Raw genomic sequence first — 65700 nt, 5'->3', positions numbered from 1 at the left:
ACCAGCAGGTGGCCGGGCAGCGAGGCCGGACCCGAGGGCGCAGCGGTGAACAGAAGGGTGCGCTGCCGTCCTGGGCCACGGGCAGTCCTGGCTCTGGGCCAGTCCGGGCCGCGGGGAGCCGGCAGGGAGCCACAGCAGGCACGATCTTCCGACAACCAAGCTGTGCAGCCGGCTCCTCCCTGCCGGGGTACGGAGGCGCGAACAGCGAACGCAGGGTTCAGATGCGGCCGGAAATCCAATCAGCTCCTTCTACGCCAGGTGGCACGCGGAGGCCTAAAACTCATTTTCGAATGCCTCGGCGAAATTCAGGGATAGGCAGGCGGTGAGCGTGACCTCCTACGGACGGGGATAGGACCTCAGAGTGAACTTGGCACCAGGATGCTAGACACGCCCGTGGTGCGCCACGGGCTCCCTGGGGCAACGGGTGGCCGAGGGGGGTGGTGTGGGGAGGACAGTCCTGCTTGTGTTGGGGAAGGGGCTCTGCCATGCCAACCCCACATGTGGCCCCACATCCTGGAGTCCAGACCCCAGGGCTGAGGCCTCCTGGCAACACTGAGGAACTTCCAAGAAGAGGCTGGCATGGTTAAGTGAGTTCGCGGCTGGCGGGACAACTGCCACCTGCAAGCCACAAGCAGCTGCAACGGAGCCCAACGGGAGGAGGGGGCGGGCCCAGGGCAACGCCAGCCTCACGCAAGGGGCTGCAGGTCCTGGCATCAGCTGGCCCGAGGCCTGGCTCTCCTCGTCCTGGACAGACAGACAGCTCCACCCACTCACACAGCAGGGCTCAGCCAGGGAACACGAGCCCAGACTCTGCCCGGCTGGGCCCCCGCTTCCATTCACAGGACGCTGAGTCGGCTGCAGGTGTGGGCGACCCAGCCGGAGTGGCCGCTCACACTCACGGGCCAGGACAGAAAACACGGCAAGCCCGCGATGAAGCAGATGCATGGGGACGGGCCGCCCCGAGCGGCCGGGAGCGCACCCCGGCCGCCGCAACCTCCTAGACAAGCTCTGTCCCGCAGGCGAGGGCCGCGGACGTCAGTGCTCGGTGGCCGCAGAGGAGCAGGGCAGAGTGCAGGCCTCCGGGGGGGCCTCGAGTTTGACCACGGCCCTGAGGGCGCCGCGCCGCCACTTCACCTGCCTCTGCCTGGCGAACACGGAGCGCAGCGCGCGCAGCTGCCCCACCTCCTGCGCCGTGAAGCAGGGCTGCCCCTCGGCGAAGCGGACCACGGCATCGAAGGATAAGGCTGCCTGCTCCCAGGCTGCCTCGTCGCCGTCCTTCTTGGCGAGCTCCAGGCTCCCAGAGCCCAGGGCTGGGCCTTCTCCGACCGCGTGTCCCGGCCTGCCCCGCTCGGCCGCCACGGCCTGGGGAAGCCGGCTGCCGGGGCGGGCCAAGGCCTCCGTCCCCAGCTCCAGAATGTGCGCAAAAGTCTGGTCGTGAGGCTTCACTGGGAGGCGCTCCGGCTCCTCCTCTGAAGACGAGCCCTCGGCGAACATGACCGCCGGCCACAGCTTCCTCCAGGCCCGGCTGAAGACGTCGCCCGGCACAGCGCTCCAGGCGCAGGCCACGCTGAAGACGGCGTCGTTCATGCCGTAGCGGGGGTGGCAGGCCTGCAGCGGGACGGGGGGGTTAACGAAGTGCCTCATGAAGTCCCTCCGGATGCCCTGGTCCATGGGCTGTAGCAGCGACGTGACGCTGGCGGGCAGGAAGACAGTGAAGATGTTGCCGGAGGCCAACTCGGCCTCCCGCGGGCGGGCGCGGGCGTTGTCCAACAGCAGAATGGCTTTGCCATCCTCGGGCAGACCCGCGGCCCGGAAGTGCTCCTTCACTGACGGGACGAAGATGTGATGGAACCAGTCAGAAAAAATCTCCTTGTCCACCCATGCGTTCCCTTGGGCCTTGTAGGCGACGGGCAGCTGCTGGATGCCCCCGAAAGCCCGGGGACCGCCGCCCTTGCCGACCACCAGGGGCTTGATCTTGTGGGAGCCGGTGGCATTGGCACACATGAGGACGGTCAGCCTGTCCTTGCTCTGCCTGACACCAGGCACCGCCCCACCTTCCAGGCTGGGACTGGGCAGGCACCGCCAGAAAAGGCCGGTCTCGTCGGCGTTGTACACCTGCTCGGGGGACAGGCCGTGCTCGGCCGTCAGGCTCCGGAAGAAGCCACAGAACTGCTCGGCAGCTCGGTGGTCGGCCGCCTGTTTCTCGCCGGACGCGTCCAGCTTCTTGATGCCGTGTCTGGCCTTAAAACGCCAGAGCCACCCGCCCGAGAACACGCAGGGCTCCGTTAGCTGCATCTGCTCGTAGAAGTCCTTGGCCTTCTCGATGAGCATGGGGCCCGACACGGGCACGCCCTCCGCCCGCTTGCCCAGGAACCACTGGTACAGGGCGCGGTCCAGGTGCTCGAGCTTGGGCGTGTGCAGGGTGCGCCGCTGCTCCGCCGCCGCGCTGGACGCCGAGTTGGCAAAGAAGCGCAGCAGCTGCGCCTTGTGGGCCTTGATGTCGTACAGGGTGGACATGCCCACGTTGTACTCCTGCATCAGCACCTTCCTGCTCTCCCCCTTCTCCAGGCGCGCGCAAATGTCAATCTTCTCCTTCAGGGTCAGCACCACCCTCTTGCGCTTCTCCCCTGGGCTCCGCCCCGTGGCCTGCTTAGAAGCCATGGTGGGGGCTGGCTCGTCCCGGGAGCTGGGGAGGAGGGAAGACACGCGTGGCGGGGAGGGATGGGGAGTCCGGGCAGACTCCTTGCCTCCCCTCCCCCGTCCTCCGCTGCCTCACCTGCCCGTCCCGCTCCACAGACCCTGGGCCACCGTGAGCCCCGGCTCCTCCTGTGGTCCGCCCGCCAGTGCTAGCGACGTGGCCACCTCCCGGCCCCTCTGCAGGAGAGATGTTGAGTGTCACACCGCCCCGGATGTGTCCACACGGTTGGAACCTCTGGTCTTCTCCGAGGGGGACGGTAACCGCTCCCACCCTCACATGTGGACCTTAGAGAGTACAGGGGTCCCGGGAGCGTGGTTCTGATGAATCGAGGTAGCACTGTCTGCGCTGCGGCTGCCTCTCCGGCGCATGGCGCTGTCTCCCGCCGTGCTCTAGGAACTGGAAAGCAGAACGGGGAAGAAAGAACGTTAACGGGCCGCAGCCCTGGGCCCCCGCCAGCGTCTGCTCACTACTTCAGGCTGCAGCAGAAACCACCACGTCGCGGGGGCGACCGACCCGAGTGCTGGTCCGAGGGACGCAGCATCTAGGAGGCTACCCAGCTGGGCACACGGGCTCTTTCCAGTGACCTCTCAGTCACCACGGCTCCCTCAGGCTACACAACTCCATTCTCTCCTGACCCTTTCCCGAACACCCCGCCCCTCCCTGTGCCGCTGGGCAGACTCGGAGGGCAGAGAACAGGCATCCGGGCTGGATCCTTTGGGAATCACACCCTTGCCGCGCTTCTCCTGCTAAGACCCCACCTCCGGCATCCTGGGAGGAGCCAAGGGCTGCTGCCCTGACAGTGCCCAGCCCTGCAGGCCTACTCCGGGCATGGTCTGCTGGCCTGGTCCTGTCTTCTCCCCCCCAGCCTGCGTTCCCTCACTGCCTTCAGGACTCGGCCCCCCGTTCCTCACCCCTCCGCCCAGGAGACAGCGGATCATCGGAGCGACAGCCAGCTCGCAGCCGGGCACCCCATCCCGCCAGGAGAGGCACGCAGCACTCACAGGTGGGCTTCGAGCAACTCCCCACCCGCCTGTCCCCCAGGCCCTCATTCTGGCGGTGCCCTCCCGCCCCGCACAGATGCTGAGGCCACAGCACTGTTCATGGGCACCGCGTGGAAACGTGGAAACGTAGCTCCGTGAGAACACGACTCAAGACAAATGCCGTTAACTCAAACGTGTTAAGAGCTCCACGGACCGACTCTGGGCCGGTCGCCTGCCAGCGCCAGGCACAGTCTCCCCTGCGGGCCAGCCTCCGGGTGTGCGGGACGCGTGTGCCGCTCCTTCAGGGCCTGCCTTCCTCCCACCTAGTGAGTGGACTGCGTGGCCACGGGGAGCAGAGGGAAGTAAAGGCCACCGCGAGCCCAGCAGCGAGGGGGAGGAGGGAGCCCCGGGAAGGCCTCCCGCAGGCTCTGCCCCTGAAACCCGAGGTGCCCGACACTTCCGTCCTGGACGAGCAGGTGTCCCCGAGGTGTGTGCGGAACGACCTCCGCCAGCTGGAAGCGCGGGGCCCCGCGGGACGCAACTACTGCGAAAACCGAGACTCGGACGCTCTGAAGCACGTTCTCAAGCCGAAAGGGCACCCGGTGCGGCGCTCGGGGCTCCTCGCCGCAACTTCGACGGAAGCACCAAGCGGAGGCCTCGGGAACACGGCCGGACACACACACCCTCCGGGGCCGAGGGACGGACGAAACAGGGGGGTGGCGGGCGGGGAGGGGCAGGGGGCCGGAGGGCGGCCGCTTCACACCTGCTCCCGGGCCCTGCGAGGGGAGGCCCCGACCTGAGAAGAGCCCGACGGACTCGGGGCGGGGCCACGGGGGGCGGGGCCACGGGGGCGGGGCCACGAGAGGAAAACCTAAAGAAAACGAGTCATTTGTAGACTGAGGCAGACGCGGGAAGACTCCAGGGGCAGGGAAGGCGCGTGCACCGGGAGGGGGCGCGGCCAGCTGCGAGGGGGGAACGCCGGGGCGGGGCGGGTCCTGGGGCGGGCCCGGGGCGGGGCGTCAGCGGGCGCGGTTCCGCCCACAGCACCGGTGCGGGGCCTCCGCGGGACCCCGGGGCGCGCAGACGAGGCGGGCCCTCGCCTCCGGGGCCCCCGTCGGGGGCGGCAGCTCGGCCCGGGGCGCAGCACACACCGCAAAGGGAAAGAGGAAAACCGGGCAAGTCCCCGTCCGGCAGGTCCCGGGGAGGGGACCCGCGGGGACCCCCGTGACCCACCCCCTCCACCGGCGGGCCCCCAGCGTCTGCGAGCGGCGGCACGGCCAGGCCCGGCGGCGGCGGGGCTGGGACGGGAGGAGCCTCCGCGGGGGGAGCACACACTGCGCGGCGCCCGCCCCCCCGGCCTGCCCGGCCCCCACTCACCTGCGGACCCGGGCCGCCGCCGCTGCCGCTGCCGGAAGTGCCGCCGGTCCGCGCCTGGCCGCCTTCCCCGGGCCACTTCCGGGACTCTCTAGGCAGCCGGGAGGACTGACTCGGCCTCTCGGTGGTGCGGGCAGCCGGGCGCCGCGGCGCGAGGGGCGGGGCCCCTGCGCGCGCACCTACCGACGGGGCGGACCTGCCGACGGGGCGTACCTGCCGACGGGGCGCACCTGCGGACGGGGCGCACCTGCCCGCGGGGCGCACCTGCCCGCGGGGCGCACCGGCCCGGGAGTCGCTGGGCTTGTGCAAGTGGAGCCCCGAGCTGACGGGCGCGGGACTCCTGCGGTCCCGGGCCAGGGCTGGCAGAAGCGCGGTGATGCGGCCCCTCGCGTTAGTGAGATGCGGTGGCCCGAGCCGTTTCCTTCCCGCTGAGAGAAAACGCACACCCCGGAGAGGGAAAAAGGAAAACCGTCGGGTCCCTGTCCGGCAGGGGCCGGGGCCTTACTCGCTGCACATCTGATGTGCGGGCTTCGGATGCGGACGCGGGGCCCCTGCTGGGCTGAGCTCGTCGGGGACCTGGGAATGCGATGAATGTGGTCTGCGTGCGGGGCGGGCGGGAGTCTTTGGAGCCCGGAGTCCAGCCCCGGCGCTGAAGGTGCCGGCACGTCCACACCCCTATCCCCAGCAAGCTAGGAGGCGGGGGTGCGGAGCGGCTGTGTGATCACGGCGTCGGGTAGGAGGGAGGGAGGAGGGCCCGGGCAGAGGGAGGAGAGGAGATGGGACAAGGGACGCGGGTCGCAGTGCTGCTCGGTAGCGAGCCCAGGGACGCGCACCTGCCTGGAGCCTCTGCGCCCTGCGCGTTATGGCTCTAACGCCAAGTGGCTCCTTGTTGCAGCCGGGGACAGGGACGAAGGCAGTTCCACAGACCCCTCCACTCCACTCCCTCTCTTCCTGGACTCCCCCAGATGCTGCGGCCCCAGACCCTCCTTCCAGCGCTCGCAGAGGGTTCCTGCGGCCTGGGCTCCCTCCTTGGCTCTCCCGTCTCTAGCACACCCATTCCCCGGGTGACCACCCCTCTCTGCGCAGAAGGAGCGCTGGGCGCCGCTCTGGAGAACCTTCCCAGCATGTCCTGGGGCAGCAGCTCACGCCCAGCCTTTCCAGACCTGAGCTCGGAACACAGCCCAGCCTTGCCCCGTCAGCGCACCCCCACCCTGGTGAGTGGCAATGTCCTCTTTGCCTTAACTCAGCCAAAAATTCAGTCATGCTTAGCCCATGCTTAGCCCTGATTGACCAGGAGCTCTGCCCAGCTCTGCCCTCCCCATCCGCGCTCCATCTGACCGTCTGGCACCCACAGCTGCTCTCCCCCTGGTCTTAGCCCCCACCCCACCCCACCCCGGCCTCCTGGCTTCTGTCTCTGCCCCACATCAGCCATCTGCTGCTGTGTGATGGAACACCCCAGACTCAGCGGCTTGAAATGAATCATCTTGCTGCACCTGGTTCTGTGGGTCAGGAATCTGGAGGTGCTAGGAGCAGCTGTGCTTGCCCGAGGAGAAAACTGGGGGCACTGAGCACCCTCTCCTGGGGCACCCGGTGGCCCCACAGGAAGGCTGGCTCTGTCCCCGTGAGAGACTCTCTGCTGCCACCTCATGGACACGGGATTACATGCACCTCCCAGAGCCAAAATGCAGCAGCAGCCGGCGGCCTGGGGTTTGAACGCCCCGACCCCCAGATGCGCCGAGTTCCCCCAGAGGCTCCCATCATCACCCTGGGACTCTTGGGCCACACCTCCAGGTCTGAGCCCACGCTGGCAGAAAAGAGAGGGTCAGAAAGAGGATGAGAAGGAAGAACTTGGGTCTCCTGGGAACGGCCACTGATGACTCTACCGCCTTACCCCCCATTGCACAGGACCCAGTCCCCAGGCCACAGCCGCTCCCCACCACAGCTCCCCATCCCTGCTCACAGCCAGAGTGGCCTTGAGGGTGTCAGTCTGAGCCGATCAACGCCCCACTCATCCCTGGAATCCCCGTGGGCTCCGCAGAACGGTCCCCAGCAGGCCACACCACATCTGGCTCGAGCTGTCCCCTCCAGGCCCCACACAGGAGCCCTTTCCAGATGTGCCGTCCCTCAGCCCGCAGGCCTCCACTTGAAGGCAAGACCGGAAGCAGCAGAACCACTCACCCAGATCCTGGAGGCCTCGGGTGGGGAGACGTCACCAGCCAGTCCCCAGAGCAGGGGCGGGTTGGCTCCAGCCTGGGGATGCTTGTGAATTCCACAGCCTCTGGCAGAAGGGCCGCACTGCCCACGTGGACCAGGTGTCCTGGGCTCCCTGACCTCACTCCAGGACGGAGGAGAGGCGGCTGGAGATGGGGGACAGCTCTAAGAGGCACCAGCACCGGCAGGGGGCTGGAATGCAAGGCCAGAGACAGGAGGAGGGATGGGTTTGGGGCAGAGACACTGATGGCACGTAGGACACCTTTGTGAGAACCAGGACGAGGGCCCTTCTCTGGGGTGCAAGGCCCTTCCCAGAATTCGAGGTGGACAGGCACCCAGGCTGGCAGTGGGCCGAGGGAGCTCGGCCCCGGGGAACTGGGGGTGAGACGCAGGCTCCCAGGCCCCGGCGTGGAACTCCGTGCCTGCAGGACCCACACACGCACACACACTCACAGAGCTTACAAGACGCCTGAATTTCAAGAGCCCAGAATGGGAGGCCGGGCCCTGAGCGTGCGCTCCCTGGGGGTCCGTGGTCTTGCACCGTGTGGTTGACCCTCTCGATTTTACGAATGCATTTTTCTCAAGAAAAAGGTTTACAGAAGTGGAAGGTGAAATCAGCTGTGGTTTTGTAATTAACCCACCATCTTTATTTTTTAAATTAATTCTGCCCCAAATATGAGATTCATCCAGCACTGGTGTCCATTCACGTGGCAGCTCCGGGCGGTTGCGGTCTGCTGGCAAAGACCCCGCACAAGGTGGGGTCAGTGATCCCTCCTCCTTCCGGCTTTCTGTCCCGACAGGAAGGGGAATGTGAGCAGGCAGGAGCTCCAGGGGACCCAGCAGGCAGGGCAGGCAGGTGAAGAAGCAAGAGAACAAGAAAATCTGGAGCCCCAAGAGGTGACAGCAGAGCCAAGAAGAGGAAGAGAGCTAACTAAGGGTGAGCTGCAGCCAAGGCACACCCTGACCCCATCCGTTGCAGGGAGGGACTCTTAGCGGCAGACCTTCCCAGAAAGTGGGACAGCCAGGGGGTCCAGGCTCGGCCGAGGCCGAGGGGCTTATTCAGTGTGTCCCCAAAGCATGGGTGATGGGACAGAATGCAATCAGTGACCAGAGGCAGGTCGTCCGTGTGAACGGGGTCAGCGTCAGACTGTGACCCTAGTGAGGACTTGGTTTTAGACTCGGTCAGAGGTCAGTCTGTGCTAGGGCAGGGCCTGTTCATAACCGTGGCTACGGCAGCATGACCATGGGCTTCAATATTGGAGCTGTGGCTCTTAGGCTGTCCACTCTGTCAACTTGGGCCCCGTCACACAACCCCGCGGGCTGGGCAGCCCACGCAGCCCACGGGTTTCTCGCAGCCCTGGAGGCTGGAAGTCCGAGACCAGGGTGCCGGCAGGGCTGGGTTCTGGCGAGGACCCACTTCCTGGCCTGCACACGGCCCCCTCCTCGCTGTGTTCTTACCTGGTGGTGCGGGGAGCTCTGCCGTCCGATCTTAGCGGGGCACAAACGCCTCCGTGGGGCCCGCCCTCATGGCCTCATCGGCCCCGATCACCTGCCCACGGCCCCACCTTCAAGCACACCACACCGGGGTTGGCGCTTCAACGTAGGAATCTGGGGGGACACAATTCAGACCATAGCATTTTGGCCCCTGGGTTCCCAAAATTCATGTCCTTCTCACATGCGAGGTACACTCATTCCTTCCCTGTTCGGTCTAACTCCCTGCCTTCTACCCTCAGTGGGACGGCGGCTTCGTCTCCGTGGCTCTGGGCGGGCCTTCTCTCCCGGCGGTTCTGCCCATATCAGGCTGGATGTGTCCCTGGGGTGGGGGGGTGCCCCGTCCAGGACGGTGAGCGGCTTTCTTGGCCCCCCCGGAAGGCAGTAGCACTCGCCTGCTGGGCCGACCACAGTGTTTTCAGACACCGCCAAGCCTCCCCTGGGGCCCGGAAGGCCCCTGCTTGAGAGCCACAGCCCTAGAGGAGTCACGTCGTAGCGAGTGAGGTGAACAAACGCGCGTGCACCTGTCAATATTTGCGGAATGAATGTTCCAGGCTGTGCTAGGTGCTGGGTGCCCGGAGCACGGAGGCAGATAAGAAAGACTCCGGGCCAGGGCACCTCCAGTCCCGGGGGCTGGGGGTGGGCTGACTGGCAGACAGGGAGGTCACAAACATTTTACCTCACGAACCACCTGAGCTGACGGGGCTGTGGGCTGGAGTGGGGGTGTTCAGGGAGAAAGTGCTGAGCGGCCAGAGGAGACCAGGAAGGCAGCTGGTGGAGGGACCACACTCCCACACTCACCGCCACCTTTCCCACCACTGTGGGACCTTGGGCAGCGTCATGCCCCTCCCCGGGCCCCAGGCTCCTCATCTGCTAAGGCAGAGATGCCATCTGCGGGAAAGGGCCCAAACTGGTGGGTGTCAGGGAGCCATGCAGGAAAGACCCCAATGCCAGGCAGTTCTGGGACTCAGCCCTGGCCCACGTCACTGTGTTGTCTTGATCGAGGTCTCAGGGTGAGAGGGTGGAAGCTGCCACCCCCCAGGGGCGTCATCCCCCCCACCCCCCGCCCAGGAGAGCTGGGAGCTGGAGCTCACTGCCCCAGCGAGGGCCTTGTCGGCAGCACGCACTCGGCCCTGCCCTGTCCCAGGGGTGAGCCCAGGGGGGATGAGGTCAGATGCCAAAGCGAGGACAGACATGTCACCTCAGGGCCAGGCAGCAGGAAGTGAAATGTGCTCTCTCCACCCCTGGGAGGGGCCTGTCACCTCCCCAGACACATGGGGTCAGCAGGCAGTGGCCGCGGCCTGTACCTGCCCACACCCACCTGGACACCCCAAGGGGTCACGGGGAGACTGTTTACAAAGGGAGGGTCACGTTTAGAGTGACAACAGGGACCACTAGTGGGCCCCTAGGCCAAGAGCAGAAGGAAGCCACTGGGCCCTGAGCTGGAGGGGTGAGGGGATGGTCTGGGTCCCACAGGCTGGCCAGGTTGGTGGGAAGGGAGGAGGCTGGTCCCCAGGGACACGGCCACGTGCGGCCACTGCCACCTCGCTGTCGGGGCACGGAGGAGGACATGGCCCGGCCTCTGCACCTCCACACTCAGGTCTCCAGCCATTGGAAGCCCTTTGGGGCCCTTCTGGTATCCTAGCACACAGACAGGGTGGAGAGCGGGTCTGGGGCGCAGCCTGTGTCCAGCCTGGTGCCGACCCCCTTCCACGGCCTCCTCAAGAGGCAGCTAATGCTCCATTTCCCAGACTCTCTTGCAGCTAGAGTTCCGTGTCCTGGGGGGATTCAGGAAGGTGGTGAGGGTTAAGCCTGCACCCCAGCGTGCACACATTTCCATGCACCATGCCTGTGCCCTTGGGCTGTGCCAGCACCCCTCCAGCCCCAGGGCCCTTCCCACAACGGTCTCCCCCTTCCCTGTGCCCCTCTTGGGTGTGGCCATTCAAGGCCCATAGTCCCTGGGGGACCAGGAGCCCTGGGAGCAGAGCAGGGCCTGAGGGAGGCTGGGCCTCAAACTTGGCCTTCCGCACTTACCCCACCCTGGCCTCACTGTGAGCCCCATGCCTCGCCCTGGGGGTGCTGAGAGATGGCAGAGAGTGGGGAGGGCAGCCCTGCCCCAGACAGGCCCCACCTTCCGGAAGCAGAGGGAGAGGACAAGGGGCGTGGTGGGGCGGCCAGAGATTGGGATCTACCTGCGCTGGGGTACTTGCTGGCTGGGGAGCCCGTCCGTGTTGACCGTGGGCGGTGGAGCCTCCCCCTTTCCAGGCGAAGCCTATAAAGCCACCCGGAGTCCAGCCCTGGGCCGCCCGTTGGTGACCATGAAGGCTGTCCTTGCCCTGCTGGCTGTCGGCTTGGCCCTGCAGCCCGGTGAGACCTCTGCCCCCATGGGGCAGAGCAACGGAACGGCGCTGGGGGAAGGGGGACAATCAGGGGAGACCAGAGGGGCACTCAGCAAGGGGACCCACCCAGAAGGACAGAGAGAGGAGGCAGAGGTGGGGAGCGGGGGAGGGTGGAAGATAAGGTAGGCAGCGGCAGGAAGAAGGGGCTTTGGTCCTTGCCCATGTCCCCCTCTGGGGCAGCTCTGAGTACAGCCAGGGGGCAGCAGGGACTCACCCAGAGGCGGGAGGGCATGGCAGGGCCTGGCTTTCAGAGGACCAGCAGCCAGAGGGATGCACGGGGAACATGCAGTGTTGGGGGAGGCACACGGGCAGAAAAACCTCAAGGCAACAAGGGCCTCAGAGGCAAGGAAGGGCCAAATGGACGGACGGGGTGCTGCGAGGTGTCCCGACAGCATCAGGGGCCTCTCCCCTGGCCCTGCCCTGGGGTCCACTGTGAGCACCAAGGACCGCAGCCACCCGGGCCGAGGAGTGGGCCTGGGCTGCTCTGGTCTGCACTCCAGGCCCTGCGTGGTCCTGCCCATCCTGGGTCGTCACGAAGTCTCTTAGGGCCCCAGCTTCCTCTTCGGGAAACTGGGGCTCATCACGATGGCCCCCAAGGCTGCTGGGGAGTCAGCTGGGATGTGGGGTGACTGAGCACGGGACCGGCAGCACGGGGCCTCCCTGCCTTGGGTGACTCTACCCTGTCGCACCATTGTTTTGACTGGAAGGGGCCTTACCGAGCCAGCTGGGGCCACTGCCCCCAGGGACAGAGCAGGGCCGGGCCAGGGGCCCACGCAGGGTCTCCCGGCCCTGGCAAGACCTGGGCAGGGCTGGGAGGCTGGGTCGGACTGGCACAGGTTATTGAGACAGTGACGTCCGGTGGCGGGAGCAGTTCTGGGGTCCGGCCCGCCCTACCCTCCCCGGCCCGCCCTGGAGCGCGTCACTCCTTCCTTCTCAGACCGGGGCATTCGGCAGAGGGGCGGGCTGGGGCGCTCACGGTGCGTTCCAGGTGCCAGGGCAGCCAGGAGGCAGAGCAGCATTCCTGGTGGACTCTGATGAGCGGGTTCCCTCCCTGGGGGCCCCCAGTCTGCAGTGGGCTCTTGTGCGCCCACACACTGCCAGCGGCCTGGAAGCTATGACATGACAAGAGGAGGCTGCTTCCCCTCTCTGAGCTGCCCCCGCCCCCCAGGCTCCGCTCTGCGCTGCTACTCCTGCAAGACCCAAACGAGCAACCACGACTGTCAGCATGTGCAGAACTGCACCAGCTCCGAGACGTACTGCTGGACCGAGCGCATCCGTGAGTGGCCCTGTCCTTCCCGCGCCTCCCCGGGACCCTGCCCAGACTCCCCCAGGGCCGGGTGGGGCTTGGCCCTCCCTTTTGCCATTCCCTTGGACTCCCTGCACCTTCCCACCCCCTGGTAGGGACTCGAAGACCTTCTGTCCATCCGTCCGCCTCCGTTACTCATCCACCATCCCCCTCTGTCACCCACCCACCCACCATCCACCCACCACCCACCACCCATCCCTGCGTTCACCCATCAGGCATTTTCAGTTGCAGCAGAAGGTCGGGTTGCCTTGGGCATGTGGATGTGGATGAGCCCAGGCGCCTGCCCTGACGCTGCTGGCAGTCTTGAGGTAGTCACCCGGGGTGACTCTAAAGTATTAGAGTGGGGACAGGAACAGGGCCATGGGATCGAGGACAAGGCCAGGTAGGTGAGCTGAGCAGCCCCTACCCCCAGGTGCTGTGGACATCGTGACCATCATTAGCAAGGGCTGCAGGTCACACTGCGTGGACGACACCCAGAACTACTACGTGGGCAAGAAGAACATCACTTGCTGCTCCACCGACCTGTGCAACGCCAACGGGGCCCATGCCCTGCGGCCAGAGGCTGTCGCCCTGGCGCTGTTCACCACTCTCGGCGGCCTGCTGCTGTGGGGTCCCAGCCGGCTGTAGGATCCGGGAGGGCCCCACTGTGTCCCACACTGGCTATCAGTGCCCAGGGGTCCTGGAGCGCTCTTCACACCCACTGGCCCAGTCGAGACCCCTCTGAGACCCCAGCTCATGTTGGGCCATGCCCCTCTGCCCCTCCAGCCTTCTGTGGCTCCCTCCAGAAGCCCTGCCCAGCTCCCCCTGCTCAGCAGGCTGGGTCCTGTTGATGTGGCACCGTTCCAAATCCCTAGAACCCAGCCTGCACGTGGTCTGCCCAACGCCCATGTCGCAGCCCCCTCCTCAACCCCTGCTTGGGCATGTCTTCCTCCGGCAAGACTTCTGTGCCCCACCCCCCACCGGCGGAGCCATTCCCACCCATGATGTCCCCCACAACCAGCAAGGAGCAGGCACTTGGGAGGCCCCACAAAGGCTGAAGAGAATTAGGGCCAGGGAGTGAGAGGTCCCATGGGCCCCAAGAGATGAGGTGTGGAGAGGGATCCAGCTCCCCATGGCCATGGGAGTCCTGGGGCAGTAAGCCCAGCCCACAGGAGGCCCTTAATAAAATCCCCCGACCTAGTGTGAGAGAGCTGTGTCCTTATGTGCCCTGGGTTGGGGTCCAGCGCTGTGTGGGACGGCCACCCGGCCCCGTGTCCATGGGCTGTGGCCACAGCACTGACCAGCCACATGGGGTGGAGGTCCAGCCTGGGCAGGAGCAAATGACCGACCCCGGGAAAGGAGGGCATTGCTGCAGAAGGTGGTGGCCTCCCTAGGGGCTCCCGGCTCTTGCGGTGAGACTCACTTGGGTCTTTCGACCTCTCTGAGCCTCGGATGCTTATCTGTGACCCCTGTGCCATGAGGACTGAGCATTCACAGGACACAGAAGCTTCTGGGGGGAGGGGCTGCTACTGTGTGAGGTCCCCACAGTGTCCCTTCCCTGGCCTTCCCTTTTGTTCAAGGAGAGCCCTTCTGTCTCTTTCTTGAATTTTTTATTTTGTCTGTTATAAGGGAGGGCAGCCTATGTGGGTGGGGCGGGCCGTTGGGGATGTGAGCAGGGTGGGGGCCGTGAGCAGGGGGGTGTCCTCGGAGCGGGAGCCTGGACAGGGACCTGCACGGGATGGTGCTTCCAAGACACATACCAAGCCGTGGGTGAGGCAGCATTAGAACCCGGGGTCTGGAGAGCTGGGCTGGGGGTGGGGCAGGATTACACTGACCAACAAGGTTGATCCAGAAGCTCAGAGTCTCCCTGTGTGTGTCCTCAGGCAGGCCACTGGGTCCCAGGCTCGCCACCTCCAGAGGGTGGAATTCCCTCCCCATGTTGAGTGGTGATTCTCTCGGCTCCCTCCCCAGCCCTGGGGCCTGGCTCCTGGGGAGCAGCTGTGGGCTCCGGCCTCTCCCACGATGCTCCGCTAGGGCCCAGCACACAGACCTGGCTTGGCTCCAGTCCAGGGTCCTGGATTCAAGGCTGGGCCTTTGCTTCCTGGGAGGACACCCCAGAACTGGGGGGACCCAGGGCAGAGCATTAGGCCCATCAGGGTCTGAGCTGTGCTGGAGCTTGGACACTGAGGACCGGCGGGCACTCGGGACTAGGCTTCTTTGTGCCCTGAAATTGTGGGGCCCAGGCTCATTGACCCTGCCCAGGACACAGCGGACACCTCTGTAGTTACAGAGCACCTGCTATGTTCCAGGCGCTGTTCCAGACACATCAAAAACAGCAGTCGCCTGGGCTTGGCTGGATTCTCCCGGACTCTCTTGATGCCCTGGGACCACCCCAGGTTATGGAGCTTACAGGACAACGGGCTTAGGTGAACAGGATCAATACAGAAATATGTAACATGTCAGCAGGAGAAGCTAGGAAAGGAATAAAACACAAAGAGAAAATCACAAATACCGGTGGGGCCTGGAAGTCCAGAGGGATGGGCCACAGTCCACTGAACTTGGGCAGGGGTCCTCCTCCCTGGGGCTGAGGCTCAGGGTGGTGAGGCGGTGCCTGGACCACCATATCCTGTCCTGGGCTCCCGGGTTTGAAACATCTGGACCAGGGGCAGGGGAAAGGGCAGGTAGGCCTCTGCGACGTGGGAGGCTGGCAGTGTTCTTCATGTCCCAGAACCAGGGGCTCTCCTCTGGCCTCCTGAGCGGTCTCCAAGTTCATGCAACCCCACAGCACGACAGAAGGTGGGGCAGGAGCCCCTCCCGACACACGGCGCGCTGGGGCTCCTCCTCTCGGGGTGGGGACAGCAGGGGGCCACCTGCAGGGGCAGCCCACTGGCCCAGGGCCCCTCAGCAGCGGGCCCTCATGTCCCCGTCCCCTCACCATCTAGTCCTCATGAACTACAGAAAAGCAAGGAACAAGAGCGCGCGGGGCTCAGACCCCCCCACGCTGGGCTGGCGTGCGTCTCCGTCTGCACCCGTCTGCACTGGCTCCGGGTGCTTCCTGTGTGAGAACACGCAGGTGCATGCCGCGAGCACACACCTGGCTCACCAGACACACGCTCCCGGCAAACTGCTTTCTGAACCTAGATCTTTCCATAGCGAGGAATACAGACCCTCTCGGTTCTGTCCAGAGGCGGAGGCGTTCCCCTGGACAGATGGACTTGTGTTTGTCTTTACGATGCCTCTCCCGAGCTCCGTGCTGGAGACATTGTCTGAGCCTTTCTCCTCTGTCCTGATAGGTGACAACAGGGGCTCAGGGGCTCGCCCATGGGTCTCCGTGCAATCCGTCATCAACTCCCCGCCACCCAGCAAGGCCGGCCATACAGGGAAAGAGCCAGGGCACAGAGAAGTGAGGGAGCTGCCCCGAGGTCACACAGCTGGCTCGTCACCCTCCTCCCCTGCGTGCTTGTTCACCTCGAGCCAGACCTCCAGCGGCATCCCTAGGTGGCACCTCTGGCCCTGGCACGGCGCCCAGTCTCAGGCTGGTGCCGTCCTCCCTCCTGGGGACTCTGGCTCAGCCCGACCATCAATCCCAGGGCCTGTCTGCCTGGCCCCTCCAGGGCTGGGATCGCTGTGCCCCTGCCCCCATCCCCACCAACCCCGCCCAGATTGGTGAGTTCTCCATGTGTGGCCACTTGGGTGTTTGTAGAGTGCCCTGCCCACGTGACCCAGGACTGGGCGAGCAAATCCCCGTGTCAGTCAGCAGCCTGGGCCCCGCTCTGTGAAGGGCTGCGACCGCCTGGCTGGACTTGGGGTGCAGTAGGGAGGGAGGCTGGAGTGGGGGCAGGGCAGTTGCCTGAGGGGCGCCAGGTCAGACCCTCTGGAGGCAGCAAAGTCGGGGGGCGGCGGAAGTCCATCTTCTTCTGTTTCTCGAAGCTCCATCTTTGTCGCGTGACCCCAGCCCTTCTCCCTCTTTGCCTCTCTCTGTCTCCCTCATCTCTCCCTGCCCCCAGACTCCTCCCTGCAGGGGGGGCGCACCCACCTCCTCGGGGCTTCTCTCCTTCTTCTCTTGAACCCATGAACAGGGACTCAGCTGCTTGCCTCACCGGGGCAAGCGAGACAGGAAGGAGTTCTGTCTTGAGGGCAGGGGTGGGGCGGGGCAGGCCCTATGGGAGCCTTAGGGCCTGGAGAGGCTTAGCGCCCCTGCCCAAGTGCCCACAGCTGCAGGGCACAGAGCGGGGACCCCATCTGCCCACTTCACAAAGGTTATGGGTACAAGGGCTGTCCCTGGGGAGTGGCCCTTCTGGGCCAGGCCCTGCTCTGCGCTGCACACGAACGTCACCCAAACGTCACCATGTGCCCACGGACACACGGCCTGCCTCACTGTGGAGCACTCATGCCCACGGTCTAGATGTGGGCACACAGCAGGCCGGTGACCCCTCTGGGAGCAAGAGTGCATCTGGGGAAACTGAGGCACGGCATTGCAGCAGAGCCGCCGCCAGCTACAGCAAACGCTCTTTTATGGACCTGAGGTTCCAGAGGGCTACGGGCTGGCTGCCCCACAGACAAATGGGTCTGGGCCCTCTCAACCCTCCCTTTGCCACGCCCGCAGGCTACTCCTTCACTGTGACAATCACCACCTCGAGTCTCTGACCCCGGGCAAGACCAGTGGGCCTGGGACAGAGCAGAGGAAGGGGCCCGGGGTGGGGGTCCTCCAGTTGCTGGCTCCAAGGCTCCTGTTCCGCGCACTCCTCTCCCCCGGAGCCCTGTACCAGGCGGCGGCCACTAGAACTTAGGCCGTGGGGCCGCCCGTGTTGGTGACGCCAGACACTACCCAGACAGGACAACTCTTGTGGAATCACGGGGACCCAGGAGTAGCCCTTCCGAAACTCGCCCACCCTGTCCAGCTCCTGGGGCACAGACACTTCAGGCCAGGGCAAGGGAGGGGGTTCCAGGTCCAAGAGTCCCTGTCCTGACTGGGACCCCTCACCATCTGCCGGTGACCCCCCCATGCCCCGCGTCTGCTGCGGAAGACGGTGGCAGGAGGATGGCGGGCAGCTAAGAAGGAGTTTGTTCCTGCAGTGGTGTGGGGCTCCGCATGGATGGCTGGGCAGGGGGAGCCTCTTGGGGCCCCCGACCCCCCATTTTATCATTTACCAACCTTCACTGACGCCTCCAGAGCAGCCTCTAGAGGCGGCCCCTCCCCTGTGGGGATGCGACAAAGTGTGTTCACAGACCAGCTGCCCGGGGGGGGGGGGGGGGGGGGGAGCCCTCAAGGGACATTGTCATCCTGAGAAGCTGCCCCACCCCAGGGACAGGGACAACGGTGAGCAGCGGGGAGAAGGCTTCTCACCTCCAGGGGCTCCCAGGGCAGCGGGGTCAGCCCTGATAGAGAGCGAACTGCCTGTCCCTGGGAGCACCCGAGCAGATCCCCCGACCCAGGAAAACCCGGACCCCGTTCTGCCCAACCACGGGCCCCAGAAGAACAGCCAGAAAGAGCGAAGACGGAGTCCAGAGAAGGGCCGGGACGCCGGACAGCGGGCTCCAGGCTGCGGGGGCCACAGCCCGGGCTGGCGACGCCTGCGGGGCCTTGGCGCTCCCCCGCCCGGCGACCTGCCCCTTTCCGAAAGGCGGAGGCCGGGTGCTGGGGATGGAGGCCGAGACGCCCGGACCTGGCGGTAACGAGGTCACAGGCTGGGACTGAGAAAGCCCCCGAAGGGCCCGACGGTGACGCGCCCCGAGTGGCCGCAGCGGCCCCAGGGGCGGTCGCCCTGCCGAGGGGGGTGCCCTGGGCGTTCCGGAGCCTCGAGGGTCGCTTTCCGGCGGAGTCCTGAAGCAGCGCCGCCGGGGCCGGGAAGGGCTAGAGCCCCTGCCCCTGCTCCGCTCCGTGTCCTCCTCTCGGGGCCCGGCGGAGTGGCTTCAGGGGCCGGGGAGAGAGGCCGGAGAGGCGAGCTCGAGCCCCCAGCCGGGCCCGAGGAGACGCGGCGGAGCAGCACCGCTGCCTCTGCGCCTGCAGCGCGGGGCGCTCCCGCCAGATGGCGCTGTGGCGCGGCGCGCGGCGCTAGCGAAAGCGTGAGCGCGGGCGGAGGTGGGGGGAGCGGGGCGGACCACTGAGGACGCTGGTGGGGGGAGAGGGCCGCCGGCGCGGTGGGGGGGGGCGGGGCGGACCACTAAGGGCGCGGTGGGGCGGGGCGGACCACTAAGGGCGCGGTGGGGCGGGGCGGACCACTAAGGGCGCGGGGAGGGCCCTCCGGCGCGGGGGGGCGGGGCGGACCACTAAGGGCGCGGGGGGGGCGGGGCGGACCACTAAGGGCGCGGGGGGGCGGGGCGGACCACTAAGGGCGCGGTGGGGCGAGGCGGACCAGTAAGGGCGCGGGGGGAGGGCCTCCGGCGCGGGGGGGCGGGGCGGACCACTGAGGACGCAGGGGGGGACGCCGGCGCGGGGGACCGGGGCCCGGGCCTGCGGCACCTGCGGCCTCCGGCGCGTCCCCCCCCCGGCCGGCCGCGCGAGGTGGTTCGCTCCGGCGGCGCGGCACTCCCGGCAGGCGGGGCGCGGGCACCGTTGCCGCCGACACCAGGGCCGTGGCCTCCGCCGCCGCCGCCGCCTCCCTCCGCGCCCCGCGCCCGCCGCCACGATGCTGGGGCTGCTCGTGGCGGCGCTGCTCGTGGCGCTCGCCTACTTCGCGCTGCTGGACGGGTGGTACCTGGTGCGCGTGCCGTGCGCCGTGCTGCGCGCGCGCCTGCTGCAGCCGCGCGTCCGGGACCTGCTGGCCGAGCAGCGCTACGCGGGCCGCGTGCTGCCCTCGGACCTGGACCTGCTGCTGCACATGAACAACGCGCGCTACTTGCGGGAGGCCGACGTGGCGCGCGCCGCGCACCTGGCCCGCTGCGGGGTCTTGGAGGCGCTGCGCGCGCTCGGGGCCCGTGCGGTGCTGGCCGCCTCGTGCACGCGCTATCGCCGCTCCCTGCGCCTCTTCGAGCCGTTCGAGGTGCGCACCCGCCTGCTGGGCTGGGACGACCGCGCCTTTTACCTGGAGGCGCGCTTCATCAGCCTGCGCGACGGCTTCGTGTGCGCGCTGCTGCGCTCCCGCCAGCACGTGCTGGGCACCTCGCCGGAGTGCGTCGTGCAGCGCCTGTGCAAGCGCCGGGTGAGCACCCTCTACCCCGCCCCGGGTGCACGCCCCCCGCAGAGACCAAAGGGCTCCTGGTCTCTGAGCCAGCTCCGGCTGCCAGTGCCTCCTTAGGGGTGCTCCTGTCCCTCCGAGTATCACCCCAGCCCTTGCCATTGGATGAAGGACCTCGTGCTGGTTCTTAGCAGGGTCCCCCCCCTCACCCCGCCACGGCTCTGCCTTGCGCCTTCTGACTCCACCTTTCCTAGTGCAAGGAACCCTGGACCAGGTCTCTCCCAGGCATCTGCGTCCTGGTGGCGCTGGGTGCTTGGAGTGTGCAGCCGCCGTCTCTGGTCCTTGGTTCTGAACGTGAGGGATGGTGTAGGTGAGAGGAGGTGACTGGGAATTCCCGAGGACCTGAGGACACCCCACCCCTCCCCCTGCCCTTTTCACACAGCTTGGACAGAGCCCCTGGGTTTGGGCTGAGGGGATTGAGCCCCCGAGAGCCCCAGGTTGTTCTGCCTTTACCGGTTGGAGTGAGTACCCGAGTGCGTGCGTGGGGCTGAAGGGCTTTCCCCAGGGCCTGCTCCTTCCAGCACGGCCGCTACTGCAGCGTGGTGACAGGGGCCCTGGGGACAAGCTAGGGCACCACCACGGTGATGGTTTCCAGGGCACGCTTCTGCCTGAGGCGGGTTCCCAAAAGCTTCTCTGCAGCCTCCATGCCCAAGCCAGGGCCCACCCCAACCCCTAGGTGCCCTAAACCAGGGCACTGCCCTCTCTGGCTTTGGACAGGGGCCTCCTGAGCCAGGAGGGACACAAGTGCACCTTAATTGTGAAAGGCCAGCCTTTCCCCGGTATCAGGTGGGGAAACTGAGGCTGAGAGGCAGCGGGAACCACCCAAGGCTATACTGTGGGCCATAGGCACAGTTCCCCAGTTTTCTGTCTCTGTCTCTGAACACCCCTAAAGGTCCTGGATGTCCCCCACGCCATAGGGACAGAGATGCTCCATGTGTCCTTTTATGTGTAGGGACTAAGCTGGAACTGAAAGGCAGAGGGGAGCCTTTCCTGCAAGAGAGGGGGCCAGGCGGCTGGCGGGGGCTGGAAGGGGCTTCGCAGAGAGCTGGTGGCAAAGCTTAGCGGACATACCCCGAGGATGCCCAGCCAGGGACAGGAGGGCCAGTGTGGGGCCTGCAGGGGCCCAGGAGCCTGGCCTAGCCCGTGGGTCAGGGAGTGCCCAGACAGTCTCGGGTTTAGTATAGGGCAGTCTGAGTCTGGTGCCCAGAGATGCTGCGTGCCGCAACTAGGGTGGCCGTGGGCCGATAGCTGGCCTACAGCCCAGCCACCGCAGCTGGGCCTCACAGCTGGCTGAGAGGGCAGTTCTCCTGGAAGCCTGGCCTGGATGCTGAACAGAGCACCCCTGTCTGCAGGGGAGGCCGGGGCTGCACACCTCCGAGCCCTTCTGTCTCGGCTTCTCCCCTTGCCCCTGGGAACGCCCACAGCCCATCTGCAACCTGTGACCTCTCAGGCCTGAGCCTGCACCTTGCCTGCCTCCCCAGCACAGAATGGTGGCCGGGTGTGCCGCAAGGCCGCGGTGTGGCCGGGTGTGCAGGGTGGGGACGCATTAGCGAGGCCCAGAGCTGCGGTTCGGCTTCTCCTGATGCACTCGGGAAGGACAGGGGCTTCAGGCAAGCCCCCGTCAGGCACTTTCCCAGCAGAGGGGCTCTGACAGTGGCCCCTCCGCCCCTTCCCCTTCTGCTACCCGCCCCTGCTCTTCCCTCCCTCCCCTGCTTCCACCTCTCCGCCCCTCCACCCCCAGCTTTAGACTCCTGACGCCCTCTGAGCCCCTCTCTCCTCCTCTTTCCAGCCAGCTGGCCTCAGAGGTTCGCGCCTGGGTTCTGGGGACACACAGAAGGCTCAACTGTGGCCCTGTTGGGGAGACAGGCCTGGTGACAGAGGATAGGGTGGTGAGCGCCGGCCAGGGGGAAATGCAGACATTGAAGGCCTTGGGGAGGGGCACCTGGAAGAGGGAACAGCATGTGCAGAGGCGCAGAGGTGTGAAGGCAGCACCCCAGCAGGGTTCCCTCCTGGCAGCCTGGCTGCTGCTGCTGCTGCTGGTAGGAACCTCACCGTCTTCTCCTGCAGGTGGAGCCCCCTGAGCTACCCGAAGACCTGCGGCACTGGATCGCCTACAACGAGGCCAGCAGCCAGCTGCTCAGGGCGGAGAGTGGACTCAGTGACATCACCAAGGACCAGTGACCGCTGCACCCTGCCGACCGGCCTCTCTCTGGGGGCGGTTGCCCTCCCGTCCGTGCCTGCCAGGGGTGGAGAGTGCAGGATGGACCAGCTGGCTGGGCTGTCCCCGCCACTGAAGTCCGTCTCAGCCCCGCCCCCTCCCCACGCTCAGGCCCTCCCTCCCCCAGCCAGTAATCACCGCCCCCTCCCCTACGCCATGCCAGACACTGGACCCAGGGACAGAGACCCTGACCCAGCTCTGCCCTTGGGGTGGAGGTGATGAGGAAAGTGGGAGGCCCAGGGCCCTCAACGCCCTCATCCCAGGGGATGGAGGTTGGGCCCCACCTGGCAGGTGAAGCCAGTGTCTGTGGGCTCCAGTCTGGAGAGGGCTTGGACCAGAGGGACCAGCTAAAGCCACCTTGAGCACCGGAGCCTGGAATTTGAGTGGGCTGCAGGGGTGAGGCCTGATTGTGGCCTGGTGAGGATCTGCAAAGGGTCAGAACCGCATTTGAGGCAGAGCCCTGTGGCTGCGGGTGGGGGAGGGGCAGGCCCAGGGTGGAGTCTGGGCAATCAGGGCCCAGGCCGGCTGACCAGAGGGCAGAGGGGCTCCCCCAGAGTGCGGGTAGGGCCTGCGGCCAGACGCTGTGCCGGAGCCCGTCAGGTCAGATGGCACAGGGGTGCTGGTGGTGAGCTTCCCGTCCTGGCTGGGGGTGCTGGAGGAGGGAGCAGGCTTCTGCCTGGGTGCCCTCTGCACCTTGCCCTGCTCGTCTGCACCCCTGGGGCCTCACAGGCTGCTCTGGGACTGTGGGTCGGACCCCACCCTCTTCCGGCCTACAGCACCTCACGCGTCTGCTCTCCTCCTGGGGTCGTCCTCAACAGGCATCTTGCTGGCGACCTTTGCCTCCCTTTGCCCGGGGGCTGCCTCGCTCCGTGGGCTGGGGCTGGGGAAGGGTCTTCCAGGGTTTGCCTGTGTGGCTCCCTGGTGGGTCCCGGGGCTGTGGGACACCAGCACAGCTACCTCCTCCTGCCTAATCACTTGCCCTCCAGTCCAGAAGGCCTGGAGAGAAGCAGACGGTGGCCCAGAGCACTGACAGCAAGGCAGGGGTGCGCAGAGCTGGCTGGGGAGTCAGGTCAGGGCCCTGGGGTGGAGGGAGTCGGGTCAGGGCCCCGGGGGAGGATGGGCGCTGGCTCATGGGTGTGCTCTGGACGAGGGGCCGCCTCACTGTGGTCCCCTGGAGCGTAGGCCGGAGCCATGGAGCCCCTGGACCGCTTCTCTCGCCCTGTCCGGGCAGCCCGCTGCCAGCTAGAGCGGAGACCGCAGCAGTGCCCCAGCCCTTGCCTGCCCCCCCCCCCGCCCCGCTGACCTCTCCCTTACAGCTGCAATGGGAAAGCTGCAATGTTTCTGTTTTATTTAAAGAAAACCCAAGATTAAAGGGTTTTGATGTCCGTGTGCTGGGGAAAGTCCTCATTTGTCCAGTCCTGCCCACCCCGGGGAAGCAGGGGGCCGCTCGCGGTGGTGTCTTCCTGTGGGGGGTTTGTCTAGGCTTCTTGGGCCCCCCGTCTTGGGCCGAGCAAGACGTGCTCCCATCTCACAAAACACGGGACCAAGGCCACGAAGGATGGCCCCAAACCCTTGTAGGCCGTGCTGCTTCCCTCGTCCCCAGCCCCCGGACCCGGCTGTCCCAGTCTGTGGGTGGCAGTGCTCCTTTCTGATTTGGTCCCAGATCCCCCCGAGGAGTCTGGGAGGTCCGGCCTCGGAGCCTGGGGTTACTGAGGTGAGGCTGTGGGGTGGCAGGTGGGGCAGAGTTCAGCGGACCGTGGTGGGTAGAGGGTGCGGCCGGCATAGGGCTCATTCTGCCAGCCCCTCAACGAGGGTAAGAAGTGGGGCTGCCGGAACACGAGGTGGCCGGGGGAGGGGGAGATGGCAGGGGCCACGTCGCGCTCTGACCACCTGCTCAGGAGGGCCCGGCTCTGCAGGCCTGGGAGATAATGGGTGATTGGGAAAGTTGGATTAGCAGCCGGCGTTCGGTGATGGGGGAAGCAATGCGGGCTGGCAGGCCAGTGGTCTGTGGCCGGGGAGGTCGCCTGATGCCTCACTCTCCCCACCTCCCCGGCAGGCCGGGGCGCCCTGGGCTGGCCACGCTGGGCCTCGCCCCTGCCCTGAGCAGCAGCCTCTGGCCCACGGGGGCCTTTGGGCATCCCCGTGGATATCTGCATCTCCTTGTCTAACAGGTGTTTGGGCAGGTCCTGTGGGGCGTGTGCGCGGGGAGTGGGGAGCTTGGGGATCGCGCAGCTGTCAGACAGGGACACGTTCCCCAGTGCGAGTGGGGACAGGGGAGGGTGTGCGCACAGTGGGTCTGGGTCCCTGCGGGTCCACGTGGTGCGGGCGGCCAGCCGGCACCCTGGAGGGGCCAGGGGCTGGGGGGCAGGATGGGTCTGTGCATCTGCAGGAGGCATTCAGGATGGTCAGGGGCGTCTGGGCTGAGCGTCACCGTGTCCCACAGGCCACTGCAGTTTCTCTGTCCTCTCAAGGGAGACACGCCCCAGCGGGTGGGGGCAGGGGGAGGAGAGGCTCGCTCTCGCCCTTGCTGTGTGGAGGAGGTCCAGCCACGGAGTTCGGGAGGGGCTTGCTGGCCAGGGCACAGGCCTGGCCCCGGTGGGGTTTAAGCGTCCCGCGCGTGGATGACCTCCCGTCCTTCTGCATTCTCTGTGACCGCACGTGCCCCCTCCTCCAAGGCCCCGAGTGTCCCCTGCCCGTGTGAGCAGCTACGGACAGCACCGCGGCCACCCCAGGGCCGGTCCGCCCAGAGCCTCGTGTGTGGCTTCCCCAACTCCTGAGGCACACCGGGCTGTGCAGGGCTGGGAGCTGTTCTCAGGCCTACAGATCTCAGGGGCTCTCCTCAGGTCAACGTGGCTGAGTTCGTGGGGTGGGGGGGCGGGGAAGTGCGCAGCTCTGGGGGAGGAGGGCCCCGCAGCCTGGCGCTCTGGCGGTGATGGGTAGGGGCGCCCTCTGCTGGCCGTGCCGCTGCAGTGCGGAGGCCCGGCAGGTCCCTGGGGCCACCTGCCTGCTTCCCCCAGGACTGGGGTGGCTGCTGAGCCTCCCACCCGCCCACCCTCCTCATCCTGAAGAAGGATCCTTGTCGACCCCTGGAAGCTGAAGCCAAGAGCTGCGGTGTCCCCATGCGGAGGCTGTGGCCTTGGCCCCTCACCTCCAAACCCGGGGCCGCTTGAGGCTCTCAGGAACACTGGCCATAATGCAGAGCCTGGAAAGGGCTCCGCCCAGGGCGCTGGTGGGCATTTGGGCCTGGAGAGGGGCAGCCACAGGCTCTGAGGCTGCTGTGTGCGGGTCGTGGCTCCTGCCCCCACCTCCCTCCAGGGCTGCCGAGCCTGGTCATGACCAGGGCCAGCTGGGGGTCATCGTGAGGGGAAGGCAGGAGTCTGAGGCCAGCCTGGGGGAACCACGGCTGCCCGTCTCCTGGCTGGGAGGGCTGCTGCCGGACCCACAGGGCACAGAGCCCAGCGCTGGCCCTTGGAGTCTGGGACGAGCTGGCAGGCTCCATGCACGCTGTTCCTTCTCATTGCAGCTGTGCCCGCGGCAAGGACATGGTGGGTCCCTTGTCAGGGGAGGTGACCGAAGCCCGTGGAGGTGTGTGGGTGTCCGCTGGCCCAGACGCACCCCACCCCACACGCTCCTGGGACGCCCAGGCTGGGCGGGCAGGCTCCCTGCAAGTCCGCCGCTCTCTTCTCAGCTTCCCTGTGCTGGCCCGGTAGACCCGGGCATGCCCACCCTTGACTCCAGCTTCCTTCCCACCCCGGGAACGGGGTGGGGGGGGCTTGATGCCTCTGGGGGCTGAGGGGAGACTCTGGGAGTAGAGGCAGACTCCCCTTGGGTTAAGGCTCCGGTCCTGCTCTGAGGTGCCGTGGGACTGGTTTGCAGGAAGGCCAGCCCGGGATGCCTGTCTCCCCCGGAGCCTCCGTTTCCCCTTCTGTGAAATGAGTCCAAATGGCCCTGGGTGAGAAGGAAGGCCCGGGGCCCGGAATGTGCCTGACTCAGTCCGGCTCTCCTGAAAGCTGACTCCGTGCGCTGTCGGCGCCCAGGAAGGAAAGAAGTGGCCTCTGCCTCGTCTTTATTTATCCTCTACAAGGGTGGGCAACAGAGTGCCCCTGGGGGCACCAGCCCTTGGGGCCGGTGATTCACCTGAGGCTCGGGAGCTCAAGGAAGCACGTGGGGAGAGGCGATCTCCGGTGGCGCTGGGCCCTTCAGGGAAGGAGGCGGCCGAGGACCGGGGCCCCCGGCGGCTGGCCCCCAGCCTGGTGCCCTGCATGGAGTTGCACAAGTCATAGAAGCAGCAGTAGACGGGGTGGGCGATTCCTATGCTGTCGGGGTCGGTGGCTATGCAGGAGTTGGCGCAGGAACGGGTCACCTTGGGGCTCTGGTTGAAGGGGTACTCTGCCGGGGGTGGACAGGCATCAGAGCCCGCTCCTCCGCTGCCTAGTGCCCTCCCCATCTGCCCCAAATTTCAGGCACCTGCTCCAGCCCTTTTCAACTCTGCCAGGGACACCCCGTCCCCACCCCCCAGGCTGGGCCTGGGAACTAGTCCATGCTCCTCCCTCCAGGCGTCTGTTGGGGCATGCCATGCAGCCTTGGGGGGGCCTGGAGCCCCGAGGCTGATGCAGCCCTTGTGCACCCCAGAGCCAATCCGTGGGACCTCCACCGCTGCCCCCAACCCTGAGGACCGTTTGGGGAAGGTGACCACTGTGGGCCGGACTCACCCGACTCCACCTGCACCAGCACCGTCTGGCAGGCTGTGGCCTCCGGCTTGCAGCGAGTGATGTTCTTACACAACGAAATGGTTGTGGGCTGCTCGCATGTGAAGCATTTGAAGGCCTCACCTGGGCGGGGGAGGGGGCAGACCTCATCACCCGGCCTCGGGGGCCATCTGGGAGGCTGGAGCAGAGACCAAGTGCGGTCTAGCCCCTGGGCATACCTCCCGAATCCACCCCTGCTTGACTGAGACCCTTCGAGGCCCAGGGCTCCGGCCAGCAGACCGAATGCCGCATTCCTCCACTGAGCCTTGGTCTTCCTGCCTAGAAAATGGGGACTTGAAGCCTGACCCGAGCAAAGGCTCTAGGGCCCAGGAGGCTGATTTAGGGCCAGGGAGGTGAGCCTCGGGGGTGCCTATGGAGGCCTGCCCCAGGGCCTGAAGGGCCTCCTGCCCGCTGAGGAGGTGGGCTGAGTGAGGCCAATGACAGGTCCCTCCCAGCCGTCCCGCTCACCGCCACGCGCGCTGGACGCTGCCATAAGCAGCAGTGGGAGGGCAGCCCTGCACCAGGCCATCTGCCACGCTCGGACGCCAGCACAGGCAGCACCAGGGCCGCCTCCGTGGACACTTATACCCTGCCCGCCCTGCGGGGCCTGCCAGGGTGGTGGCGGAAGAGGCATGTGAGTCAGCCGGGCGGCACGGGGTAGGAGTGGGAGGGAGCGGGCGGGACGGTGGGCAGGCCGGCAGCGTCACTCCCAGGCCCTCAAGGAGGGGGACCCCCATGGCTGGAGCCTGTCTGGTGCCGGCCCGTGAGGACGCCGCCCAGGCACCGAACGGGGCCTGGCTCCTTCACACCCAGATGTCCTCCTCCTGACACAGGAGCCCCCCAGAGCACAGGTCCAGGGGCGGGGAATCGGGCCAGGTGCAGAGGAGGGTGAGCGCCCGGTGGGGTGGGGATGGTGTCATGGGGGCTGGGATGGGCCCCCCAGGCTCCTCTCGGGCTGACGGGTGTGGGCTCCAGGCAGGCCCCACAGTCACTGCCAGCCCCTTCCCTACAAATGATCAAGCCTGAGCTTCCCGATTTTAGGCCCCAGACAACAGGGCTCTGCCCAGCCCCTGCCTCCTGACCTAACGGCCTTCTCCGGCTGTTCACGGCCCACCTCTCACGGAGGCTTCCCCGCGCCCGCACCTTTGTCTGTTCTCTGCCTCTTGGTGGGTGCCCTCCCGGGCCTCCCGTCCTGGCCTCAACTCTTCCCTGTGCTGGAAGGTCCAGGCCAGGCGCCCCTCATCCAGGGGTCTTCCTGGTGTTCCAGACCCTCTCGTTTCTCTGTCCCCAGACGGCCTAATGGGGGGTGAACGGATGAGTGGGGGGGGCGGGTGAGGAGATGGGGGGCGGGGGGCGATGTTTGAGGAAGTGGCTGGGTAGAAGGCGGAGGGTGTGGCTGGGGCCAGCGTGAAGGGGGGAGGAAAGGAGGGGGCGGCAGTAGACGGATGAACGGCTGGCTGGGCAGGGGGCTGAGGACAGATTCCGAGTGTGCTGCTGCCAGCTGGGTGTGGGGAGGTGCCCGCTGTAGGGTTTGGATGAGTGCGGGGAGGAGCGGGGGCCGGGGCTCAGGAGGTCCTGGTTTGGGTCCTGGTTTCGGTCTTGGCTTTGCTGCTGGCTGCACGTGTGGCCTTGGGGTGACTCCCTTGCCCCTCTAGACCGTACTCCTGGGGGAGGAAGAGACTAGGGACCCAGGGTGGTTTTGAGGGCAGGTGTGATGGGGCCTCATGGACTGAGGAAACAAAGGGAGGCCCTGCTGGCAAAGGGAGCGACTGTGGTTGCTGCCAAGCCAACAGCCTCACATGGCAGGTGCGGGCGCGGACAGCAGCGGGCGGCCCTTCCCCAGGGCCTGGTCCCGCGACTGCGCCCCGGATGTTGCAAGAGCAGCTGGGGAGTGTCTAGTGTGGAGTCTGACAGATTGAGTGGGCCCCGGCCCCACCTGACCTCCTGCGCGGCCAGTCTGCTCAGGAACCCTCCTGACCCCCTTTCTTCCACCTGCGACCCAGGCAGAACGTCCTGTGCCTCCGAGGGCAGCTGGGAAGACAAGGGGCCGACAAGAACCGGGAGCATTGGTCGGGCGAGTGTGCCGAGAAGGCGGCTGCGGTGGGCAGGAAGGGGAGAGACCCCGTGTGCTGGCAGGGGCTGCCTGGAAGGGCCCTGGCTCTGGCTTCGGAGGGGAGGAAGGCCAGGCAGGAGCAGCGACCAGGAGGGAGGGCGGGGCACACAGTGTTCCCATGCTTCCCTGGAGGGCTGTGTGTGCGTGTGTGTGTGTGCGTGTGTGTGTGTGTGTGTGTGTGTGTACTGGGTCCCAAACCAGGCTCTAGAGCTCAAGTGACCCTGCCATTCTCTTCACTTTTGTGAGAGACAGGAATGCCCGGAGACAGGTGTGCTGAATTACTGGACGGGGCCTCTTCCGTGCTCAAGTCAGAGTTCAGAGCTACAACCCCAAACGGAGGCATCTTGACAGCACTTGGCCATGCCTGGCCTCCCAGTTTCCCTGCCATTCCTGGAGTCAGGGGTCTCTGGCAGGTGGTGGCCAGGCTGTGCGACCAGTGTGTGCTAGACACATGGTACAGGGCTCGCTGGGCTGCGGGGGTGTTCTGTTCCCCAGGATCTGGCTCAGGACCACAGAGCCCCTGAGATGGACAGGAGGCAGAGATGTGGGATTCCTGGGGTCCCAGGGATAGCGGGCCTTCTGGCCATGGGTCTCCTCTCTCAGAAGCATGGGTGTCCCTTGCCCCAGGAGAGACCTGCTTCAGGTCCTGGCTGCTGCTCTCTACCATCCAAGGGAAGGAAACCCCAGAAGGGGGGCAAGGGCTGACTGTGAGGGCTCTGGACTCAGAGGCCAGTGGGGATGAGCCAGAAAGAGGGCTTCCCAGCCCCAACTCAGACTGGACACCAGTGCTGTGCCCCCTTCCCAGGACGGGGCCAACTCACCCAGGGGTCCAGGAGGAGCTGCTGGAGCAGGAGGACAGGGAGAAGGTGCAGGTCCCAGGGTGACTGGAGGCCCTCTCCTCCCCTCCCCCTCTTGCCTCCCTCAGGTGGTCCTGGGGAGGGGCCAGCACTGGGTGGGAGAGCCGGGGCCTGTCTTCCTCAAGTCCATGGCCCACACTGTGTATTTCCAGGACCATGTGTGTACGCGCACACATGTATATGCATGTGTGTGTGAGCATCGAGTCTCAACCCAGATGCAGAGCTGGGAGCCCTCCGGGCAAGAGGCCTCCAGGGTAGGTGACTCCCGGGAGGGTGATCTGGAGGATTTGGTGCTGGCCAAGGTGAAGATGGACCTCTGCATTGGAGCTTGGGCTGCCCTAGGCCCCCAGGCAGTGGGGCTCGGTGAGCCTGGAGAGGGCAGGTGGTGGGTATGCCCAGCAGCAAGCCCCGCCAACCAACAGAAGGGGACCATGTCACCAGGGGCCAGGCGAGCGGGCAGTAGGCGCTTCACGGGTCTATCCTGGATCCCGGGCCACTCTGAGCCCGCCTGGATCTTCCTTCCACCTGACTTGGCCTGCCCTCCTCTACCCAAACGATCTCTCAGTCATTCAAAGCCTAGCCTTAATGGCCCTCTCCTCTGAGAAGCCACCTGTGATCCGACCCTGGCAGGTGCAGTGCTGCCCTTACCTGTGGGGTCTCGCTTTCTGTCCCACCACAATCAGGCCCCCCCGCAGGGCCCAGAGAGCAGAGCCCTGCCTGGTTTCCCGCCCTAGTGCCCATCCCTGCTTAGCACGTCTTGGTAGTGGAGAGGAGACAGACGGGGGCAGCCATGTGGCTGAGGAGAGCCCCAGAGAGAACCCAGAGGCCAGGAGGGGCAGGAAAGGACCAGGAGAGGAGGGGCTGAGAAGGGGTGGGAGGGGGACACAGGGTCGGGTGGAGGGAGCTGGACTCGAAGCTCAAAGCCCTCCCTGCCCTGGCGGGACAGGGCTGCCAAAAAGGAGATTCAGGAGGCCTGGTGCAGGAACAATGCTTCTTCTGGGACACTCAGGACTGGCTCGCAGGGGGTGGGGGTAGGGGTGGGGACAGAGGTGGCGGGGGCTCTAGAGGCTGAGGCTGCCCAGCAGGAGGAGCGCCAGCGCCAAGGCAAGGCCGCAGCCGCAGGCCAGTGCAGGGGCCCCGTCTATGTTGCAGAGGTCCGTGTTGCAGCAGGACACGGGCCGGGTCTGGCCGATGCCGTCCACGTCTGAGGGCACACACTTGACGGCGCAGGACTTGGTCACCGTGGAGTCCCCCACGAAGGGGTACACTGTGGGCCATGTTGGGTGTCCGGTCAGCTCGCGAGCTTCAGGGCCCCCACGTCCAGCCCATGACCCCAGGGTGGCGTGACCCGTTCCCCGCTCCTCTTTCCTTCCACCTCTGTGGGCCGAGTGCCCGCTCCCAGCTGGCTGCTGGAGGCCATCCCTTTCCAGGGAATCCCCGGGCAAGGGGAGGCTTCCTCTCCGTTTAAGGAAAGAAAGGAGGAGGGAGGGAGGCCTAACTGCTGGGAACCGAAATCCCTTTTGCAAACAAATGGCTAAGGTGGTGGAGGCGCACTGTGCAGGGCTGGCCGGGGTGAGGGTCCTGGAGGCGATCTGACCCTGGGACCCCGGCCCCGCCACCACAGCTCCCGCGGGCCTATCGCCCCGCCCCCCAGCTCCCGCGGACCTATCGCCGCGCCCACCAGCTCCCGCCGACCTATCGCCGCGCCCACCAGCCCCCGCGGACCTATCGCCCCGCCCCCCAGCTCCCGCGGACCTATCTCCAGGGAGTAGAGGGTGGTCTTGCACATGGTCTCGTTGGCATTGCATGTGGCGACGGTAACACAGCTGGACACACCAGTAGGCTCATGACAGGTGTAGCATTGCAGGGCCTCCGCTGGGTAAGAAGGGACAAAGGACACATCAAGCTTGCCCTGCCCCTCCCTGAGCCCCCGTCCCGGAGGCCCAGGTTTGAGGGGGCCGCGCGGTCCAGGCTGCTGGTGCCCAGCGGCCCAGACTCTGGGAGGTCTCAGGAGGTTTGAGCTGTGGTCCTTAGAGACAGAGCGTGCCCCTGATAGGCTCAGCCTGCAGGGCCAAGGGGTGGAGGGGACAGCTCTGGAAGCATGGAGGAGGGGCCTGCAGGGAGCCAGGCGTCCTTGCAGGGTCAGGGAGGGCCTCAGTGTGGCCGGACACCCCCTTGGAATCCTGACCAGCAAAGAGCAGCACCCAATGAGTAACAGTGGGCACCGGGAACAGATAAGGAGGTGTGTGGGGTGCAGGGTGGGTCAGGCTGGGCCTGGGGCACCCACAGGTGCCAGATTAACAAAGGAGGGAAGAGCCACAGCTCGGGGACAGGGGCAGGTTGGGGTGCGGGCCGGCAGGGGCGGGGCCCCAGGGTGTGCTGCTCTGCGTCCCACCCACCGCAGGAGCCTGGCTGGCCTGACCAGAGCCAGCGGGTCCAGCACAGCCAAGGCCACAGGCTCCTCTACCCCCACTGCGTGTCACTGTGCCTCTGGTTGATCTGTTTCCCTTCTGGCTGGGGCCCCCACTGCCCAGCTCCTTTTCTGGCTGAGTGTGGGGGTCCCGAGGGGCTGGGGCTTCTCCCCCAGGTGTTCTCTCAGACCCCCATGTCAGCCCCAGTTCCCAGAGCCTTCCTGGTCTCCCCAAGACACCCCTGAGCCTTGCCTTCACGTGGCCCCAGAATTGGGGAACGTGGTTCTGCCCACGACCTCTCCAGCGACAGCCTTTCCGGGGCGCCCACGGCCCCTAGTGACATGCAGCTCCCCAGAGCCTCTGCAGCCGCCCCAGCCCTGGGGGGGCAGCCCTTGGGGCTATGCCCTCCTCCCCCTCAGACACCTGCGCCCTTCCCTGCGGCTCATCCTTGCTCCCCACCCCGCCTCTCCTAGGTCTCCTGGCCTTCCTCCACTCCCCGGCCCCCCACCCCGCGCCCCGCGCCTCTCACCGAGCTTGCTGCCGCAGGTCACCAGCACCAGCATCAGTAGCGCCTGCCGTGTCCCCCTCATGGTCTAGTCCTCACCCTGCTCTGCAGCGCGCTCGCCTCCGGCCTGCCCGCAGGGACAGTGGACACCCGGTGCAGCCGCCCGACCGGTCAGCCAAGCAGATTAGTGGGATTGGGTTTCTTGTGGGCGGCAGAGGTGCAGAGACCCGCCCCCCTCCACCCACTGGGGCCCCTCCCGCCCGCCCTGGAAGCCCAATTCCTCTGTGGGGACTCCTCCTGCCTCCCTGTCCTCTTCCTCTTTCCTCTACCTCCTCACAGCCTGGGGTCCCTTCCTGGCCCTGAAGGCCCCTCTCTGTGATTTGGAGCCCCCACCTCCCTCTGTGACCCCCTTCCCCAGGCTCCACGCCTTCTCCTTCCTCCTCCACGCCTACCCCCACCCTGGTTTCTGCCTCTGCCAGGCACCCTTCCCACAGGGGTCCCCAGGCCTGCCTCCAGGGCAGAGTCTGGGTCTAGTAATTCTGGGTTTGAATGCTACCAAGGAGGCCTGCAACCCCCCCACCCCCACCCCAGCTCTCTTGAGGGAATCTCACGGGGCACGGAGATATGGGAACAGACCGCTGCCGGGACAACCAGCCGAAGTGTACGGAGAGGCTTATGGGCACAAAGACAGGAAGAGAGCTGGGTCAACAGGAAGGTCCTGGGTGGAGGGTGGAGCTGGGGAGGGGCCAGGGTCACTTTGGGGACACTAGCCCCAGTGCCCACTGGAGGGGCAGGTACACCTTGGTCTCTAAAGAAATCACAGGGGCTGCCCCTTGGGCAGGGCTCTCCTGGACCGTTGTAGGTCAGGCCATCGACCGCAAGGCCCTTGCCCAAGGCCCAGACAGCACCAAAGTGTGGCTCCAGCCGCTGCTGCCCCCCAACACACAGGCGCACACACATCCCCCCCAGAGTGCTTGCACTTCAGCCGCCCCAAGATGTCCTCTACCCGTGACCCAGTCACACCCTCTAGCAAGCCCACAGCTGCCAGGGTGAACCCCAGGGTAGGGTGGGGAGGGTTGTTGGCAGGTCCCAGGGCCTCTTGCTGGGAAGTCAAGGCCATGACGTCCAGACTCACTTAGGGCCACGCCGCAACCCCACCCAACTCCTCCGTCTTCTCCCAGAGGGTCCAAATCTTACTCCCCTCCAAGACTTTGCTCCTGCTTTTCCTGTCACCAGGGATGCCCGTTCCTCCCCCACCCTCCTGTGGTTGACATTCTGTCTGGGGACTCCCCCCATCCCCACCCCACAGTGTTTATGCGGTCCTTGGCTTTCCTTTAAGATCAGCTCCATGTGGGAGCTGACGGGTCCTGTGCCCGTCTAGACTGGGTGGGGGCTGCGGGCTGGATGCGTGGCTTCCCGGAGCGCCCAGCCTGGGGGAGCCACCTGCCCTGCTGGATCATGCTTTCCTCACCACGGCTCTGGAGACACGACACTAGCACACCACACTAACAACTGACTCTGCTTCGGGCATAGGATCGGACGCTCCTGGCAGCTGCTGACTTGAGCAGGTCACCTTGCTCGGGCTGGGGAAGCGCAAGCAGCAGCCGGGCTTGTCTGATTTCACACTTGAGCAAGCCGCCACGCTGCGGTCGGCGCTGACGCGGATGCCGTTAACGGGATTAGACACCCACCACACACACCCTAGCTTCCTCCTTCCGTCCAGCCCAATTCCATTGCTGCAGCCCGGACCAAGCCCAGCTCCATGTGCTCAGACCCAAGGGCCCCACCTGTGCTTTCCATGCAGAGCACACCCCTGGCCCCTGGGCGTTCACCCCTCCTACAGTTTCTGCCTGATCCTTGGGCAGCCAGGCTGAAACTTAACTGCAAATTTGCACCTGTCTACTCAGGTCGGGGAGGGATGCGGCTCAGTCAGAGTTTGGGTGGGCTCTGTCTAGGATGCCTCCATGCTGAGAAGCCAGCCATCCCCCAGTCCTACTAGGAGCCTCAAGGGCAGGGCTCAAGAGTGTGACCAGGGTCCAGACTCAGAGTGCGACAAAATCAGGGCCCATCATGTGACCAGAGTCAGGGCTCAGAGTGTGAGTAGGTCAAGGGTCAGAGTATGAGTAGGATCATGGCTCAGAGTGTGACCAGGGTGGGGGTCTCGAGGGTGATCAGGGTTAGGACTCAGAGTATGACCAGAGTAAGGGCTCAGAGAGTGACCAGGGTCAGGGTTCAGTGTGTGACCAGGGTCAGGGTTCATCATGTGAACAGGGTCAGGGCTCAGCATGTGACCAGGGTCAGGGCTGAGAGTGTGACAAAGATCAGGACTTGCAGTGTGACCGGGGTTGAGATATAGCATGTGACCAGGGTCAAGACTTAGCATGTAACCAGGATCAGGGTTCAGGATGTGACCAGGGTTAAGGTAAGAATGTGACCAGGGTCAGGACTCAGAGTATGACCAAGATCAGGGTTCAGTATGTGACCAGGATCAGGGCTCAGAGTGTGACCAGGATCAGGGGTCAGTATGTGACCAGGAATCAGGGCTCAGAGTGTGACCAGGGTCAGGGCTCATGACCAGAATCAGGGCTCAGAGTATGACCAGGATCAGGGTTCATGACCAGGGTCACGACTCAGGTTGTGACCAGGAATCAGGGCTCAGAGTGTGACCAGGGTCAAGGTTCATGACCAGGGTCAGGGCTCAGAGTGTGACCAGGATCAGGGATCAGTATGTGACCAGGAATCAGGGCTCAGAGTGTGACCAGGGTCAGGGTTCATGACCAGGGTCAGGGCTCAGAGTGTGACCAGGATCAGGGATCAGAGTGTGACCAGGATCAGGGATCAGTATGTGACCAGGAATCAGGGCTCAGAGTGTGACCAGGGTCAAGGTTCATGACCAGGGTCAGAGCTCAGGTTGTGACCAGGATCAGGGCTCAGAGTGTGAGCAGGATCAGGGATCAGTATGTGACCAGGAATCAGGGCTCAGAGTGTGACCAGGGTCAGGGTTCATGACCAGGGTCAGGGCTCAGAGTGTGACCAGGATCAGGGCTCAGAGTGTGACCAGGATCAGGGATCAGTATGTGACCAGGAATCAGGGCTCAGAGTGTGACCAGGGTCAGGGTTCATGACCAGGATCAGGGCTCAGGTTGTGACCAGGATCAGGGCTCAGAGTGTGACCAGGATCAGGGATCAGTATGTGACCAGGAATCAGGGCTCAGAGTGTGACCAGGGTCAGGGTTCATGACCAGGGTCAGGGCTCAGAGTGTGACCAGGATCAGGGCTCAGAGTGTGACCAGGATCAGGGATCAGTATGTGACCAGGAATCAGGGCTCAGAGTGTGACCAGGGTCAAGGTTCATGACCAGGGTCAGGGCTCAGAGTGTGACCAGGATCAGGGATCAGTATGTGACCAGGAATCAGGGCTCAGAGTGTGACCAGGGTCAGGGTTCATGACCAGGGTTAGGGCTCAGAGTGTGAGCAGGATCAGGGATCAGTATGTGACCAGGAATCAGGGCTCAGAGTGTGACCAGGGTCAAGGTTCATGACCAGGGTCAGGGCTCAGAGTGTGACCAGGATCAGGGATCAGAGTGTGGCGAGGGTCAGGGTTTAGAGTGTGACCGGGTTAGGGCTCTCTGCTGCTACTCCATCTCCAGACTAGGCTTCCTCCCCAGCCGTCTGTGAGTGGCCTCCTCTGGGCAGTGTCTGCAGGCCCCCAGGAAGGTAGTGTGGTATCTGGCTCCTGCTCACCCGTTCCCCTGTGCGGGGCATCCCACAGAGTAGCCTGAATGCTCCATGTTTCTACACAGTGAAGAAAATGCGGAGAGTGACATTATCCCCGAGGCAGCCCTTTCGGCTGCACCCTTCTTGAAGGACCCCGATGTGGACGTGCCCTAATATACAGTCACCTGTGCGCCGGCAGACGTGAGGCTGCTCCCATCTGTGCCGGGACACATGGGAACCCTCGCTGCCCCCCACCCCAACACTGCTCACTCCTTGTCACGTGCTAGCGCTTCCGGTCCCTGCACGCCACGGCCTGACCCTCCCAGGGGGTTTGCAGGAACCCTGTGAAAGACCCATCCGCTCTTGATGGGTCTCACGCCTCAAGACTCAGCACCCCGCCTCGGGGCCAAAGTTGCTTCACCCGGTGCTTGGTGCTTACCCAGGCCTCACCAGGCCCTCACATTGGGAGCCCTGCCTTTCACCAGATTCTCAAGCCTGGAGCAGGGGGGTTGCAGCCGGGCCGTGTGGGTAGGCACTCCCTGCCGCAGGTGTCTGGTGACGTTTGGGGGCGGGCAGCACTGAACAGTTCCGGGGGCAGGCGTCGGACCTGCCGGTGAGGGCTGCAGCGCCCCACCCTGGGGCACAGAGGGGCGGCTTCCTGCCTGCCCTGACCCCCTCTTCTCTGTGTGCTCGCTCCTAGATGTTAAGGCTACTTTTTGACTCTGCGTGGGGCTGACGTTCTCCTAGGGGGAACCTGCCGGTGGGACCGGGCAGCACTCTTCACTGCGCCCAGGAGTGGCACGGCCGTGGGGCTGCCTGCGCTGTCCCCTGTGCTGTCCCCTGCGCTGTCCCCTGCACAGTCGCCTGCGCTCTGGTTTTGCGCAGCGCATCCTTTCCTGCGTTAGTGTGGTCGCGAACCTTTCTCAGTCTGGATGTGCGGTCCTGTTTTTCTTGCAAACAACTTTTTCTTTTTTTCTCTTTGACATTTGTATCCGCTTTATTGGACACGCGTCCCCTTCCGTGCAGTTCAGTCACGGAGAGCTGGTGTACTCACCGGTCCTGAAGCCCTCCCCAGTCAGGCTCAGGAAGGAGCCCTCCCCGCGCCCCCGCGGCTGCCAGCCCCACACCAGCGCGCTCCCAGCCTGCCCTGGCCGCCCGCCCCCCGGATTGGCCTGTCCTGGGCGCTTCGCAGCAACGGGAGCGGAGCGCAGTTTGCGGTTCTCCGCATGTGGCCTCTCTCTCTCCACGTCTCACTCAGGTCTCAGCTTCGTGCCGCCGCCGTTAGCAGCGCGGGGTGCGCGGGTGGTGGGACAGACCGGGGTGTCTATCCACGCGGTCGCTGTTACGAGGGAGGCTGGTGGAGCGGTCACCGAGAGGCTTCCGTGTGAACTCGGGTTCGTCCCGCGCAGGTATGGGATTGCTGGGGGTCTCGATTTTCTACGCCAAACACTTTAACACACACACTCTCTCTTTTCAACACTTAAATCTGTGATTCAGTTGTAATGCCTTTCCAGTGAGTGGGAGTGAAGGCCCAGAGCCGGTTTGGTTTTCCTCTCGGGGTGGTCAGCTACCCACCGCCTGTGCCGTGTCGCCCCCCGCCCCTGCGCCTGCCACACGCCACATTAGCGCCTGCGCAGTCCTGTCCTTCCCGCGAGCCGTCCTCACCCCGCTAGCCCGAAGCCCTGCTTGTGCCTCTCTGTGGGGTCACTCTCTGCTGGGACACTGCCCCCCACACCGGGTGGCTGCACCACCGCACTGGCTTTTCCACGTTTTCTTTCATGAGACCCTGGTCAGGGTAAGGACAAGGCAAGGGCTGGGCGCTGTGCTGGGGGTCATGTGGTGGGGAGGAGCCATGTCGCCTGGCCGGTAGGGTCTTGGTCCACTCCGCAGCTGGAGGCCGGCTGGAACCCTGATTAAAAGTTTCTCAGCGTGTGGGGGCGGTGTGTGGGGATGTGCGTGGGTGTGGGTGTGGGTGCGGGGATGCAACCGCACCCTGCGTGGGTGGGGGCCAGCTGCCTCCAGCCTCCCCCCTCACCTGTCTGCTCTGTTCCCTCCATCTTCCCCTTTCCAGTTCCCCCAAAGGTCCCTTCCTCTGCCGGGGGCCCTCCTCCTTCCTCTGGCCCACCCAGTGCCGCTTCTAGTTCTTAGGACCTCCCACTCCGAGCCCTGGGATGCTCGAGCACCTCCCCCCCAGCCAGTGCCCCCTCTCAGCTGCCTGAGCAGCTCAGCCTGGGGCTCTGGGCCCGGGGCGGGGTGGGGGGTGCTGAGGGTGGGGGGCGGTCAGTCTGTGTTGCAGAGGCTGAACTGGCAGCAGACGATGGACACGTGGGGGCCAAGGCCAAGGGTAGAGATGTCCGGGCAGCCACTGTAGCACGATTTGGTCACCAGAGGCAGGTCAGCGACGCTGAAGGGGACTCCTGGGGCAGACAGAAGGTAAACAGTGCAAGTTCCCTGAGGCCCTGAGCTGCCTGTGCCCCCGCCCCACCTGCCACCAAGCCAAGAGTCAGCGCCCAAACTGGGTGTAACCAGCCCCCTCCCTCGAGTCCTCTCCTGCACTGAGGTCAGTGGGTGCCCCTCCCATCCTGTTCCAGCCTCGTTGGGAGCCTGGACCAGCTCTGCCCCCTCTGAGCCTGGGTCTCCTCTCCTGGGCAGGGAGGGCACAGCTGGGCCACCCCACACATCCCTTACTCACGGGTAGCGATGCTGACGCAGTAGTTGGAGCCCCATGGGCATCTGGATGCATGGGTGCACCCTCCAAAGCCCTTGCACTGGTGACAGTTCAAGCCTTGCGCTGCAGCCGTGAGCGGAGGAGGGACAGGCCGGTCAGCCGTGGGCGGAGGGACAGGTGGATGGACACACAGATCGAGAGGGACACAGGTGTGGGCAATGCCGGCCTGACAACACCCTCTCTTCCCACCCAGGACCCCCCCTCATTCTTAGGACCCTAGGCTCTCATCCTGGCATGTGCAGCCCCTTATAGATAAGGGGGTGGGGAGGCCACCCTGTCCCAAGCCTCAGCCCAGGGCTGGCGCTCTGCCCTTCCATCCTGCGGGACCGCACTTCCCAGGGTGCAGGTGGCCAGGCCCGGGGCCACAGCAGGGTCGGCTGCAGCTGGAGGTGGCTCTGCGGAGTCCCCTGGCCCAGGACAGCATTGGGCTGGGGGGCAGGATGGGGTCTTTGCGGACTCTCTGTACGACCCCCCCCCCACAGTGGATGGCGTGAGCAGTGACTTCACACAGAACGAGCTGGGGGTTGGAGATGGGGGGAAGGTGGTGAGGGCTCCCCACGATGTGGCCGTGCCCATTTCCACATCAGCAGAACCCTGAGACCCACAGGCTCCTTCGTTCTGGTGGCTGTGGTGGGGGGCCTCACTGGCCTCCATGGGGAGTGGGAAGCCGTGGGGACAGGAGCGCGGGGTGACGAAAGGGACAGGAGGGCGGCCGGCGCAGTTTTGTTCAATGTTTCTTCTCTGAGGACAGCCGGGAGGCTTTTGAAATACTAAGTTCATTCTGTAAACGTCTGGCCAATCTGCCCATCAGCCCTGTCCTCGCATGGGGGCACGGCGGGGGGCTCTCTGTCCTTCGGCACCCCCTCCCCACCATGCTCCTTGCCTTGAATTTCCTCCCTCCCTGCCTGCCCCTCCTTCTCTGGTTCCTGCGCCCAGTGGGCGGAGCCGCAGTGCAGACGCAGCACACCTGCAGGGGTCACTCCCGCTGAGGGTAGGCTCTGAGCCTCAGGGCACCACAGATCGGGGTGGGCTCCTCCCGCCCCACCCATGCCCCAGTCCGTCCTTCGGGCCTCTGCTGGCTGCCCCAGCCCCACCATCACCGTCACCCTGGATCTGCCCGGATCAGCACACTTTCCGACCTGGGCCAGGGGGCACCGTGAGGCACTGCACACTTTCACCAAACCCCAGTGTGCACGGGCATACACACGCACACCTGGCCAAGGCACACACACCTCCTGGCAAGCCCTGAGCCCTCTGCTCAGCCCCGGGGTTGTGGGCAGCCTCCTCCCAGAGCCCCAGAGCAGTGATGCAGACGCGAAGTCCCCACCATGGGAGTGTGCCCAGTTGGCCCTGACTCATCGGCCAGCCCCGCAGAGCGATCTGAGACCGCGTGACCAGGAAAGGTGACAGCTCCTGTCACAAAGCTCATCCCCGCTGCTTGAAGCCACCGGCACATCATGCCCGAGGACGGTGTGGTAAGCTACGTGTGCCACCTAATGGACAGACAGGGCACTGTCACCTGGGAAACTGGGGTGTCCCTGACCCAAGGGAGCCCCTTGAGAAGTGCAGTTCCGCCGCCTGCTCGCCTCTGCTGTCCTCTCTCATTCGCCCAGACGCCTCCCTGCCTCGTCCATGCTCTTCCCTCTGCCTTCCTGGCAAGACAGGCCCCCCTCAAATGCCACCTCCTCTAAGAAGGCCTTCTGGATTTCCAGGCAGAGTTGATGGCTCCTCCTTTGACATGCCCCCCATGTGGCTGGTACCTCTGCCCCAGCCTGGTGGCAGCGTCCGTGCCCCCATGTGACCTTGCTCAGGGCTCCCTCCCCACCTCACCCCCTCCGACCTGAAGGACATGGGTGGGGTGTTTCACCCACTCTTCTGCGGCCCCAGAGCATCCCCCGCTGTACCTAGTGGAGGCCAGGAGAGCTTCGTGGAAGGAAGGGAGGAAGGGGGGAAGGAGGGAGGGAGGGAAGAAAGAAGGAAGGGGAGGAAGGGAGGGAGGAGGGGGAAGGGGAAGGAAGGGCCGTCTGGGGGCAGGGCTGTGGAAGCAGCCGGCCAGGCTTGTGCCCTGTCCCGGCTCACTGTGCAGCAGATGGGACCTCTCCCACTCTGCACCCCGTGCGTTCCCTCTGACAGGGTGCGTTCCCTCTGACAGGGCAGGCGAGGGGACGGGGCGGGAGCAGGGAGAGGACACCAGCAATGCTGTGGCATGTGCAGCGTCCCTGATCCACTGGACCCTGGCAGAGTCAGAGGACGGAGGAGGGGCCTGTGACTTAGCGCTGGGGGTGATAAAGGCTTTTCCCACCCCTGTCCATCCACACTGACGACCCTGGGGCAGTTCTTAGGGTTCGCTGGTGAGACCCTCCCCACCGAACAGAGAGCCCGCAAGCGCCTGGGCCTAGGGTGGGGGGTTCCTGCAGGGGGACAGCAGCGGATCCCAGAGGGCCCTGGGTGGAGCCGAGGCCCAGGGGCAGTCCAGACACTCCCTGTGCCCATCTCGTTTAGGGCCACGGGCTGTGAGGAAGATGCCTTCCCAGCCATGGAGGCAGGGGCCTTGTCAGGTGAGGGCTGGGCAAGTGGGGCTGGCTACGGTTGGATCCGGCGTCTGGCTGGTTTCTTTTGGGGCTGTGGGTGGGTGGGCAGAGACGCCGTCCCCCATCGGGTGCTCTAGGAAGATGAGGCCAGGAGGGGCAGCCCCATTTGAGGCAGAGTTCCCCGAGAAGCCCTTAGACAGGCATTTGGTCCGCCGGGCCTGGAGCTGGACCAGACCTGGCCAGCAAGGGCAGACATGAACGCAGCCAAACACGGAAATAAATGACCAGAGTGGGGAACTGGTGCCAGAAGGAAGCCCGAGCAAAAGGAGGAGAGGCCGGTGTCCCAGTCAGAAGAGAACCACTAGGGTCCAGAAGAGGGTGTCCTGGGAAACGGGCAGACCACGGAGAGCTGGAAGAGGCCCTCACTCAGTGTGGGGGTCACTGTTGCGTGGAGAAGCCTGTGGGGGAGCTGGCTGTCAAGCTCGGGGCAGGGCGCTGGGAGGCTGACGGCCCTTGCAGGGACAAGGACAGCACTGTGGGCTCCGCTGATGGGCCTGCGGGTCCAGGAGGGGTGGGGGAGAGCTCTGAGTGCTATCCACACGCGGAAGGTAGGAGATGGCAGGTGGGGAGGGTCTAGAGCCCAGAAAAGGGGGTGGGGGGCAGGAATCGGGCTTCCCTGAGGTGACAAGCCCCAGCCCAGGGCTCGGTAGTGGCTGGGGTTGGGGGACTGGCTTAGAGCAGTGGGGACGGAGGTGGCCCTTGGACTCACCCAGCTCCAGGCTCAAGGCAGCGGCCAGCAAGAGCCCAGGGAGCAGCCGCATGGTTTCCTGGGTCGAGGCTGGCTCGCAGGTACCAGGTCACCGTCTTATACCGGCTGCTCCCGCCAGCGCTGACTCACCTGGCCACTGACTCAGCGGAGGAGCCAGGCTGGGACCTGCCCAGCCCCCAGGCCCCAGGCCCAGCCCCGTTTATCACACAGACCTCTTTGTCCATCAGATGGCAGGGTGGGGACCAGGTAAGACCCCCTGGCACAGGGTGGACCCTCCACTCACAGGGTCTGGTTTTTCTGTGAGGAGCTGGAACGAGGGTCCAGCACAGGCCTGAGCTCGCCCTTCCCGCTCAACACGCCTGCGAAGCTTAGGGGTAGCCAGAAGTGCCCCCCAGGGTGTCCATGACCAGCTCCCCTCCTCAGAGCCGGAACAGGTGCGTCCTCCGCGGTGCTGGCGGTGGAGAGCTGCCGGCCTTGCTGGGAGTGAGGAGGGCTGGTGGCTGTCGCGAGCTCACACGGCAGGGCCCAAGACCTGCGGCAGTGTGCCCGTGTGCCCTGTGGCTGGGGGCGGGCGGGGGGAGGTGCGGGGAGCAGAGAGATATTTCAAGGGGTCCCATGATGGGTGAGAGCCCAAAAGGGTGCGTGTGAGAGCAGAAGCCGGAGTGTGGAACCACCTGCCAGCCCCACCGTTCTGCCAAAAGCCGCGGGGGCAGCGCAGAAGCTTATCCCCGCACCGATCCTTGTGTCTGCTCTGGCCGCCGAGTGGCTTCGGTCCACCGCTCTATCGGGTGGGCTCCTTCCGGCTGGGAGCTGGGTGGATTCAGACCCTGCTCCTAGGGGAAGAGCTTACAAGCAGGGGCGGTAGGTGGGTTCCTGGGGTGCCGCCTGCCTCCCCCAGCCCCCCTAGGGACTCCTCTCAGAGGGAGGCCGGGTGCGTAGGTGGGCCTGTCACTTTTCCCTGGAGCCCCGGGTCCTCGGCTTCTCGTGCCCACCCCCCTCCCATGGGTCGTCCCCTTGTCCCATGCCAGCCCTGGCTCCAAGGGCGACAGGATGAGCCAGGGCGAACTGGAGTCTGGGACCCACAGAGCCGGCATGACCAGCCGTGCGAGGCCAGGGAGGGGAGCTGGCGCAGGCCGTGGCGGCTGCTGAGAACAGAGAAGGGTGGACGTGTGTATTTACCCATTTATTCACACTCGAGACACTGACGGGGCCCCCCTGAGGTGCATGGTGTGAGCAAAGGAGGGAGCCCTGGCCCGAAGGCGGGTCTCATGCCGATCAAGGTCAGGGTCAGGGCTACGGGGCTTAGCATTAGCTGCCAGGGTGCGGCACAGCCCTGGAAGGGCCCAGCCCTCGCACGTGGCACAAACGGAAGAGGGGCCACCCGTCCATCCGTCCGTCTGAGGCCTCCTGTGTGCTGGGCCCGGGGCTGGGCACGTTCACCCACAGCCTCGGCCGTGCTCCCGAGGCTCGGCTTGGGGGGACCGACCATTCCCATTTTACCAATGAGACAGCGGAGGCTCAGAGACGTGGGTGAGGACCTCCAGGCACCCCGAGTTGTAGGACCCAACAAATCTCACTGGAGGGGGTAGAAGAAAGAGGGAGGCTCCCCATTTCTTTGTACCCTTTTCAGCGGGAAGATGGGTGTTTAACAAATCAGCCGCCGCAGAGGGAGGTGGGGTGGTGGATGCCCCCCTCCCCTCCCAGCAGTGGGGCGGGCGCTTTGGAGAGTACCCCCAAGGTCAGCGCCCACAGTTCCGGCCGCTCAGCTGTGCCCCGAGGGGACCCATGGCAGGCGGCACCGAGACTGGGCTGCTTCCAGACTTGAGACGCCACAGGGAGCTTCGAGGAGCACCTCTATTCCCGTCCAGGGGGTACTCGCTTCTGTTGGAGGGACCCTCCCCACAGAGGACATGCCCACTGCCTGCGGGCAGCCTGGCAACCCCAGCCAGACCGGGACACAGACACAGGGCTGGACACCTGCCTGGGGGCCTCGTGGCTTCTCAAGTCTCTCGTTCCACTCTTCTCCTTCTAGAGCTCTCCTGACCCTAAGCTCTTGTATTTCCCGGGCGCAGTTTGTTTTCAGTTTATAAAACCCCTCCTTGGTTTCCCCACCCCAGGCTCGGGGGTGCAGCCTCCTAGCCGGCGGGAGAAGACTGCTCAGCGGGGCAGGGGTGTGGTGGCCAGGCACCCCGTCCCGATTTGTGCCTCGCCTGTGAAGGGGCCGTGAGAACGGCTCGCTCCTCGCAGGGTGGTCATGGTGTGCGGGTGGCCGGGGCACAGGGAAGCCGGACAGAGGTCAGCTCCCGTCCTCGTCAGTGTGGTCCCCACCGGCACTGCCCTTCGAGTTGTGTCACAGGTTTCCCACTACGGTCCGGGTCCCGTATCAGCTGAGGGCCTGCCAAGGGCTCCGTGCTGGGGTCTGGGGACAGCCCAGCCAGCCAGGGGGCTGTGGGAGCGTGGGGGAGGGGTGTGGCATGGTCCTCCAGGCCGGGTGCAATGTTCTGGATCTTGGCCTTGGATGGGGTCACGTGGAGGATGGGCAGATGGGGACAGAAGGCAGGTATAAGCACCCCCATACTGCGGCAAGCCCGGCTCCCCGCTCTCAGGGACCCCAGAACCCCAAGGTGGCCAGGCAGGTCTCTAAGATCATCACCCACTGGGGGGAGGGGGGACTGACCCTGCGCTCCTCCCAGCTGTGGCCTAGGACGCCGCTGACCTGGGACAAGTCTTACACAAGCTAACAACTGCTTCCAAGCCTCTCCCACTGAGTCAGGAGGCCAAGGGCGGCTGGGGCTGCGGGCTCACGTCCACCCTTCCTCCTCGCAGGCTTCTGCAGTCAGAGGCCTGGGCCGGCCTTCCAGCCAGCTCTGTGGGCGAGCTGGGTCACTTCCCCGAGGCTGATCACTCCGGGGGGCTCCTGCTGGACCTTTGGGAACCGCGGCTAGGGTCTGGCTTGCTCACAGCCTCCCCCAGGGAGCGCTCACACCGGGCTGGGCTGCGGAGGACAGAGCCGCCCAGGTCTCCGTGGGGACTGAGCTGGAGACCAGGCGGACCTCGAGCGCAGCAGCGCCTTCCGGCCCAGGATGAGGCCCATCTTCCCGGACGTTCTGGGAGGTCCAGGCAGCCAGTCAAGCCTGAGGACCCCGCCCGAGGGTCTCTCAGTCCCTCGAGTTCCAGAAGGGCCTGGGTGAAACTCTCCGGGCACACTGTCCAGCTCCCCCCCCCCCCCATGAGAGCCAAGCTCTCAGGCCACGGGCTCCTGAGTCCCAGGGACAATCCCACCATAGAAGCATTTGCCACCGTCCTGCCAAGTTAGGCACAGACAGCTTGAAGGGGCTCCTAGGCTCCTCTACGGACACCGGAGCTGGGGACACTGGTCAGGTAAGGCCTCAAGCCCTGTGTGCCCTGGGGCATGAGGACATGTGCGCAGCCAGGCCCCACTGGCAGGAAGACGCGTTTCCCAGGCCACCCTTACCCAGCACGGTCCATGCTGGGCGGACTCTTGTTTCCCAAACCAGGACAGGGATGGGGTTCACCTAGGCTGGGCACCCTTTAAATCATGCCAATTCTTGGGCTCTTGAGGGTCCCAATGCCCCGCCGGCTTGGGGGCACCAGCATGCCACTCTTCCCATCAAGGAGGGAGCTCTTCAGCCCCGGGTGGCCCTCTCTCTCCCGGCTCAGGCAGTCAGAGGCCACCCCCGCCCCTCCCAGCTTGCTTCCCTCCCTGCCGAAAATAGTCCTGGTGTCAGCTCTGGGCTTCACCAAATACAGCTGCCCGCCTGCCCCCCCCACAAGTGCCTGCCAGCCTCAGGCCAGGGTGGGGAAGGGGGAGAGTCAAAAAGGGAAGACTCCCTTACCAGGTTCTGGGGGCGGGGGAGGTGCTCAGGGTTCTCTTTAGGTTGAGTCCACCCCCAACCCCCAGCCAAGGCCTGCCAGGATGTTCCTGGCACTTCTACCTGGGACAGCAGATGGGGACAAAGGCCTGCCTCCCTCAGGCCTCTAAGCTACAGCTCCCGGGGGGCAGCTCCCGGCATAAGTCAGAGGCACAAAGACAGCCCTCCTGGTGCCCCACAAAGCCCTTCTTCCCAGGATGGCCCCTCACCCATCCTGGGTACCCACTTTCCCCCCACAGCTCCCCACACTTCCTGGGTGGACTGGGGTGGAGCCTGGCTCCCAGAGCTGCCAGGAAGGCGGGCCACATCTCCCTTCAAATCAGTGTTCCTCAGCCAGCAGAGGACCCCAGCTAAGCAGCACACTTCGCCAGGCTCCTCTGGCAGGGCTGGGCCCACATCGACCTTTCAAGAACAGAAGGTCGTGGTCTGGGAGCGAGGCCCAGCGAGGCCCAGCGAGGCCCAGGGTGGCAGGCAGGCGAGGGAGTCCCTCTAGCAGGCAGTGCTGGGGGTAGCTGGGTGGGGGTGGGGGTGGGGTGCAGCTGGTGGGTGGGGTGTGCAGGGTGAAAGGGAAAGGCTGAACCTCTCAGGACTTTGTCCTGGAGTGGGTCCTGGGGGGCGGGGTTTAGAGCAGACCCCAGAGGGTAGCCAGGAGAATGGGCGCCAGGGCCAGGATCCCGGGCACGGCGAGGCCAGCGCTGTTACAGAGGTCATACTGGCAGCAGGCGGTGGTGGAGGCATGTTTGGAGTAACCGTCATACACGGTCTCAAAGCAGCTGGGCACGCAGGACTTGCTGACCTTCATCCTGGTCGGGGTGTAGTCTGCAGAGGGGAGGCAGGCGAGGGGCCAGGGTTGGTCCACCCTGGCCGGGTCTCCCCCAGCCAGGTGCTCCCAGAATCCGAGGGCAGCAGGGAGCCTCCCTCCTCTGGGTCCCACACTGCCCGGGGCAGGGGAGGACAGCCCTCACACCCCCCTCCCCAGGAAGGGCAGCAGGGGGCGCCCGCGGACTCACAAGTGCGCGTGGTCATGCAGTAGGAGACCATGGCTGGGCAACGCATGGGGTTGAAGCAGTTCTCTCCATTGTAGGCACACACGTGGCAGTCCAGAGCCTGGGCTGGGGGTCAGGGCATGGGGTGGGAGCTGGATTGGAGAGGCCCCTCCTCCAGCCCGTCAGACCCCAGGCCCTGTCACCTTCCTCAGGGCAGAACAGCTGGACGGAGATGGTTAGGCCTTCTGGCCTCCCTCCCCATTTCTGGCCCACCTGTTCTCCCCCCACCCCCTGAACAGGGGTCTGTGCCTCGCTCTGTTCTTCAACTGTCTTACCTAGAGGGAGGCCCACCAGGGCTGCCAGGAACAGGGTGAGGAGGGCCGCCATGGCTAGAGGTGAGAGGACAGAGTGGGAGTGGTGGGCTGGGCAGGGCACAGGGGGTCAGACGACCCCTGCCATCCGCGAGCTCCTGGTTGCCTCAAAGCACTGCAGCGCTGCACAGAGGGAGACAAAGACAGGTGGTCACCAGGAGGGCTGAGGGACCCCTGGGGACCTGCGCAGAAGGGCCACCCTACCCAGAGTGTCAGGCTTCCTGAAGAAAGGAACATGAAAAGAGATGAGAAGGGACCAGGGTGGGGGACATTCCAAGGGGAGAGGCAGGCATCTGCAAGACAGGAGACCTGTGGCGCAGACTCTCGGGGGGCGGTCCATGCAGGGCCCCGTGGGAGCCTGACACGCTGCCCCCCGCCCCATCACCTAGGGCCCTGAGTGCAGGACTGGGCCCCAGGGCTGGGTCTGTCCTCACGGCTCCCCGCCCCCTTGCTCCTGGTGATGAGGGAGCAGAAGGCTAGCTGAAGAAGCAGAAGGTGACACCCTACAAACCCCCCTCCACCCCCACTGCCGCCCACTCCTGGGGGGACATGTGATGTTCTTCCCGGAAGCTCCCAACTGTCTTAATGTTACTGTGCTTTGCTACGGGGAAATAACCTGGACAATGGCGAGGCCTCCAGTACCCTGCAGGTCCTCTTGAGCATATAAAAGTTCTTTTGAAAAACTCCCTTTCGGGTGTGATCCTGGAGTCCCGGGATCGAGTCCCACATCAGGCTCCCAGCTCCATGGGGAGTCTGCTTCGCTCTCTGACCTTCTCCTCGCTCATTCTCTCTCTCACTGTCTCTCTCTCTCAAATAAATAAAAAATAAAATCTTTGAAAAACTCCCTTTCTCCATACCTCCCCCAACCCCATGGTACATAGTCATTTGCTCCTCAGGACCCCAGTGCAGCTCTTTCTGCCCGCAGGTCCCATCCCTGGGCTTTAATAAAACCACCAATTTGCACCAAAGACCTCTCAAGAATTCTCTCTTGGCATCGGCTCCAGACCCCACTCCACCAAACCTCCTCTATATTCCAAAATCATGTCACTGGGGTATCCCTGAGTGGGTCCCCACTTCCGCTCCTTTCAGGGCCCAGGCGGGGGCCGCGCTCGCATGAAGACCTCCAGAGCCCCGCCCTACTTGGGCCTTCCCGGTCTGCGTCCCTGGCCGCAGCCGCAGCTCCGCGCAGTGCTGAGCTCGGACCAGGCGGAGGGGCACTGGGCGAACAGCAGGAGAATAACTTCCCAGTTCCCCTTCGGTGTCTGGGATGCAGACATCCAGTCTCCGGTGAGAGGCGGGGCGGGGGTGGGGTGCGGAATTTGGACTACGAGTCCCCTCCGCCCTGCGGGGACATTCGGGGCTGGTGGGGGTGCGCGTCCCCACCCCAGCGGACTAAATTAGACTCCGCCCTCCCCAGCACGTCAAACCCGCACTTCTTCAGGCCCCGTTTCCCAAGAGCCGACTTCAGGGCGCCCGAGGCCTGAGCGAGGCCGAGCAGCGGCTCCAGCGCCTCCCGCCCCTCCCGGAGAGCTCCGCCCCGAAGATTGCGGTCCGCAGCAGAGGGGGAAGGTTTCGGGTGACCTCAACTGTCACCTTCAGCACACCGTACCTCCGCTGAGCCCGGGACTCCCCCGCGGCCGCTCGCCGAGCCCCCGGTCTGACAGCAGGATGGTCCGAGCGCCCTGCGATGACCACGCGGCAGTGCCCCTCGGCGGCCTGTGCGGCTGGAAGCCACCCGCCGCGCGCGAGCTCTCCGCCGCAGGCCCCGCCCCGGCCCGCCCCCGGCCGGCTTTGGGCCCGCCCCGCCCGGCCCCGGCCCGCCCCGGGCCCACCCCTCCCCAGCTCTTCCCAGTCTCCGCCCCCCCCCCCCCCCGCGGGCTCCAGTCAGTCTCAGCCCCGCCCCTGCCCCGCCCCCTCTCCAGCTCCGTCCCTGGCACTATTTAGCCTCGGCCCCGCCCCTTGCCCAGTCTCGGTCCTGCTCCGGCTCCACCTCCTTCCCAACTCGGCCCAATCCTCGCCCCGGCTCCGCCCCCGACTCGCGTTCATTTTGGCCACTCCCCCAGCTCTGCCCACTCCCCCGCCTCGTCCCAGCTCCGCCCCCGGCTCCGTTTCTTCTCGGTCACGCCCCAGCTCCGCCCCGTCTCAGCCCCGCGCCGGCTCCGCTGTCTCCGCCCCCGCCCCAGGTCGGCCCAGGCTCCACCCCAACGCCCCTCCCATCTCGCTTCAGCTCGCCCGCCGCCCATCGGGATTCGAACCTCAGCCCCGGCGTCCGCAGCTTCCGCACCGCGGAGTGCGGCCGGACAGGGATACCCACGCGATCCTCAGATGCACGTGCGCCCTGCAGGAGCTACCTCCACGGGGTCTGGCCGCAGCGACTCCGCTGAAGCTTGGGCTCTCCCAGTCTCCTGCTGCTGCTGCCAGGTGCATTTTGACCCTCCTCCATGCCACCACCAGGCCCTAGTCCTCGAGCACAGTTCAGCTGAGGTGCTGCATGGAGCTGTCCCAGGGCGCAGTGACCCCTGGACCCGGCTCCCTGTTCAGCCTGCCTGGGTCCCTAACTGGCCCTGCCTTAGCTGCTGAGTGACTTCTGCATTTTACCGAGCATTTCCGGGCTTCAGTCCCCGCAACGGTGCCTGGTCCCGTCTAGCAAAGCGTAACGGCAAGACTCGAACTTGAATCCTATTACTTCAGGGCCCCCCTCCAACCATAGTATCAATATTAAATAACTGGTTTTTACTTACATAACTTCACTTCAACATTTAGCTTTTGTTCTGATTTAGGTGAAATTTAAGATTTTCATGGGCCCTAAATTTTTCATTTTTTTTTTCTGATGCAAAAACACAACATTCCATTTGACTACATATAAGGGTTTTTTGTGTGTGTGGGTTTTTGTGTGTGTGTGTGTTTTTTTTTGTTTTGTTTTGTCTTGAAAGGAGGTGAATTGTTTGGGGGGGCCCTAGGCACTGAGCCTCCAGACCCATGGAGGCAATCTCTGTGGGCAGACTGGAATGGTTGGTCACCCTGTTTGCCAGTGGTCACTGAGATGTCCGTCCCACATACCCCAAATATCTCATCCTCATGAAGCTCACACTCTAACAGGGCAGAGAATAAACACATGGGTCAAAACCAGAGCACACCACCGGCTTCAGCACCAGGCTCTGCGCATTAATGAGAACTGGGTTTATCGCCTTGCCTTAAGCAACCAAAAAAGGGAGAAGAAATGAAGCAGCGTTTTTTGGACATTGCATGACAGGCCAGCAGAGTCCGGGACTCTGGAGGAAGGACTTCGCAGAAGGGACTGCAGGCTTTACCTCGGGGGGACCGAACAGAGCCTGCGTGCTCTCCCTGAGGGAGGAGACAAGTGCCAGGGCAGCTGGGATTCACAGGGCAGAGCTCAGGTTGAGGAGGGCTGCTCAAGAGAGAGGAGGTGAGCAGAGGGGGCTGTTGACAAGGGGCAGCAAAACAGTCCCCAGAGTCACACGGGGCTGGGGGTTCACCTGTGTGAGCTGGGACCAGAAACCTTAAAATATGGGGTCACCAGGCGGAGTGCTCAGAAGGAAATAGTCTTAATCGTGAAACTACTCGCCTGGATCACAGATCACGTCTGGTCCCACCTAACAAAGCCTTGAAAGGGTCCAGTCGTCTCCAAGTAACTTCATTGCATCCTAAGACAAAGCTCGAAAGAGAAAATAAGCCAGCATTCCACAATGTCACATCTAATTAAGTGCCTGGCATCTGAGGGAAAACACCATCAGGCATGGGAAGAAGCAGGAAAAATGAGACCCAAGGTGGGGAGAAAAAAATCATTAGAAACAGACCCACAAATGACACAGCCAGTAGTGTTATTGAGCATGCACATTAAAACAGACACCATAGTTGTTAAGTGTCTGCCTTTGGCTCGGGTCATGATCCCTGGGGTCCCAGGATGAAGCCCCACGTAGGGCTCTGTGCTCATCGGTGAGCCTGCTTCTCCCTCTCCCACTATTTGTGTTCCTTCCCTGTGTCTCTCTCTGTCAAATAAATAAAATCTTTTTAAAAAAAAAAAACAACAATCAGACACCATATTTCCCATACTCAAGCAGACAGAGGGGAGCATGACTGTGTCGGGGAGCTGTGGGAAATAAAAAAGTACAAACTGAATTTCTAAAGATAAAAAATGGGTCTGTGATGAAAAACGTGCTGGGGGTTAATTAACGGTCCACTGGAGTCTGCGGGTCAAGATCAGAGGCTTGAGGGTAAAGCACCAGGCAGAGGCTGCCAGGAAACAATGAGCAGGGACAGCCTGGCCGCAGCTTCCAGTGGCTCCCATGTGCGTCACCGGAGTCCCAGAAGGAGAGGCGAGGAAGAGAAAAAATGCTTCCAAGAAATGGCCACATTTTCCCGAACTTGTTGAGAACTATAAATCCATGGAACCTAGAAACTCAATGAATACAAAGTACAAGAAATATGAAGAAAACCAGGCCAGAGCACGTCTGGAGGCAGGTGTGGAGAAGCAGCGACAGTGAGGGAACCCCGGGGACCGCTCCAGAGAGCGCGGGGACACAGCTGCCCGGTGAACTAGTGGCAGAGACAGAGGGAATGTCAGGAACCGCGGAACCCAGCGGTGGAGTCTGAAAGCGCAGGGGGCAGTGCCGGCGAAGCCCTCCCCCAGGGCAGCGTGGAGGGGCGTGGAGGGGGTGGGGGGCGTGGAGGGGGCGCGGAGGGGCGCGGAGGGGGCGTGGAGGGGGCGGGAGGGGCGCGGAGGGGCGCGGAGGGGGCGTGGAGGGGGCGTGGAGGGGGCGTGGAGGGGTCGTGGGCCGCCCCCCCCCCCAGCCTTTTTTTCTTACTTTGGAATTCGGAGGTAAGTGGCCGCTTGGAGCAGACGGTTCGGCTCCGTGAGGAGCTGCTCGGCATGTGCAGGTGTCGCGCGGGGGTCGCGGCCACGCGGTGCGGACAGAAGGGAAGCGCAGCGCCGTGTGCGCTCTGGAGCCCGACGGCTTCCACTGAAGACGGACGAATGCCAGAGCAAGCGCGCAGGCAGAGGAGGAACGGAAAGCGGAATCGGAGAGCTCCGCCGGAGAACGCAGCAAAGGGGATTCAACGGAATCAGAAAAAATTAATCTGCGAGTCATAGAGAAGGCTGAGGGGGGGCAGCTCGGGCGCCAAGGAGAAGACAAGGGCCGGAGAACGGACTCTGCACCCGAAACCCCGCTCGGCGGCCTGGACGCCTGGAGAGAAGCAGGGACAGAGCCTCGCGGTGCTGTCCTCAGGTGCCCTCCGTTCCCGCTGAGCGCGCAGGACAGAGATCCACGTCAACACGGCGGCCGGGAAAGCACGGGTGGGCGCAGTCCCAGCAGACAAAGTGCGGCTGGAGCCGAGGATTCAGCCAGCGAGGACCGGGGACACTGTGTAAGTGTGAAGGGATTCGGCTTAGAAAGGCACAGAACGACCCTAAATGTTTCTGTACCTGACAGCGGCGCTTTGGAACACACCAGCGCAGGGGCCTGGCAGAACGGAGGAGAGAAGAAGAAAATCACACGCACAGTCCGAGTGTGATTCCTCCTTCCTCCACCTTCAGGATCCGAGAGCAGAAATGCACCAACCCAGGGAGGGCAGAGAGGACCTGAGCAGCACAGTCGCCCGCTGCGTGGCCAGGGAGCCCTGTGCCGGGCTGGCTGGGGACAGAGCATTTCCCGGGACAGCCTGTGCTCTGGGGCCATAGGACAAATCCCGGTACACTCACAGGGACTGGAATCGGATGAGGGGTTTCCTCGGACAGCTTGGAATCAGAAACAAGCAACAGACAAGTATATGTGGGAGCGCCCAGGTATTTCGACACTGAGCCCCGCGTTCTAGGTAACTGCCAGGCCAGAGGAGAAGTTTGCCAGGAAATAAGAAAGAATTTCCAGGCCACGGAAAGTGAACGCAACCCAGGGAGGTCCGTGGGCATCATGGAAGCAGTGTTGGGACGGGGAGCATCCTTACAGCTCATGGTAGAAAACCAGAAAGCTCTCAACACAGTGAGACTAGAACAAGAGCATAGCAAAGCCCAAGGAAGCAAGATAAAAGGAATAATACAAATAAGAGCCAAAAAAGAGAAAAATCTGTGAAAAAGCAGAAGAAAAACAACAACGAAATCGGCCAAACCGAAAGCTGACTCTTGGAGAACATCGGTATGATTCTTGAACCTCTGTGTAGACGGATCAAACAGAGATGAGATGAGACCAACGCACAGCAGGGATGAGAAAGGGGACATGGGGACAGGTTGTGACAACATCACACTGGTACGTCCTACAGGTGAGAGAATTGGGCCAGGCCCTACACGTATACAGGCCGGCTTCGTTCTCGGGCCAGGAAACGCACAATGGAATACCCCTCTGTCTTTGGAAGAAAAGTCTGGAAGGGCTGGCAGGCCACCACCCCTCTGAGACCCAGAACCAGACTCAGACATTGCTGGGCACCACAGTGGGCCTGCGCCCCTCCCGGACTTAGCTGTAGAAGTTAGGAACGAAAGCATAGTAAACGTATCTGAAAATAGAGAAAAAGAAATGTAACGTGATTAGGCCCAAGGCGGCTTTGACATCGAAGACCGAGTGTGACTCGCCGTGTCCACAAGACGACCGTCTGCATAGATTTGGGGAAAATGTTTCACAAAATCTCACATCCGTTTCTGATTAAACCAACCCACCCACCCACCAAGCAACCAAGGTCTCCGCAAACCAGGAACAGGGGGAGCTGTTTTAGCCCGATGAAGGCTCCTGCAGAAGCCCTGCGGCTCCTCCGTCTGGTCTGGAAGGACGGGACACGGGCCTCCGACGGCGCATGCGCAGCCGCGTGTGGCAAGCCTGGCCAAGCAGCGGGGCAGGACAGAGACATAGACGACACAAAGATCGGAAGGGAAGTGAAACCGCCCCCGGCTTTCGGATGACAGCACTGTTCACATAGAAAATTTGGGGGAATTTTCAAAAAAAAAAAAAAAAAAGCCAACTCAAGAAAGCTGTCCTAGACTTATGTTGCATTAGCAAGGTTGTGTGGTCGAAGGTCAGCAGCAGACACTGACTGTATGTCCGAATTCCTACAACCAAAAACTGATCACTGGAAATTGAAAAGATGCTTTATAAATAGCATCCCAGGGGCGCCTGGGTGGCTCAGTCTGTCTTTGGCTCAGGTCATGATCCCGGGGTCCAGGAATCGAGTCCCACATTGGGATCCCTGCTCAGCAAGGAGCCTGCTTCTCCGTCTGCCTCCGCCTCCCCCACCCCTCACCCTGCTTGTACTCTCTCTCTCTCTCTCTCTGTCTCTCTCTCGCTCGCTTGCTCTCTGGTAAATAAATAAATAAAATCTGAAAAAAAAAAGGATTATGAAGAGCGTCCCATGCAGTATCTAGGGACGACACTGACGAAGGATGGGAAGACCCGCTCCCGTTGAAAGCCACGCCACGGTGCAGACATACATTTCCAAGGGCTTCACCAGATGGAGAGGCTCGTCACGCTCTGTGACACTCACACTTGCAGTCAGACTTCGCAACGAGACCTAACTTCTCCCTGAGACCCTCTGTGGATTCGGCCCATTCCCAGCCCAAAGCCCAAGGGCATTTTTCTTGAAGAAATGAGCAGACTAACTCAGAAATCTGTATGGAAATGCAAAGGATCTGAAATAGCTAAAACCGTTTTGAGAAAGAAGGTAAAGTCTTGATTTTAAGTCTTAAGATATTCACGGTAGTATGGTAGGGGTCAGGACAGACGTACAGACCCAGTGGACAGAGCTAGTGCCTAGGACAGACCCCATGTGTATGGTCGGCTGACTTTTGACAAAGGTACTAAGTCATGTCAACGGAGGGAGGATGAGCGTTGCCACCAGCGAGGTCAGACGCGAGCAAACTTGACGTCTGTCTGTGTGTCCCATCCGTGGGCTCGCAGTGGGTCACAGGCCTTACCTAAGAGCGAAACCACTGGAAATCTTAGTCACCTCGGGTATGGCAGACACTTCTTTAAAAACACAGACCTAAGAGAAGAAACCCATAAATGGGGCTTGATCAAAACGGAACTTGTACTCTTCACAGAACAATGTTATAAAAATGACAAGACCAGCCGGGTCGGGAGAACATATTTGCAAGTTGTTGTGTCCGAGGGGTTGTGTCTACAATGGGTGAATGGCTTTTACACATAATCATCAGCCAAATGACCCAAAAGAGACAAGGGAGTAAAAGGAGTCGAACAATTTATCAGAGAAGGTACCCAGACGCAAACACACACGACATGCTCGGTCGATCGAGGAGAGGTGTGCAAACGGGACCTGCAGGGAGATCCCACAGCCCCCGAATCAGGACGGTCGAAGACTGACCACAGCAAGGCATGGATGTGCAGTGACCGGAACCTTCTTCCCCTGCCAGAAAAAACATGGGGAGAACAACCCCTTTGGAGAACAGTTTGGTGGTCGCGCAACCCGGAAGCATCCCTCTGTCCTCTGCCCCCTGCACCCCCTCCTGGACTTTACCCAAGTGAGAGGAAGCCTGTCCCCACGAAGACCTGCATGTGGGTGTCCACAGCAGCGTCACTCTGAGCGCTCGGGCCCCGGGACACGCCAGCTGCCGGCCGGCAGATGCACGGAGGGTCGGGCCACGGCCCACGGCGGCCGGGTCGCACGGTGGCCGCAAAGCCGAGCTCCGGCAGGGCCAGGAGCGGAGACCGGGACGCCCCAGAGCAGGGCTGCGTCTCTGAACCCCGTCAGCTCCGTTTTACCGAGTTCTGGACAACGTGGTCTGCTGTGCAGTGTGGGGGTCTCCGTCTGAGCGGCCGCGAAGAACACGGCCAGGAACAGAGCAGACCCGGGGTTGCCCTGGGTGGGGTGCGCAGGGAAGGATGGAGGGGGCATGGGCAGGGGTGCGGGCGGCTTTGGGGGGAATGGCTGTGCTCATTGTCTTATGGTAGTGACGACCTCATGCACACGACGTGTCCAAGCTCATCGCCGTGCACACTTGAGGGCACTGCGCGCTGTACCCCGAGGGCACCTTGATGAAACAGCACCGTGGGTCAGATGGTGAGGAAAGAGCTGTGGGGAGATGGGGATGGGGGTGGGGCTGGGACAGCCTCCGCGCATGGGCCACACAGGGACACGGGTGCGTCAGACGGTGGCGCCCTTGCGAGGCTCCTGGGACGGCAGCACAGGCGCGGTCGGCGGAGACTGCACCAGGCCCCGCGGCTCAGGCCGCGTGGCGCTGCTTCTCCTGCTCCTGGGGGCCCCACAGCTCTGCCATCTCCCTGCCCTGCACCCTGCTGGGGCCCCCAGCAGCCAGGACTCCCCCTTGCCGGCACTGGACTTGGGCCTCTGTCTGACCCACAGTGAGGCCTGAGAGCGTGGTGACTGTCCAAGGGGTGGGGAAGCCCCCAGAAGCCTCTGGTCCCCCGAGGAGCAGGGAGGCTGCTGGCTTGGACACCTGCCGGGTTCTGGGAACTCCCAGATGCAATGGTTCAAATTGTCCGGATCCAGACAGCAAGCCCCTAACCCAGGCAGTGGGGCCCTGAAGCCACGCAGCTGGGCCAGGGTAAGTTTACCTGCCTTGGGTTGATCCCGATCCCCGGTGAGCTCAGCAGCCCCCTTGGCCAACCTCTCCAGGGTGGATTTGGGGTGTGTGTGTGTGTGTGTGTGTGTGTGTGTCTGAGCACTTGGGCTGGGTGCCAGAAAGAGCACTCGAGCCTTCTGCCCTGCGCTCCTGCTCAGCCTCCCCCCACCCCCCACCCCGAGCATTCCCCCTTCTGGGGCTGGCAGAGGGCGCCTGGGGAGAGTTACGTCTGAAGACGTAGGCCTCTGAAGACGAGGCGTGATGGTGGCATTTCAGACCTCGCACACGATGCCAAGACTGGGCCTGGGTGACGAGCCCCAGGAGCTGGGGGCCTGTGTGCCCGGATGGCCCCCTCCCCACCCCCTGCAGCCCCCGGATAGCACAGACACAGCTATGCTGATTTTCAGGCATTTATTCCTCTGCAAATAGAAAAATAAACAGAACCCGAACAGAATGAGTGTCCAGTCAGAAGGGGTCCAGATGCCTTCTGTCCCCTGCCTTCCTGCCGCTCGGGGACGTACCTCACGGTCCTGTCTGGGAGAGGGGGCCCCAGAGCCTGGCAGGCCAGCTCAGCCAGGGGCTTCCCAAGCTCCCCTCCCCGCAGGCCAGTGGGAGGGGCTGTGGAGCATGAAGGGCCCGGGAAAGGGATGGGGTTCCCCGCCGTGGGGAGGTCACAGGCTGGGGCCCGCGAGGAGGGCGAGGAGGCCGAGGGCCAGGGCCAGGCCGAGGCCGGCGCCGGGGGGCAGGGTGCGGGCGGGCGCGCTGCTCTGCAGGCTCCGGTTGCACAAGTCGTCCTGACAGCACAGGGTGGCGGCCGCCCCGCTGCTCACCTGGCCGGGCAGGCTGTGCGTGGGCGTGCACGCCTCCACGCAGTCCTTCTCCACCAGGTTCCCCAGCAGGGGCTCCACTGCGGACAGGTGGTACGGTCAGCCTGCACCGCGGCTTCGGGCCCCCCAGCCCAGGCAGCCGGCCCCTGTAGCCCCCAAGTCCCAGTCCCCCGCCCCTGGGGCCCCAGGACCCACCGACACCAACAACCTCCTGCCAGCCTTCCGGCCATGGTCCCGAGAGCCCTGGGGCACCCGCACAGAGCCCCGCCGCAGCCCGGCGCTCCCCGCACTCACCCTTGGTCCTGGTTCTGCAGTAGCGCGCGCTGGCCGCACAGGTCTGGGGTTTCTCGCAGTTGGAGGAGCTGGAGCAAACATGGCAGCGGAGGGCACGGGCTGGGGGGGGAGGGACACGGGGGGGCCTGGAGCATGGGCTGGGGGGGGACATGGGGGCCCTGGAGCACGGGCTGGCGGGGAGGGACACGGGGGCCTGGAGCACGGGCTGGGGGGGAAGGACACGGGGGGCCTGGGGTCGCTGCCTGGCCACAGCCCTCTGCCAGCCTTGCCTGAGACCCACCAGCCCCTCTGAGGGCCCCCCTCTGGTGCTCCCATCCTGCACACACACACACACACACCCTGGGGCCAGGAGGTGCCGGTCCTCCATGGCTGGGACAGTGGGAGGAGGCTCCTGTGCCGGGCGTGTCTAGAGAACGGGTGGCAAGGTGGCTGCTGCGGGCTGGGGACCTCGCCACGGGAGCGTCCCGGAGCTCTGCCACTTCCAGAGAGCAGCCCACCACGGCTGGCCCCGCCCCAGAGCCTGTCCCCAGTGGTCCCCACCACGGTCATGAGGACCTGAGGCTAAGTCAGGGCCGGGGGCGGTTCAGCTCTACCACGCTGAGCTTGCGGGAGGCGGGTTGCCTTGGGGACAGAGTCAGGGGCTGGATGACCAGCCGCTGGTCGTCCTCGGAGGTGGGGGCGTCTAAGACAGCTCCCCGCCCCGCTCTCCCTCTCTGTGTGTGGATCCTGGGGGCCGATTCTAAGAGTCTCCGACTCCGTGATACGTTACATCTGATTCCACTAAGCTAAGACCTGGGTTCATTTTGTTTTAAATTCAGGTCTGGCATCCCGGAAGCCCAGAATGCCCGGAGCCTAATGGGGGGTACTGCAGGCTTCCCACGTGTGTCCCGCTGGTCCCTGCTGCCTGCCCCCTGCCCCCCCGCCCAGCCCCTCACCCACCTGGCCCAGCAGCCACGGCCAGCACAGCAAGGAGCAGGAGAGCTGTCTTCATCTCGGACCGTCTCTGGGAGCAGTGAGGGCCCCTCCTCTCTGGAGGCCTTATATCCCGGGATCCCTGCTGGTGGGAGGGGTGAAGGTGGGGACCCAGCCAGGCAGCGGCGTTCCAGCTGCCCCACCCTGGCTGGCCCACACCCACCAGCCCCGTGCATGGCTGCCCCTGCCCCTGCCACCTGGAGGGACCGCTGCCCCTTGGCTGCCTGCCCCCGTGGAGCAGGGGTCTGCCGTCCCCCATCTCCAGCTCTGACGAGGCCTCAGCAGGCTCTGCAGCTCACTGCCTGCTCCTTTCTCCGACTCTCCGTCCGTCCCTAGATTGCTTTGTCTCGGACTTTCTACTCCCTCCCTTGTTCCCTGACCCTCAGATAAGGTCAACGGAGTCACAAGCCTAGGCAGGTGCCCTGTGGGGAGCCAGAGTTGTGCTCGGGGGCAAGCGAGGCAGGTGTAGGCTCTGGCCCTGGCTTCCTGGGCTTGGGCCTCAGGACCGCTCGGTGGGCCCATGGAGTGTTGGGAGAAGGAACCCTAGGCGAGCAAGGCTTCTTGCTGAGAGGTCAGGACCTCAGGAGGGGAGGAAGCCGTCCTGGGGCAGGGTCGGCAGCTGGGCAAGCCTGTGGATGAACCTGCAGAGACGTGAGCCCGGACCAGGTGCATCAGGGGGAGGGGCAGGGGCAGAGCTGATGGGGGAAGGGTGGGGGTGGAGGCAGAGACTCAAGGGTTCACTGACCCAGAGACCCCAAGGGCCCCTGAGTCTGCAGCGGCCCTGCCTTGGACGCCGCCCCTCCAGTACCCTGCACTTGCTCCGGACACAGTGGAGGACCAGCAGCCTTTATCCGGCCTTGGGACCAGGCCTCTCCATCTCCTGCTCTGGTCCCCAAGGGCAGTGAGCTCTTCTAGGTCAGGGGCGCAGGGCTCTGGGTAGATCCCCCCAACGTCGCCGTCTCAGAGCGCTCGTGGGGAGGGAAGACCCCGCCCCTACGCGCAGGCACTGTCCTCCCTTCCCTGAAGCTTTCCCTGTCTGCTGGCTGGCCACGGCCCCTCCCGCCACTCGGCTGTGCCTGGCAGACCCTGCTGGGTTGGGTTGTGGGGGGTCCCCTGTGGAGGCCTCCCCTGACCCTGTCCTGGCAGGCCACGCTGACTGTGACGGGGAGTCAGGCCAGAGCACAGAACTTGGCCCTGGGCCTGCACCAGCCCCATCCCTGCAAGTACTGGAGGGGCAGGGCCTGCGGCAGGGAAGGCGGCCCTGGGCTGGAGGGAGGGCAGGGGCAGAGCCGGCCTACAGATCTTGGGAGCACTGTGGGCTCAGGCCGGGGAGATCTGGGAGCCCCTGGCCCTTCTTCCTGCGTGCCCTGGACAAGCCAGCTCCTGAGCGGGGCCCCACCTGGGCGAGGCCGGCTGCCTCGTGGTGCCAATGGGCCGGGAACGTGCTGCCTGACCCTCTGGGCCGCCCTCCCTAAAGATGTGGCTGGCCCTGGTGGGACCTGGCCAGAGGCGCAAGGCCGGCAGAGCGTTTCCTTCCAGGACCCGGCCGCACAGGGAGGGATGCCGGCAAGAGCCCCCGGGGCAGGCCCACACCAGCAGTCTGAGCCTGTCCCCGGGCTGGTCCCAGGCTCCCTGGGCCTTATGCAGGGTAGCTGGGGCCTCTTTTGACGAGGCAGGTAATATGGGGGAACTGTGCACTCAGCCAGAGAGAGGAGATCACCCCAGGCTCTGAGGCCTGGAATTCATCAGGCACAGCCCGTCATGGACCAATGGCAGGAGGCCTCAGGAAGCAGGATGTGGGGCTCAGTGACAGGGTGGTGACTGGCATGGGGGGTGGGGTGGGAATGACAGGTGGGGAGGGATGACTCACTGAGGCCAAGGGGCATAGAAGCTACTAGAACAACGGGTTTGGGGGATTGGGTTTCCTGTAGGGCCTGGTAGAGCTAGGGGTCCAGACCAGGAGTGGAAGTTTGAGCACGAGGCTGCCGGGCGGCAGGTTCCCCTCACTGGGGCTGGAGGCACCTGAGGCTTCACTGGCCATGTGCCCGTCAGGCAGGGACAGACACCTGCCAGAAAAGAGGGGGATCCATGGGAAGACAGCCGTCGTCTCTGACAGGGCTGCCAGTGAGGGCATGGGCTGCCCACTAAGATGAGAGCTGCCTGTCCAGGGGCTTCCCAGCAGGACCGTCATCGGCAGCCTCAGACACAGTTTACTTGTGCAAGAAAGTGGGCGATTTCCATGGCAGGAGCTCTCGGAGAATGGGGAGTCATTGGAACAGTACAGTCAGGGAGGGCTGCCTGGAGGTGGTGGCCTGGCTGCCCTGATCTTGGAGGCAGATCTCAGGGGAGAGAGGAGCCGTCATGGCCCCTTAGGTTGGCCCCCTTCCGACATCCTTCCACTGGTGAGGAGACAAGGTCCTGGGGGGACCCCGCTGGTGTCAGCCCGACAGTTCCAGGTTATGTGGCCTCCCCTCCTGTCCTTGCTCGTCCTCCGGAGAAAGCCGCCACTCTCCAGAATGCAAGCCCTCTCACCCAGTCCCCGGGCCCGCTGGGTCGCTGGGCCCGATGGCGCCAGGGAATTGTTGGCAGCAGAAACAAGGCCTCGAAGAGGTCTTGGAGGGGCCAGGAGTGCTCACGCCCTCACCCCTCAGCCCTGCCTGCTTCCTGAACTCCGCGGCGCCAGGACAAGCCCAGACCTCTGCTGCCTCGTGCCTTTCCTGCTCACGCCCCCGCCCCCCCCCTTTTCCCCAGGGTCTCAGCCTTGGAGTGGGAGAGGGGAATCAAGGCCTCGATCACCGGGCTCTGGGGGTCCCTGGGGTCCCTCAAAGGGGGCGAGTGGCTCAAAGAGAGAAGTGCCTGGCTCAGGGCAGACAGTGGCTACTCCAGACTTTCTGAAAAGGGGTCCCCCGGCCCTGCCTAGGGTGAGGGTGGGCATTAGGATGGGCAGGTTGGGTTCCCTCCCTGGAGGCGCCCCCCTGCAGACAAGGCTTCTTTCGTTTCCAGATGCATCCTGGGGGAGGGCTGGCCGGCCGCCACTCACTCGTCATTGAGCAGTACCCGCGTGGACCACGCGCTCGGGGCCCAACAGAGACAGACAGGAGAGACGGGGCCCGCCCGCAGGACCCCAGATGAGCTGGGGAGACAGGGCACAGACGAGTGGGCCCCATGTGAGCGGGATGATCGGGGGGCAAGGGTTGGGGCCTCCTGAAGAGTGGAGCAGGGACAGGCCGTTGGGGCCTGGGTCTGGGCCGGAGGGGCCTGGGTCTGGGCCGGGGGACCTCGGGCTTGGCACATCCCTTCTTCCCCACAGGGCTGAGGTGACTACCCAGTGAGTCAGGCCGTGCAGGGATACAGGGTCACACTGCCCTGGGGGGGCCTGCCTTGTCCCTCCACTCACGGACCCGCACACGCCGACAGGGCCTCCCTCGGATGATGCAGAGAGGGCAGGGCCTTGCCCAGGATCACCCGGCCAGCCGGTGGGAGCCAGAGCCGGGCCTGCCCTCCTCCCCCAATTCAGTCCCTGGCTGGCCTGGGGCTCTTACCCCATGCCCAGGCCTCCCTACTCCTCCCTCCTGTGCGGGAGACTCGCCCTCACACACAGGGCCACAGGCCTCGACACGGGTCTCTCTCACTTGCTTCCCAGGGCTTGGCATGGCCCCACCTATCTAGATCATCCCCTGGGACCCTGGCCACTAGTGCGGGGCCTCCCTTTCCTGCTGTGCCGGAGTGCAAACCCAGGGAGCAGACACACCGGTTCTCAGGTCTGGCAGCCAACTCCCCTGAGAGAGGCCCCACGGGATCTCTGCCCACATCAGCACCTAGCGCCAGCACTTAGGACGAGCAGAGGTCTGGCATGCTCCCTGCTTATCAGTTTCTCTGGCTGTGTCCCTTTGTGAAGTAGAGGAAGAGGCCTGCAGAAGGCCATGGGCACAAGCCATAGAACCCAACAACCCTGGGGACCTTGAAGTTCCAAGGGCACAGGCTCTTAGCGCTGTGGGCTTGTAGAGCCTGGGATCCCAGAGCTGAAGAACCCAAAGAACCTGAGAATCATGAATCCAAACCACGTGACTCCAGTTAGAATGGCCAAAATCAACAGGACAGGAAACAGGTGTTGGAGAGGATGTGGAGAAAGGGGAACCCTCTTCCACTGTTGGTGGGAATGCAAGTTGGTGCGGCCACTTTTGGAGAACAGTGTGGAGATTCCTCAAGAAATTAAAAATAGAGCTTCCCTATGGCCCTGCAATTACACTACTGGGTATTTACCCCAAAGATACAGATGGAGTGAAAAGAAGGGCCATCTGTACCCCAATGTTTATAGCAGCAATGGCCACGGTGGCCAAACTGTGGAAAGAACCAAGATGCCCTTCAACGGACGAATGGATAAGGAAGATGTGGTCCATATACACTATGGAGTATGATGCCTCCATCAGAAAGGACGAATACCCAACGTTTGTAGCAACATGGACCAGACTGGAAGAGATTATGCTGAGTGAAATAAGTCAAGCAGAGAGAGTCAATTATCATATTTCACTTACTTGTGGAGCATAAGGAATAACACGGAGGACATGGGGAGATGGAGAGAAGTGTGTTGGGGGAAATCGGAGGGGCAGAGATAATAAGGAGGGCACAGATTGCATGGAGCACTGGGTGTGGTGCATAAACAATGAGTCTTGGAACACTGGAAAAATAAAAAAAAAAAAATAAAGAAGAACCTGGGAATCAGGTATCCTGTAGGGAGTTTATTCTCTCCATGTGAGGAAAGCTCCCTCTAAGGTTCTAGAAAAAGACAGAGTGTTCACGTTCTATCCCTAGGTTCACCGCTCTGCTGTGCCGCTGCTCAGTGCCCCTCCTATTGTAGCCTGAGCCTGTGGCTCTAAACCCTTGAGCTCCATGAATGCATTGGGTATAAGTTCCAGGGTAGCGAACACCAACAAACCATGTAACCCACCATCTATCTGTTACTAGTCCACTCACTCTTCCATCTGCCCATCCACAGGCTGCCAGCCAGCCCTGGATCCATCTGTATATCCCTTCATCCATCCATATACCCACCATATACCCACCATATACCCACCCATCCGTCCATATATCCATCTTCTATCCATCCGTACATACACGCATCCATCCACCCATCTGTTCATCCATTCATCCATCCCTCCATCTTCTCTCCATCCACCCATCCGTCATCCATCCATACACCCATGTGTCCTGTAGGAGAGCGTTTCCATGGTGTCGCTCTCTCCCGTCCTCTCTTCCTTTCTCGTGTACATGCACACCTGTCCTTGACAAGAGAACACAGGAATTCTCAGAGACTGTGGAGTGAACCCAGGTGGGGGCTCTCAGAGCCTCACGTGTGCGAGTGGTCGGCGGCCGGCTCTGGGTCTTGCGACACCCGACATGCAGAAACGCTCTTTTTATTTAAGATTGTGTGATCAGGTGGGGGGGGGCTTTGAGAGGCGTCATTGATCCTAACCCGTAAGAGTTTGTGCCCTGTTGGTCTGTCTGTCCCTGGCCACTAGTACCTCTTACACAGAGCACAATCCTGAGCCCTCTCTTTGGTCCCTTGTCCCTTGAGAATAGCAAATGGCCCCTTGTTGGGTCCTGCCACCCTTTTAAGTTCCACTAAAACACTACCAGGACAACAAGATTTTTTTTTAAGGTTTTTTTCTTTTAAAATTTCAACATCATTTTCTTTCTTTTGAAAAAAAAAAGATTTTATTTATTTATTTGACAGCGAAAGAGGGATCACAAGCAGGCAGAGAGGCAGGCAGAGGGAGAGGGGGGAAGCAGGCTCCCCACCGAGCAGAGAGCCCGATGTGGGGCTCGACCCCAGGACCCTGAGATCATGACCTGAGCCGAAGGCAGAGGCTTAACTCACTGAGCCCCCTGGTGCCCCAACCAGACTTTTAAAAATAGATTTTTTTGGAAATAACTGGTGACATTCTTGGATGGGGACTACTGTCCTCCCAAGTACGTGTGGGGGAGGGCTTCAGTCTCGCAGTGAGACCCACATTCCAGGCGTAGGCAGCCTTTTCCCAGCCCTGCACTTTATAGACGAGGTTCCTGGAGCTTGTCAGGGCACAGGGTGAGGCACAGGAGCCGGCAGGGCCAGGCGGCCTGGGTGCCGTCCTTACTCAGCCTGACGCTGAGGAGATGCAGCCCCTGCCCCCTGGGGCTCCGGCAGTTGCTGAGTTTGGAATCTGCAGCAGCCCGGCTCAGCCACTCCCTGCTCAGCCTGGTGGCCTCAGGGGCCTGCTTTGGCACTGGGCCCTGGTCTAGGGGGGTTCATGCTGTTGCAACCTGCTCTGGGTGTGGGGCTGGGCTCTTCAGGGCAGGGAGTGGGTCCTAAGCTGGGCCTGGCAGGGAGCTCATTACCTACAGAGCTTATCAAGGGGCTTATATCATCTTACCCTGGGAATCTTATATAAGGACAGAGCAGGGCTGCTCCTTGGGGAGCAGGAGACGTTGGGGGGAGGCCCAGGAACCGCCAGAGTGGAGCACAGCCTCGGGGCCAGCCCCGGCAGTGACCCCCGGGGCACACAGAGCCAGGACCAAAGCCGCCAGGCCAGCCACTCTGGGCCGCAAGGAGCATGTTGACCAAGCT

General features: G+C 64.0%; 6 protein-coding genes across 10 annotated transcripts in view; 1 reads left to right on the top strand and 5 right to left on the bottom strand.

Annotated features, from left to right (window-relative positions):
- JRK (Jrk helix-turn-helix protein) overlaps nucleotides 1-3091 on the bottom strand; it is a 3664-nt gene extending 573 nt beyond the window's left edge. The window contains exons 1-2 of the mRNA XM_044244857.1: nucleotides 2777-3091; nucleotides 1-2686 (exon numbers count right to left, since the gene is read on the bottom strand). The exon at nucleotides 1-2686 is cut by the window's left edge and continues 573 nt beyond it. Of these exons, the coding sequence (XP_044100792.1) occupies nucleotides 1036-2661 (1626 nt within the window). The 5' untranslated portion in view covers nucleotides 2662-2686; nucleotides 2777-3091 and the 3' untranslated portion in view covers nucleotides 1-1035. The remainder of the gene's footprint in view (nucleotides 2687-2776) is intronic.
- A 15958-nt stretch (nucleotides 3092-19049) lies between these two features.
- Nucleotides 19050-23219, top strand: THEM6 (thioesterase superfamily member 6). The gene is made up of 2 exons (XM_044244856.1): nucleotides 19050-19580; nucleotides 21684-23219. The coding sequence occupies exons 1-2, from the start codon at nucleotides 19068-19070 to the stop codon at nucleotides 21795-21797; spliced, it is 627 nt and encodes a 208-aa protein (XP_044100791.1). The 5' UTR covers nucleotides 19050-19067; the 3' UTR covers nucleotides 21798-23219.
- Nucleotides 23220-25893: 2674 nt separating this feature from the next.
- LOC122905501 (ly6/PLAUR domain-containing protein 2-like) lies at nucleotides 25894-33135 on the bottom strand. 4 transcript variants are annotated; one of them, XM_044247070.1, is made up of 5 exons: nucleotides 33080-33135; nucleotides 32493-32595; nucleotides 31308-31427; nucleotides 26547-26666; nucleotides 25894-26223 (listed from the first exon to the last, which is right to left on the bottom strand). In XM_044247070.1, exons 2-5 carry the CDS (start codon nucleotides 32551-32553, stop codon nucleotides 25901-25903), a joined length of 624 nt encoding a protein of 207 aa, XP_044103005.1. In that variant the 5' UTR covers nucleotides 32554-32595; nucleotides 33080-33135; the 3' UTR covers nucleotides 25894-25900. The 4 variants fall into 4 exon arrangements, with proteins under 4 accessions (XP_044103005.1, XP_044103004.1, XP_044103006.1 ...); XM_044247069.1 differs by lacking the exon at nucleotides 33080-33135 and having other exon boundaries at nucleotides 32493-32678; XM_044247071.1 differs by lacking the exons at nucleotides 31308-31427; nucleotides 32493-32595; nucleotides 33080-33135 and adding an exon at nucleotides 27051-27177.
- A 5311-nt stretch (nucleotides 33136-38446) lies between these two features.
- Nucleotides 38447-42275, bottom strand: SLURP2 (secreted LY6/PLAUR domain containing 2). Its single transcript, XM_044244855.1, has 3 exons — nucleotides 42213-42275; nucleotides 38877-38975; nucleotides 38447-38601 (listed from the first exon to the last, which is right to left on the bottom strand). The coding sequence occupies exons 1-3, from the start codon at nucleotides 42262-42264 to the stop codon at nucleotides 38465-38467; spliced, it is 288 nt and encodes a 95-aa protein (XP_044100790.1). The 5' UTR covers nucleotides 42265-42275; the 3' UTR covers nucleotides 38447-38464.
- Nucleotides 42276-43382: 1107 nt separating this feature from the next.
- Nucleotides 43383-49182, bottom strand: LOC122904262 (ly-6/neurotoxin-like protein 1). Of its 2 annotated transcripts, none has more exons than XM_044244853.1 (4): nucleotides 49072-49182; nucleotides 47427-47585; nucleotides 47116-47217; nucleotides 43383-46924 (listed from the first exon to the last, which is right to left on the bottom strand). In XM_044244853.1, exons 2-4 carry the CDS (start codon nucleotides 47476-47478, stop codon nucleotides 46728-46730), a joined length of 351 nt encoding a protein of 116 aa, XP_044100788.1. In that variant the 5' UTR covers nucleotides 47479-47585; nucleotides 49072-49182; the 3' UTR covers nucleotides 43383-46727. The 2 variants fall into 2 exon arrangements, with proteins under 2 accessions (XP_044100788.1, XP_044100789.1); XM_044244854.1 differs by lacking the exon at nucleotides 49072-49182 and adding an exon at nucleotides 48079-48167.
- Nucleotides 49183-57400: 8218 nt separating this feature from the next.
- LY6D (lymphocyte antigen 6 family member D) lies at nucleotides 57401-59125 on the bottom strand. Its single transcript, XM_044247068.1, has 3 exons — nucleotides 59064-59125; nucleotides 58125-58223; nucleotides 57401-57910 (listed from the first exon to the last, which is right to left on the bottom strand). Exons 1-3 carry the CDS (start codon nucleotides 59113-59115, stop codon nucleotides 57675-57677), a joined length of 387 nt encoding a protein of 128 aa, XP_044103003.1. The 5' UTR covers nucleotides 59116-59125; the 3' UTR covers nucleotides 57401-57674.
- Nucleotides 59126-65700: the final 6575 nt, after the last annotated feature.

Source organism: Neovison vison, chromosome 4 (assembly GCF_020171115.1).
Source record: "Neovison vison isolate M4711 chromosome 4, ASM_NN_V1, whole genome shotgun sequence".
NCBI lineage: Eukaryota > Metazoa > Chordata > Mammalia > Carnivora > Mustelidae > Neogale > Neogale vison.
This window is presented reverse-complemented; position numbering and strand designations above follow the sequence as displayed.

Excerpts from the sequence above, each read along its gene's own strand:
- THEM6 (XM_044244856.1), top strand. The coding sequence starts at position 19,068 with ATGCTGGGGCTGCTCGTGGCGGCGCTGCTCGTGGCGCTCGCCTACTTC. Across the intron at positions 19,581-21,683 it reads AGCGCCTGTGCAAGCGCCGG|GTGGAGCCCCCTGAGCTACC; the intron begins GTGAGCACCCTC and ends CTTCTCCTGCAG.
- LOC122905501 (XM_044247070.1), bottom strand. The coding sequence starts at position 32,553 with ATGAGGGGGACACGGCAGGCGCTACTGATGCTGGTGCTGGTGACCTGC. Across the intron at positions 31,428-32,492 it reads GACCTGCGGCAGCAAGCTCG|CGGAGGCCCTGCAATGCTAC; the intron begins GTGAGAGGCGCG and ends CTTCTTACCCAG. Across the intron at positions 26,667-31,307 it reads CCTCTACTCCCTGGAGATAG|GTGAGGCCTTCAAATGCTTC; the intron begins GTCCGCGGGAGC and ends TCCCCCGCCCAG.
- SLURP2 (XM_044244855.1), bottom strand. The coding sequence starts at position 42,264 with ATGCGGCTGCTCCCTGGGCTCTTGCTGGCCGCTGCCTTGAGCCTGGAG. Across the intron at positions 38,976-42,212 it reads TGCCTTGAGCCTGGAGCTGG|CGCAAGGCTTGAACTGTCAC; the intron begins GTGAGTCCAAGG and ends TCACGGCTGCAG. Across the intron at positions 38,602-38,876 it reads CTGCGTCAGCATCGCTACCC|GAGTCCCCTTCAGCGTCGCT; the intron begins GTGAGTAAGGGA and ends TGTCTGCCCCAG.
- LOC122904262 (XM_044244853.1), bottom strand. The coding sequence starts at position 47,478 with ATGGCGGCCCTCCTCACCCTGTTCCTGGCAGCCCTGGTGGGCCTCCCT. Across the intron at positions 47,218-47,426 it reads CCTGGTGGGCCTCCCTCTAG|CCCAGGCTCTGGACTGCCAC; the intron begins GTAAGACAGTTG and ends CCTGACCCCCAG. Across the intron at positions 46,925-47,115 it reads CTGCATGACCACGCGCACTT|ACTACACCCCGACCAGGATG; the intron begins GTGAGTCCGCGG and ends TCCCCTCTGCAG.
- LY6D (XM_044247068.1), bottom strand. The coding sequence starts at position 59,115 with ATGAAGACAGCTCTCCTGCTCCTTGCTGTGCTGGCCGTGGCTGCTGGG. Across the intron at positions 58,224-59,063 it reads GGCCGTGGCTGCTGGGCCAG|CCCGTGCCCTCCGCTGCCAT; the intron begins GTGGGTGAGGGG and ends CTCCCCCCCCAG. Across the intron at positions 57,911-58,124 it reads CTGCAGAACCAGGACCAAGG|TGGAGCCCCTGCTGGGGAAC; the intron begins GTGAGTGCGGGG and ends ACCTGTCCGCAG.